Source organism: Amphiprion ocellaris, chromosome 4 (assembly GCF_022539595.1).
Source record: "Amphiprion ocellaris isolate individual 3 ecotype Okinawa chromosome 4, ASM2253959v1, whole genome shotgun sequence".
Lineage (NCBI taxonomy): Eukaryota > Metazoa > Chordata > Actinopteri > Pomacentridae > Amphiprion > Amphiprion ocellaris.
Window position 1 is genome coordinate 39,828,256 of NC_072769.1, and position 52,378 is coordinate 39,880,633.

At 39.0% G+C, this 52,378-nt stretch overlaps 1 long non-coding RNA gene across 4 annotated transcripts; it reads left to right on the plus strand.

Moving 5' to 3' along the window:
• The first annotated feature begins 337 nt into the window (after positions 1-337).
• Positions 338-45,223, plus strand: LOC118469470 (uncharacterized). Of its 4 annotated transcripts, XR_008601502.1 has the most exons (6): positions 338-393; positions 1,379-1,513; positions 8,688-12,472; positions 12,556-12,816; positions 24,273-24,336; positions 44,409-45,223. It is a non-coding gene; the product is annotated as an uncharacterized LOC118469470 (long non-coding RNA). The 4 variants fall into 4 exon arrangements; XR_008601501.1 differs by having other exon boundaries at positions 1,379-12,472; XR_008601503.1 differs by lacking the exon at positions 44,409-45,223 and adding an exon at positions 25,735-32,385 and having other exon boundaries at positions 1,379-12,472.
• The last annotated feature ends 7,155 nt before the right edge of the window (positions 45,224-52,378 follow it).

Sequence of the window (52,378 nt, forward strand, 5' to 3'; positions counted from 1 at the left end):
GAAATCAGGTATGGTTTTTGCTTTTTATAGCATAGTATGTTAAGTTCAAAGCCCTGTTGTGTCAATATGCTTACATTACCATGTAATTTGTCTGATTTGCAACAGCAAATGCTTTCTAAAAGAAATTACTCTTGAAGGAAACAGGTAATTATGGTGTAACCAGCCTAAAGAAGGGTTAAATAACCATTTTTATTTATTTATGATCATTAATTATTTCCACCTTGCATTTATAAGTACTGTGGGTTTTATTTTGAAAACCAGAACTTTATTTTGGATGAGACAGGAAGTAGTGCGCTAAAATATTCGACGTAGCTTAACAGTGTAAGGATTACTAATTCACGGTCTGAGCACTGCTACTGTTTCTGCTGTGAGAGTTGAAAACGAGAGAAAAAGGTATGAAAACCTGCTCGTCTTGCACGAAAACCAAGACATGACTTAGTGGATGATTTAAACTGATTGAAATTCCATTTTAGAGGTTGGAGAGCAGTTGAAGAAACACTTTTAATCGTCCTGTTTTCTGCAAATTAAATCGCCTTCTTGGTCAGCTAGCTCCTGCTGGGTTCCTAATGAATATAAACTGATTGAAATCCATTTTAGAGGCTGGAGAACTGTTGAAGAAACACTTTTAATCGTCCTGTTTTCTGCTAATGAAACCGTCTTCTAGGTCAGCTAGCTCCTGCTGGTTTAATGAATGGTATGGGGAAATAGACCATGCTAGCTACATGCTACCGTGTGTTGCACATTTTATGTTGTTTTTGAAGATTGCAACACTGAAAAGCATTTATTTGATAGTTTGACTTGATAATTCATATTAATCCCCCCTGTATTGCTAAAATAAGCACATTGTGAGACTTTTACTGTGAAGTGTTGAGTCAGCTTCCTTGTATGTGACTGAAGGTTAAAACCAGACTCAGCTGAAAGGGAAAATGTCATTTAAGTCAATTAGGATGGATAAAAGCAGCAAAGCTGTAATTTATGTCAAATTTGTTAATTAAAACAATGTAATTCATTTATCTCATTAAAAAATCTCGAATCCTATGCTCCAAAGGGTTAAATAGAGAGACAATACACCTGGAAGAATACGTTACTCACTTTACCTTAAAGGGTGATGTGTCCTTTATAAATAAGTGAATTCATTGGTAAAATGTGATCATACAGTTGCACTTTATTGGAATTACAGTTGGTTAAAATGGTATATTCTGATACTATGAAACATTTATTATGAAAATAACTGGTTATCGACTTGTAAACTATAGTAGTATATAGTATAGATTATAGTATTTTGTTTCCTAACAGAAAAGATCAATTTTAATGTTGTACAACACATTGGATGATATTGCATTAGAACCTGGACTATAGAGCTGTTTTGTAAATACAGGTCAGGTCTTATTTGATGCCTGGAAAATGTGAAGCTCCAGTCCTGGTGTCCAACGGGGTTGACCAGTGATCCAGTTGATGGTGAACCTCCCAGTGGAACTTTGAGCCTCCACCACACCATTCAGTGGATTCTGTGGTAGGATTGTGTCAGTCCTACTGACCGACACCAACGAGTACTTAGATACGCTTCCTTGACTTTGACTACTCCTTTGACTTATTGACCTGAACTTTGATTGGATCCACAATGAACCAGTTCCACAGGAATACTTCTAATAGACATTTTATGTTTTTTTTCTCACTTTATTGGGCCCATGGGTATGGTCTTGTAATTATGTTGTGCACTGTTCAAATAGTTGTCTAAAACTAAAAGTCCACAATAACAACATATACCTGTGTCCAGTCGGTATTGCTATCACTCCTAGCTCTTACCAACCTAGGTAGCGATGTGTACATACTCAGAAGTGGGTTACAATGGCACTACAATGGTTTCTATTAATACCACGTGGAAACGTTAGGTTATACATTTAGCAAGTCATAAGTATGTGAACAACGGACATACCAGTACCACAAAAAAGTTAGATTTTGCCAAATAGTTACTTGTAAGGACAAAAACATGATTAAACATGCTTTTTGTTCATGTTCAGGAACTGGCACCACTTACTAAATAATGTTGAAAGGTCATGGCGTGGGAAAAAATGCAAACAAAGTTTACAGTGACTTCAACCACAGTGTGCTTATTAACCTTCAAAACCATGATCTTTCCCTAGCCTTATGCGAAGTGCTTGAGGTTCCTAAACCTAACAACAGACTCCCATCAGGTCATGGTATTAGGGTTGTTCGCTCTGTGCGCCTTCCAACCCCCCCAACCACCTTCTAATGAGTCTGTTGCAGTTCAGATGTTTAACACTTATTTCAGTAAAAAAAAAAAAAAAAAAACATTGCTTATGAAGATAATCCAGCTGCAATTATATTGTCACCATAATGTAATTTCAAATCAGTTAAGTAATACAAGAATGTAATTTTGTGGAACTGGATTTCTGCGGGGCTGCTGGCACTGTTGTAGACTCTCAGTCCTGCTAATATGCAATGGGAGTCGTTTTCTTCTCATTGGTAGAGTTAGATTCACTTCTCTGTACCTACCTGTCCAGGTGTTGACACATGGCAAATTCCTGTAAAAGTAAATCTGCATCATGAACAACTGTGACCATTCCCTGGACAGAAATTTGTGATTTGTGAGACTAAATGTAAAAGGATGACTATTTTGTGCTTAAAATGGGATCTGTTGATGTTTGCTTTGTAGAGTAGCAGTTGGAATTAGTAAAATCCTCTGGCTCCAGCCACTAATTACAGAGTACAACCTTTTGACTTTGAGATTTTCTTGGAACTCAATCTGCTTTTATGCCCAAAAGACAAATCAGAACAAATAGCTTGGCTCCTTCCTAACAGATGCCCTTGAGCAAGATATGCTTTCAACAAATCTACAGACAGAAACTACTTAAAAGACTAACTCTGCTCAGTATATACTGTACATAATAAATGGAAAAAAGTGATTATCCAGACTGCATAACCTAGAGTTGCCCTCCTGTAGCCTTTTGTGCTTATTGATTTTGTTCTACAAAACACAACTTCCTGTGTCACTGCTTTTTCAAGCATAAGCTGGCAGTTGTTTTCAGTAAAGAAACCTGCCAGGCGCAAATACACTGGCCATTGGAGAATTAACCTATTTCTGGGAATTTTTTGTGAAAATGGTATCCCTAAAAACATTATAAAGCTAAATATATTAGAATGTGTTGTTCAGGATGTTGACTCGATTTTAATGCTCCCAAATAGTCAAACATATCAGAAATACAAACCTGATAATCAGACCAAATTGGCATTTCATTACATCCCATTAATTTGGCTTGACATTATGTTCATGAAATTTTCTTTCAACACAGAAGCTGCCAAGAGAAGTTAATGTTTTTCAGGACAGTCAATGAAATATGCAAATTTAAGAGCTGACACACATAACCAATAAAACTGAGTCAATTTTAGTCGTACTTATTGTTTTTGCAGCTGTCTTTGTGTTGTCATTTGTCATGTAGCTTGGTCACTAGATACGTTAGCTCTGTACACAAAATGACAAGCCCAGAAAGATGTGACTAAACCAACTGGAAACAGACCCATTTTAAATGCTAAATAACCTGGAGATGTTGAAAGATAGATCATACTGTTTGAAATAAATGAATGTGCAATTTGTTTACCTTGGCAAAACAAATGGGCGCACAGTGGCCCACACAATAATTCCATGAGGGACAAGTAGTTATTTTTTATTTTCAACCAACAAAATAATCATTGTGTTTTGACCCTGTGCTCCTATTCCGATATACTCATTCAGTAGATAAATTGGTATGTGAAATCTCCTGTCCTCAGTTAGCGCCTGCACTTGGATCCCTTCCTCCCCCTGTCCTGGCTGATTGGACCAGTGCCCCAACCCTGCACTCTAACCAAGCTGTTCCTATGATAAGGCACCTGCTTTAAAGCGCAAACTGTTCTAAGGTGGTAGATTTACAGTGAGGAGTTCATCTTTGTGTCTTTTGTGTGTGATTCTGATCTACAGGTTGATTGTGGCTGCACCAGTAAACTTTGCAGCTTTGTAAACTATTCAGTTACGCATTTGAAGCTCATTGAGGCTTTCAGTTTGGGTTTAATTTCAAGCCATTTTTGTTAGTATAGATGCTTAACCATCTGATCAGCTTCATTCGTATGCCATCAGCCTAAAGGTCTTTTTCAATTTTTTTTGTCTTTTCGAAATTTCTGTCTTTCTCCATCCTTACATTTTTCTGTATTTTTTGTTCACACACTCGAATCTGTAAGCGAAAAACCATATAAGATTTCTCAAACTTCTGTAATTTAAATGGACAGATTTTCTCACACTGGCCTTTTCATTTCACAGTTCTGTTTCATTCAGTTGTTCCACAGAGATAGTGCACAATCGCCTGCATCACTGAAAATACAAATTAGCTAATGCAGCTATTTTAAAGTAACCGTGGCACAGTCAATAGCTGCTTTCTCTTAGATGAAAATGTGGGTGGATAATCAGCAGGTTGCCATGCGGAGCGCCTGCTGTGTGTCCCCAGCACAGTGAATTCTTACTAAGGCTGTGTTCACAATGCTGCTGGGAGTGTCTTACTCTGATCTTGCTTTTTCTTTGCCACAATGTAGACCTGATGTTTGTAATCAGGAGGAACAGCAAAAATATGCACAAAGTATAAATTAGTTCACTTTTGATTTAAACTATGTCAGTATGTACACTACCGGTCAAAAGTTTTAGAACACCCCAATTTTTCCAGTTTTTTATTGGAAATGATGCATGTTAATGTCTCATTGTCCTCTGAAATTATAGCATAGAACAAATGAATTAAAAAAAATCTATTTAGAAACCAAAATGTATTCTAAACATTTGATCATCAAAGTACCACCTTTGGCAGATATAACAGCTGAACACATTCATGGCATTCTTTCCACAATGGAAATCAAATATTCTTCAGAAAGTTCTTCCAACTCTGTAGCAGAACTTCCCATAAATGTGTGGTTCTTGTGGGTTCTTCGCTTTCACTCTTCTGTCCAGTTCATCCCAAACCAGCTCCATGGGGTTGAAGTATGGAGACTGTGCTGCCACACCATGTTCTCAAGCTTTCCATCTGGTTCCTTGTTCCTAAGGTAGTTCTGGCAGGGCTTGGACTGATGTTTTGGGTCATTATCTGCTGTAGGATGAATCCCTGACCAACTAGAACATACCAGAGGGTTCTGCATGGAGCTGCAGAATGCTGTGGTAGCCGTTTAGGTTCAGGGTTCCTCTCACTCTGTACAAGAACCGACCCTGGATCCAGCAGAGCAGCCCCAGACCATCATACTACCTCCTCCATGTTTGACAGTTGATGTCACACACTGAGGAAGAATCCTTTCTCCTACTGGACGGCTACAAAAATCCTGCTGCTATAATTTTGATCCATCTGTCCATAATACCTTCTTCCAGTCTTCAGTAGTCCATTGGCGGTGTTTCATGGACCTTCCAGACCTCTTCCTGTCAGAGTTTCCTCCAATTTCTGAACCTTTTGATGGTGAAGAAAACTGGACTCTCTGACGCCTTGACTTTGCGATTTCTGTGTAGGAAAGACCTCCATTTTTAAGTGTTCTGATGGTCTGTCTCTCTTCTATTGTTAATTATCTTTTCCTCTCCATTTGTGTAGCAACACACTACTTTCTGCAGTACAATACTGTTCTAATAATGCTCTGGAGGGTTTGGTGCCACGGTGTGTTCCAGCACTACTTTATGCAGACAGAGGGGCTTGGAAGGAATCTAGAAAAGCTGGGACACCTTTAGGATTTGGTGGCACCAACTTTCAAGACTTGATCAACCTCCGTTGGTGCAGAACAGCTTTAAGTTGTTAACCCATTTCTTGTTCTCTGAAAAAGGCCTTTTTGTATATTTCTGAAATGTACATTATTCTTAAGTTTTGGGTAACTTTACTTTTTCTTTTTAACCTCTGACAGTTCTCCACTTACCTTTGTACCATTTCAAGCTATTCATTGGACTTGAACTACTTGAATTTCAATAAAATATTGGAAAAATTGGGGCATTCTAAAACTTTTGACCGGTAGTGTGTATATGTACAGGCTACTATTAGATCTAATTTTGTCTGCATTAAATGACAGTAGGTAAATCATGATTTAATGATGTAAAAGGCAGACTGGTGGTTGAAATATTGAAATATGTTGGACTTTAGTCAAGTAGAGATGGCTCATACTGTCGCCAAAAATGTGCTCTTTTATATATTTATTCCTTACTAGTTCTGTTAGAATGTTTTCAACATTTTTGGAAAGTGAAAATTATTAGACTCCCTGTATTTTCTTCCTCAGTCATATTTTCCCTTAAGAAATACTTTAGCCACCCGCTTGGTGGTGCATCTCTAAATGAGGAGAGGGAGAATGTGGTTGGTTGGAAGGAATTTCTAGGTAACACAATACTATAAAAGCAGGACTTTGCTGAGAACATTTCACACTGCTCTCAAATTCCTGATTTAGTTTAATTAAGTAGATACAAAAAGGTCACAACTATTTCCTGCTTTGATCCCTGCCTTAAACTAAATGTCATACCATTCCAGTGCCGGACAGCAGGCCAGACCTCTGCACTGCCAGAAGAGGCCTCATTACAGATGTGTATTCTGTGTTTGCGTAGGTTGACGGCTTAGAGATATGTTTAGTGTCATCCAAAGGTGTTGTTTTGAACCATTGGACTGCAGTTCTCTGCAGGTTTGCTGAGACATACAGTTCATACCACTTCCTGCAATTATATAAGTAGTAAAATCCCTGAAAGTCATCACCACGGATCATTGACACTTGTTGCTTTTAAGGTTGAATGCCGTGAAAGAGAATGTCTTCCATAATATGTAGATGGACTGTACCTCAGATGCAGATGATCAGAACTGTCAGTGAGAGGTGAATCATTTAGTAGTTGATAATTTAAAAATATATTAGGTGGATTTACAGCAATTTTATGTTTAATTGATGAACTGACCAACCCCTTAATCAGTCACTGTAACTGATTAAATGGTTATGTATCACAGCAAAAGTTATTATAATGCTATTGTAATAGTATGAATATGAATGAGTGGTTAAAAGCTCTGAGTAAATTGCACAGACAGTCTTTTCTGTGATGTGTTCAAACTGCTGACTGGGACAAGCTCTTCAGGAGTCATTAATAATCTCACTAATCTGTACGGTCAGCTCTGCTGACAGTCGTAAATGCCTGCCGCAGTTTGTCTCTGGTTAATTGTACATTAATGAATAAACTAATTTTGAAGGCAAGATCTTGTTCCTCTGCGAGATTAATAAGGCATGAAGTGTTTGTAACCCAGAGTGCTGTGTCACTGCCTGTTAGACAGAGGCTTCATGCCTTCAGAACCAAGAACATGACAGCGTGGTTTTGTTTATGTAGTGATCTAGAGGTTATAGAAACTAATGTGTGAAAGGCACTAGTTCAATCTCTGATCAAATGGATGGACCTTGAGAGACTGTGTCCCTCCTACTACATGATGTCAGGAAGAAACACTGAGCTTAAGTGTTCTGTATAAGAGAAGGGACTTCATAGTAGCATCTTATTTATACATGCAACTGGCACAGCTATGCAGAACTGCGATCCAAAGTGTTTTCCACACCTAAAGTCTACATTTTTCCATTGTGCATGTGACTGCATTGATTGTGTCTTGGGCTGTAAGTGCTGCTGTAACACTTCTCATGCACAGCAGTAGGAAAACTACAGCAGCTTCTGCCTCTGTGCTGCTTTCACTAACGAGGCCCTGGAGCCCTTGAGCCCCTCAGCCTCTGCCTGGCAGGCCCATTTGGTTATCCATTAATGCCTGACTGCACTGAGAAATGCCCTCCATTCTGTCAGTTAACAAAAAATCTTAACTTTTCAGCTGATACCAAGCTCAGAAAATGTGAAAATATACTGGACATATCCATCTGCTGAGGGAGATTGCATGATACTATTGAAAACTACTCAGTCTCAAATTAACTTCCAGTCTCAATTGTTATTAAGCTTCCATTGAGGACGGCAGAGAGCTGTTGAATAATCTAACTGATCATAATCTCAGTTGTAAAACCTGTCGGAAAGTGTGATAGATGGTAGAAAAGTTCATAAAAACACGAGTCAAGTCAGGTCACTGTGATTTATAAAGCACGTCTGTAATGACACCCGTCGAGCCAAAGTGCTTTCCGGCAGAAAGATAAGATTATGGTAAATTAACTTCACCAGATTAAATATTGAAGTAAAGACCCTAAACTGTTATTTATATGAATGTGAATATACCTGAGTCATTTAAATATGGTTAATACCCTAGAAAAGTATATAAAATATAAATTTACCAGACTAAATCAAATATTAAGGCTAAGACCCTACTGTAATGTTAATTATCAAGCTTAACCTGACAAATTTAAAACTGCAAAAATATGCATGGAAAACTACATGTGAAGATAGAAGCTGAGCTCTGGCACTAAATCAAAATCTGATAAAATAGCACACAATACATGATGTGCATTTGAAAGAAGAAAAAAGCTTTCAACACATTGAAACGATGCAGAAGTGAAAGGTGAAAATACAGAGTTTGACACCTTGGATTCATGAGGTTGTTAGAACCCTGTCCTTAAAGTTCCTTGCAGAAACATACAGAACCCCCAAAAACTCCACCATCAGTGTACATTTCTGTCCATTTATTTGTTTTGGATCTTTTTCCCATCAGGCTTTTATGTGATTCTGTGTTTACAAGCCTGGAAGACGTGTCTGAGGATGAAGAGGAAGCCTCAGGATACCGCCTCCTGTCTGGGATACCAGTGCTGCCGGGGGCTGGAGAATCTCTCCTGCCCTGTGGGCATTAAAGAGATATGAGAGATGAGTGGTAGCCGGCCAGCGATCCAAGACCTTTCTTGGCAAAGCAGTTTGCCAGGTGCGCTTCAAAAATGCCCCCGGGGGCCCTGGTGGCACAATGCAGTGGAAGCATCATCTCCAGTCCATAAAATATTTCTCATCTTGTTTGATTTCTTCCTTTCCTTTTTTTTTTATCCCATTCAAATGCTGAAAAAACTTGTCCAAGGCTGCCTCTGCAGCACCAGACACATTTTTGACCCTTTGGCGCTGATGTAACTTTATTTTAGAAACATGTCAAAGTGTCCTAATTATCTACTGGAACTAAAATTTCTATACAGCTGTTTGGAGACATGCCGAGTCAGAATTAAGTTCCTTTTGCTTTACATAAGTCACTTTGTAAATTATACTTAGCTGTGCTAACTCATAAAATGTTCAAAAATAAACAAAGTGAATAATAGGAGGTGTTAATTTAGCACAGCTACAACCAAACTGATCATTTTAGTGGTAAATTCGCATGCATGAAAGTGGAAACAAAGTATTTGAAATTCGCTCTTTTCTAGCGACATTGATCCAGGTGTAATTTCTGTGATCGGTTGCTGTGAATTTAAACTTCAGATCTGAATAATTCAGTATTTGTGCTTATGTCAAATTAAAAACCAGCTGTTTAGATTTACTATAATATAAATACAATCCCCTCAGTAGGAAGTCAATGCAACAAAAGTCCACCTGTACACCTACAGGCATTCACGGTGACGTCTATAAATGTCACCTGCGCCACAGCTGTTCTCCTCATACAGCCCCATGTTATCAAACTCAGTGCTTCCCTGCCAGGACTATGCATTCACTGCGGTGGTTTTGGTGGACTTGATCAGGTTAACAACAAACATGTCGAGCCATACGAGGTGAACAAATCTGTCTTGGTCTCATCTGATGGAGAAATGTCCTACCAACATTCATCAGGCTTCTTTTCATGCTCTTTAGGAATGTTTAATTTTGTAGTTTTGTATTGGGGACCAAATAAGGCTTTTTTTTTTTTTTTTTAACTTGTGTTTTGAACACTGCCTATAGAGATACAGCATAGAGGAGGTGCACTGCCCCAGATGTTATAGAGACTAAATCAAAAACCTCGGTACAAAGCTTGAAATGTGTTTCTATGGTTTATAAGGAGAAATACTCAACAGTTTTGAAATATTGAGAGATGGTGCAATTTTTGAATAATTCACATTTAAGTGAAGTTGCACAGGGGCATCCTCACTTCTGCTGTATCTTTAATGATCTCCTGACATTTCCGATAGTGACTTTGAGTGATGTAGCTCATGAAACATCAAATTTGGTACATGTCATTGGGAATACTTCTTTTACAAATTGACTGATTTTTCAAGGTTTCACCTAGCACCATCATAACATCAACATTTTCTCAATACTTGGTGTCTAAGTACAGTTCCACAGAGCTGAAACACTACACCTGTAGTTGTGCACCTCCAAGCTGTGGGTGCTTCCCACACTGTGATAATATTATAAAATTGCTATCAATTTGCATTACAGGAAGTGAAATGTTTCTGGACCTTGGCCAAAGCAACGATATCAAAATCTCTGCTGCATGAATTTTGACCATTCTTTTCAAAATCTACCAACTTTATGGAAGTTCAAACTTTCACAAGACAGATTATCTAAAATCTTGGAGGACAGCTCAAAAGGATATAAACGGCGATGCTCTGTAAAGTCAGGGCTCAGATCAGAAGAGGGCTAGAATCACATCTCACTGCCTCACAGTGAAGCTTCGTGTGTGTTTTTTTTTCCAGCCACATCCAAAAGTCATTTCTCTAATTTGGAGGTCTTATCCAGTGAGTGGGCATTGTCGAGGTTCAGTGTTTTCTCCTCAAGGATGCTGTAACGAGATGCTGTAGCTGTTTTCGTGCTCATTAGTTGCTTTACAGGATCAAAGCTGTGACCTAACCGTTACGCACTATCTCTGTGTACTCATCTGCCTTTTCCTCAGTTTAATCTTTTCGTGCATGTGTTTATGTTGTGACGGCAGTTGCAATGTCTGCAAGAAAAAGAGGCCTCAAGATTGTTTACTATAATGCAATTAAAATGTAAATTATACCTTCTCCGTGTTTAGAGGACATCATTCCACTTTGATATTGATGGAATGCATCAAAAACTGCACACAAAGGAGCACAGTTGGATTAACATTTTAATCTCCAGCTTTCTAACAGTTGTCATACATTTATTCGGTCTGCATAATTAAAACAATAAACGGCCATAAATTAAACTTTTCTAGAAATTTTATTTATTTATTTATTTTTTGAGTTGTGCAGGTTGCTTGATTGACAAAATAAAGGAGTGGTGCATTGGTTTACAAACTCGTTTGAATAATGTAAATATGTTTCTGTGAGTGAGTTCACAGCATCTGAGTGGAACGCAGTATTGAGATACTCATGAAGGCAATGCCAGTGCATTCTGGTGTAATTTGAGTGATAATGGCAGCATATCTCAACAACAGGATCGACTCCCATTGCATGTTGTACAGACATTTATGGCTGCCAGAGGATGAACGCTGCAAATAAGCCTAGTCAAATTTAACTTTTTTTTTAGATATAAGCATGCTTGCGCTTCAAAGAAATTTTACTGCCAGTGTAATGAGTGAATTTTACTGCATAATGTCTCAGTCCTTCACCAGTCGTGTGTTTATCAAAGTTACATATTTAGATGTTTTTTTCTTAATGAAAACAATCCCTGTCTACCTTAAACGGGCTGAGATGTAGCTCTTCACCACTACTTCCTTTAGAATGTGCAGATCTATGTCTACATCTACAACATATTTTGCCACTCTGCAGCTTGAGCACACCAGTGACTTTGCTCAAACACTGTCAAACTACTCTAGATTTACCCTCAAGCTGTAAAACTGGAGTAATTCATCCATTTGTGTTCTAACCGATTCTGAAGGATAATATTGCTTTAAAAAGTTTTTGGTTTTGTTACGTATGAAACTCCAAAAGTCTGCATCAATGTTTTTGAGAGCGTCAAACATACAACACAGTTTTAGGGTGAAGATGATCTGCCAAGATGGTGACTGCTTTTATTTGCACATGAAAGCCAGTGTCTTCTAACATATTAACAATCACCACATGAACAAGTAACCAAGGTGAAAAATGTAGTAATCATCGAAAGGGCTTTTAATAAAGTCAAGAAGTCTGACTGTCATCATGACTCATAAAATCTTAAAATAAAATCAATTTAAAAAATAATAAATTCAAGCACTTCAGTTAAGCCTGGGTTATGCAACAAGAGGCCATTGAGTAACTGGAACTATAGAGAATAAAGTTGAATTTGCTTGTCAAGATAAGGTGAGTGAAGACTGATTAATTGAGTCTGAGAATATACCATAGAACGCTCTAGATAATCAATTTATGCTGAAAACCAGAAATACTGGAGTTTGAATGTATGTGAGACTATTACACTGTCAGGCCAGCTCCTGCAGGCTTCAGATAGGGCTCTTCCTTTCACCCGCCCTTTCTGTTCTTTCAGGTGTGCTCAGCACAGAGGCTGCAGCAGCAGGTTTCTTTCCACAATCAGCATCGGCAGAAGCGGGAGCAGGTGGAGCCAGGCCAATCAGGATTCACCTCCTGTACAATAACACCTGACTCTTCTCATCATTTTGTGCTGGACCGTGAAGAATCCATAGTCAGTCTCTGCACTGTTCACGCCAGCCTCCATGTCCTGAAACTCCTAAACTCCTGGTAACTTGTTTTTGTGTTTCCTCCTAGTCTGGATTCTGCCTGTCCGTGCCCACCTGTTCCCGTCTTACCTGGCTCACCGAACCCCTGGCTGCTACGTTTCCCTCCGTCTTCAATCCCTGGAACTCACCTGGTCTGTCTCCTCCATCTTCTGGACGCCATCCACCCCCAAAGCCTGCCACTGCAGCCTCCGGAGCAACAGCCCCCTACTCTGAGCTTCTTCAGCTTCCTCCCCACTCGACTGGACAATCAGCTGGTTTCCTATTCACTCCCAACCATTGACTGTTCAAGGTAAGTCGCGGCACGAGCATTCCAGCCTAGCAAATTGTTTTCTAATTCTCGGTAGATTAGTATTCTTTGAGTTCGTTTTGGAGTGTAGTCACTCTTTTGTATATTCCTGGTTCGCCAGCATTGAATTAGTTTTTCATGCTCTCGTATTACTTGTAATGTTACGCTGAGTATAGTCATTCAGAGTGTACTTTGTTCTCCAGTGTAGTCTGGTCATTTGGTTCACTAAACCTGTCTAGTATTTGATTATCTGTTCTTGGATTTAATTTTTGCATTCTCGTTATTTAGACTTTGTGCTGTCCTACCTAGGTGTTACCTGAAGTGGGTTAGTTTAATTACTTTGCTTCTGTGTACTCCGCCAGCCCTCTAGGGGATCTCTTGAGTTAGTTTTCTGAGTCGCAAGTATTTAGCATCACTTCCGGTAGTAGTCTTCCGGCCTTGTTTTGTAGTTTCTGTTATTTGAAAATTTGTGTAAATCTTTTTTTGGAACTCATGCATTCTCCTTCTCATTCCTGCATCTGAGGCTCACTGAAACTGTAACATACACTTCTTATGGAGGCAGCTGTTGCAGTGGATCCTTGAGTCATGATGAAATGTATTGATTTTTGCCAGAAATCTTAGCAGCTCTAACTGACTGACTTGAAATTCATACCAAAAAACAATGGCTCCCCAAAGAGGTATCATTAGTTCTTGTGACTGTTCAACCAGCAGCACCAAATGTAATAGCCTTATATATGGATTTAAGATCTAGTCGCTCTTGGTATGGTTTGACAGGCAGCTTCATCTTTATTGAAGTTCTTTTTAACCAGATGTAAGGGACTATGTCTATCTAATGTCTATCTATAGGCTTCTATTGCATTAACTCGGCTTAACTAGATTGCTTGAAATCCGTCTTTTGGATCCTATTTCAGGACAATGAGTGTTATCATGACAGTTTGACAGCTGGGTTTATTCAAAGACTTACCAAGTTAAATTTGCATTCTGCACTCGTAGGCAAATTTACTTGTTTTAAGTGCAAGCATGCTTATCTCAGGCGTTTATGGATAAGCTGATGACACTCCCAGCTACACTCTCTGCTTAGTGCTAATCAGCAAATATTAGCTTTATATTAAATTAGTGAACATGGTCGGTAGGTATTTTACCAGGTTGGCATATAATAATAATAAATTTTATTTATAAAGCGCTTTTCCAATAACTCAAAGACGCTGAAATAACTCAAAGACGCATATGGATGTTAGCATGTCGAGCTCTCTGAATGAAGCTTTTGAATGTGTGACAGAAGATCTTTTTAGCTCTACCCGAGAGAAAAGCACATTTCACGGATGCTTTTGTCTGCTTTTCCAAGGACCAGGAGTGTGCTGGAATCACGCATGATCAGTTTGGATTGTCCACAAGGTGATTTTATCTTTGCTCATCAAAATCAAGGATGAGTCAGTTCAGCTCATTTGATAAAATCTGTGCTAATTTAAGACTTCAAATAGAAAAAGTCTGAGGGAATCACGTTAAACCCTCTCTCTGTTTGCTGCAGCACAGTAGATAATACCAAAAGTGAGTGTTAACATTTTAGTAAGTGTAGTTTATACTGGATTTTTTGAAATATTTCCATTTCTGTTAGAAATTCTCCATTTAGTGTGGATAACCCACTGCTGTCACCTCAGTTAATGCATTTGCCCATATTATTTGCAAAGTTGTGGAAATCAAAATTTGCCACCACCAATATCAAAACATTGTTAATTCATATAATAGATTTTCTTAAATTACAAATGATTTTTACATTTTTATGTAGAAATGTTTCTGTCTTGTCATTGCAGCATAGACGATGAAGAGGGAACTTTTTCATCAGACGCTATTCTCAGTTTATGTAGGCCTACATTATTCAGGCATTCAGATCTTAGATATAAATGGATTTTCTACACTTGAAAATAACCCTGTGGTGTAGAAATGGATTCTTTGATGAAACTGCAAGACAGCTTGAGGAAACAATGCGCTGGCAAGCACATTTTGTTATAGTCTGGCTGAATTAAACTCTTTGCCTACAGGGATTTTTCAGCTAGAAGGTCAAAATCTATATAACTTCAACTGTGGCAATGTTCAGGTTTTTACAAGTGGCAAAGCAGGACTCTGTGGATTGAGGAGCCCCTGTCACACTTGTGAAACTTTTTAAACGTCAGATTTTAAAAATATATGACCAGTTTGGCAGACAGTAGCAATGAGCAGTCACTTTCTGTCTTCTGAAAAAGATCGGATTTTAAAATCAAGACCGGTCTCATTTAGTCGTCTTTGGCTCACTACATTTCTCTTGGAGAAGAACAGGAATGTTCTGCGCTGGTGCTACAATATCCAGACTGAAAATAAAACTGATAATGAGGGGAACATCCATGGAGCTCAGGGAGGTAAGGGCTTATCTGTCCTCCTCTTACAGCCTCAGCAGTCAACCTGGAGTGCTGCAAATGGAAAACGGCAAAGAGAAGCTTTCATCATCTAACACTGAGCGAAAGGACTCACACTTTAGACCCATTAAAACCAAAGAGAAACAAACTGTAATGAGTTTGCATTCAACATTTTAGTTTTAATCGATTGTCTGTGTGCAGAAAAATTCTGCTGATGATGAACATGTCCAATATCACAAATATATCTCAGTAGAAAAGATGGGAGTTTAGCAATTGATTGCAATATGAAGAACAGACTGATCAAAGTAGTCTGTTTTGATTCGCTCAATGACCAATAATGAAAAGCTTGTGTTAGGAGCTAAGGGCCAGTATACAGATTTAATATAAATTGAAAGAAGACATTGCAGTATATGCTCAGTCATGTTCCCAGGATAACAGCAGATTACTTGGACTGGAAGATTTTTGGTAACAGAGAAAAATATATATTTAGGAAAGAACGATCTGCAGCCTAGCTTTAGTGTATGATGTCTACATTAAGACCCCATCCTTCCTGACATGCGCTTCCTCAGCCAGTGTCATATATTCCACGTCCGCGAGGGTCTGATTGAGTCCACGTGATGTCAATTTTTCAATGTTTGCAAGTCTGCAAGATCACAAATGCATGTCTGTGTGCATCCCTAATTCTGCGTCCATGTGGCAGCTACACTAAAAGAGTCCTCTAGGCACAGTAGGAAATAGTATACCAGCAGCAGCTTTATGTCAGTGGTGTCTACAGCTGTCTGTGTGCACATTATCAAAGCAGAAAATCAAGGCTGTATTCCTTCTGTTACTAGGTTCAACCTGGTAGCTTTTACGTTATCACTTTTTACACCACACAAGTCTGAACTGCATTAACAGATAGGTACACACATCCCTGGTTTCAGAAGTTACATTGGCCTGTTATGATGAGCGACGTTATGTGTAGCACTTTATGTAGCTATGGGACACAATAAATAGGCTGCTACCAATGCAAATGTCCTGTAAAAGTGAGCAAGCTCTTATTTAAAATAACTAAAAAACCTGACAGTAATTATTTTGACTTTAGTGAACAGATCAGACTTTAATAGGAAAATAATATCCTGACACCTCTGATGGAGCTCAGGACTCAACCTGAGGACGGCTGCTATGTAATAAATAATTTAACTGCAGCTTATAAACTGTGACAGCTCACCTGTCTGATGTGAGGAAAAGTACACTGGGTGACGAGCCGTTAGATCCTGACTGATCCCATCTCCATTTTAATAAATTTGCTATTAGTTTAGCTTTAGTCTTTTGTTTATTCGTGCATTACACATCACTTCATGCACTGCCCAATATGGCAAATACCGTGGCTCTGTACATCACTGTAGTGGGGATTTCTGAATGAAGCTGGGAGGAACCTTAATGTAAACGTCTGAAGTCAGAATGACAGAATTAACCGACTGATGGAGCAGCAATGTGCCATGTCTGAAAAGAGCACAACAGTACTCCAGCACAGTACTCCCATTTTTCCACCCAGTCAGAAACAAATCGCCACTCATAATTTTCAAGGTTTCATTTGAAAGAAAAAGACTTAAAATTTTTAAATTCTGCTGCAAACAGCCCACTGCCCAGCTTCCCAAGCATGCAAAGTTTATGACTAAATGACCTGAGCTGAGCAGAAGTTCAAACCCTCCAGCTTCCGTCTCTGTTTGGCTGATAGTTTTGTGTTTACATCCAATAGTGCAGAAATGCAACTCCTGCATGGTGTAGCAATAGCTGGAAAATAAAGCTTTGGGACCTTGTTGACACAGTGTCCCCTTCAGCAAAGCACAGATGTTGTCAAACTCAATATGATTAGTTGTACTTTTGAGCATTTTAGATTGGCTTTGAAAGAGAATGGATTCTTCAACTTGAGGCATAAAAGTGCTGCAGATTGTGTTATTCTGAGCCAGGGTTCTGTCATACCGGTCAGCATCCAGCATTACACTGCATGGCTCTGCTTCGCAATTAATTCTGCGCTTTTTTTCCCTTTTTTTTGAGGCATGTGAACATCCTGTGAAGAAAAGCTCATCACTGTGTTCGTGTTTGTTCCTCAAAACCTGTAATTACACTCAGTTGAGACAACATTCGCAGAGATTTAAAAAAAAAATGTCTGATTTTGCTGACAGCTTCTTGTAGCAGGGAATCAGGATGAACTGATGTCTTTTGCTCATAATGTAACTCATGCAAATTGAAGATGAACAATGACAAGTGAACACTGTGTCTATCTATATCTGAAGAAAGTGGTAATGAGAGGCGTTATTAACCTGAAGCTTTGTCCCATTTGCTGAATGAAACGTATGTAAGGGCAAACAGTGAATCTTTGAACGCTTATTTGATTTGTAGGCTCATATTTGATATGGACTGAACACGACTGTCTAATGTCCTTTCTGTGGAACCTCAGCAGACTATATTCATACTTGATCAAACAAACATTCTGTCTGAATTATGCTGGTGATGAACGGTGAAGAGCTCAGAGCCACGGCTGCTGATTAGTGTGTCTCAGTATAATGGCAGTGTCATGACTCTGCCATGAGTCCAGTGTTTTCTCCCTGTATTTCTGGGTTTCTCTTCTTCCCTCCTGTCTCCTTTGGTTTCCTGTCTGACTCGCTCCCCTCTGCTCATTTCTTAGTTTGTACATCGTTGACTCATCCCCTCGTGTCTGAGTCCCTCCCACCTGATTCGTGAGTGCAGAGTGCAAGAAAGATACACGAGGAGAGAGGAGTCGAGGCAACAGGCGTTTGACAAAATGAGACATTGATGCTTTAAAACCGTTGTTTTAAAGCAGTGACAGGTTTGTTACAGCAAAGGTGTGTTTTATGATGTCTGTCAGATAAGCAGAACAGTGTTCATGTGTACATACACTGATCAGGCATAACATTATGACCACCTGCCTAATATTGTGTTGGTTCCCTTTATGCTGCTGAAACTCCTCTGACCCGGTGGTGATGGACACAGGACCTCTGGGGATGTTCTGGGACACCGGGATGCTGGCAGTGAATTCTGTGGATCCTGTGGATTGCAGGGTGGGACCTAATGAGATCAGGCTTATACTGGAACATGCCATAGATGCTCAGTAAGATTTGGATCCGACATGAACACCTTAGCTCTGTCGTGTTCTGAATACAACCCCACCTTTGCCAGATTGTTCCCACCACCCAGTGTGGTAGACAACACTCTCAGGCCTTTAACACTTGCTTTGTGCTTACTTTCCTGTTTTTGCTTTTGCTGTCAAAATTTCTCCTTGTGCCTCAGACTCAACCTCGCCTGCCAGCTTGCACACTGAGCTCAACCCAGCCAGCTGCCCGTCTGTCCATTCTTATCTTGAGCCACGTTCGCCTGCTCACCCTCTCCACCCACCACACTCACCTCCAAACTCCAGCTTGCTGCTCACTCTCTGCCGCCGCTCCAAGCTTCATTCCTCTGCCAGCTCAGACACTGGATCACCCTCTTCCTTCTCCCCAAAGGCTGCTCACTCCGCTCTACCTGCCCCTTGCCTTCCGCTCTCTCCAGCTCCCTGACCTCCATCAGCCATTCTTCACCCGCTGAAACTTAAGTTTTGCAGTAAACCTTTCAAACCTCACTCTGAATCTGTGTGTTGCGTTTGCGTCTGCTCGTTCACCCGCCCACAGCTAGAAGTTAGGCAGCATGTCAAACCACCAATAATAACTTTTTTAAAGATGATGACCATGGTCTTGTGCAAACTGAAAAACTCTCCCGTACATATCTGTCATTCTTTTATGAAGGTTAAAAATGTGCTTGTTGAGACTTTGACCCACAGTTTTGAATCTTCTTTTTTTCTAACTGCCGTAAAATTTATCCTCTATTTTTTTAATCCAGCTTCCCAAAGACTCTGTGATGCTTTATAGATGTTTCTTGTTTTCCTTTTTTAACTACCATAAAGAAAAATATTTTATGCTCCCTATTCTTCCATCTCGTAGCTGTCAATACTGCCTGCAGTCCTGCATAAAGTGATGACCTCACAAACTCATATTGATGAGGGAATGAATTGCCCCAATATTCTGTAGCTGTCTACAAAAGAAATTCAATAATGAATCAGAGCAAAATGCAAACACACAAACACCCATGCAAGTACACACACAGCTACAGTACAGGAGCAAATAAAAGCATGGATACACATTAACACATGCAAATACATGTAAAGAAATGCTGCTTCAAGCCTTACTTATCACAGCATCATTTGCAGATGAATTATGAATAGAAGATACCAATATTTCCTCTTGGTTCACTCTAGAAACTGTATTTAATCACATAAATCAATGGTCTCCAGCCCAACTCACAAGCTGACGCTGGGCGGTTGGGAGCAGCCCTTCATGAATGTAGGTGGTCCAAGAAGGTTCTCGTGGCAGTTTTCTTTTTATAATGACTGTCTTTTCTACTACAAAATAGCTTAACTAATAACTAACACCAGAGGGGTTATGTGCTTAGTAGGTGTAGGCCTACTTCCTGTGTCATGGTTAAATATCCTGTGGTGTTATGTTTGTTAAGTCAGTCAGGTGTAAATCTATCACGAAACTGATTCGATCCCATGTCTGACAGAGACGGATGCAAAGACTCATTTTAATCCAACTAAGAGCAAAAACATTTATTCACAGGGCAGCAAAACACTGCCAAACAGGCTAAGGAGTAAGGGATTATTTCCATGGACAAAGAGTTATTAGTGTTGATAATTCAATTTGAATACAAATTGAATTATCATATATATATATATATATATATATATATATATATATATATATATATATATATATATATATATATATATGTATATGTATATATATATATGTATATATATATATATATATGTGTGTGTGTGTGTGTATGTGTATATATATATGTGTGTGTGTGTGTGTGTATATATATATATATATATATATATATAATGAGTATGTTCATATCTCAGTTTGCAGTCCTCTGACAAATATCTGTCAGATGGTATAAATGTCAAGCGTACAATATAAACACATTTATTAATCCTACTAGGGGCAATTTGTTTGTGACCGCTTGCTTAAAGTACAACACAGTAACATACACACAACCAGAGACTTTATACGATATACAGCGACATAAACAATCACAAACACCAGGGTGCTGTAGGTGGAATGCAGATCCATAAATGAGATCGATAAATCTGCTGGGTAAAAACACAATAAAATGTCAGACAAATCTAAGTGCCCATACAATTACCACAAGGTCTACAAAACAAAGGCAGGGCACTACATATGAATAGCATAGCATAATAACTCATCAAAAAAAGCATGTGCAATAATCTGCGCTCCTGTAAGGAGCAATATTCAGAGAGTTGTCCAACCAGCCACTGGACATGGGAAAGGCACTGAGGGGAGTCAGTGTCTTGCACTGGTCCAAGGATGTCCCCTGTTCTCAGGAAAATGTTGTGTAGGACAAGACAAGTGGTGGTGACCATGGGTACAAAGTTGTGGTTCACCTCCAGGGCCCTGAAGAGCAGGGACCTCCAATGGGTCTTCAACATGGCAAAAACGTGTTTAGTTATTGCGTGGGAAATAGTGCTGGATAAACTAATGCACAAGTCAGTAACAACATTAATACCACTTAAACCACAGACAAATGGTGCAGTCTTCTGTCTCATTACAGTGGACCTTGTGAAGTGGTGGGACAAATTGGAGAGCAAGTGAACAGTCATTTCTTGAAGTTGATGTCTGTTCTACTTAGGAACTCTGGGTCCTGGTATTTGCATGGATGTGATTTTGATACATTACATCCTCCACTAATCATCCCTCCATATAGCAATGATGCTCTCCAATGACAGTGACCTTCCCCAGAGGGACAATGTGCCGAGCCACACAGCTAAAACTGCTCAGGAGCAGCTTGAGAAGCACAGCAAAGAGGTGTACACCCTGCTCCAAACTCCTCAGATCTCAGTCTCATCGAGTATTTATGGGATGTGGTGTAAGAAGCTCAATCCACAAAGGGCCCACATGACTAGTGGACCCAGAGCTGGTTTGCCAGCATGAGAGGGAACTACACGATATTAGGCAGTTGTTTTTAATAATATGACTGATTGGAAAATGTTTAAGCACTTCACATCAAAACGTGTCAGAATTTACCTCTGAACAGCAGACAACCATCTGCCTCCAAACACAACACAGAATGGCAACTCATGGGCAGCCAGTAAAGAGATATCAGTGCTACGATGTGGTGGCAGAAATCTCCTCACAGCTTCAGGGAAGGCATGGCTCAGATAGTAGTCCTTTATGATGTCCCTTTTCCCATCTGATGATCTTTAGGATAGGTCCCTTGAGTTTTCTCTGCACTTACTGGCACCGTGTTACATTAATGGCCTGCAAAGCAAAGCACAGTAAGATTGTCTGTAATGACATACAACGCTGAATATAATGACTAGTCCCTGAGATCAACACATGCAGCTACTACCATCACTATCATGTCTACACGTCTTCTCATAGCCATAGGACTTATCGATTTATTGAGGTAAATTGTGTGCATGCTCTTCATAGTCCAGTGTTTAATTTAAAGTAGTTCACATAATTTTCTGACATCATGTAAGCAGGGTAGTTATTGCCTGCTGCAGGAGAAGAATGCTGAAACACAGTTGTGCTCTCCTGAGCTCCGGACAGGATTCTTGTTCCAACTGATCAGTCACAGTACTGTTTAAAATTCTTTGAATGGATCATCAGAATGTGAGGATATTTCCCCTTTATAGCCTTCAGGCTACACGACGCATTATTTGAACTGAATCCGCTGTTCCATGGGCTGGACGTCTGGTTAATGATCCGCTACAGCAGGTAATTGATCCATGAGCTGAGTCCAATTATTCTTTATTCACGCAGTTTATCCTCACAGCTATTATTTTACATAGTCATGCATAGATAATATAACAGAACACAGTTACATAAAGAAGTACAATATAATGTTCTGTCTCCTTGTGTGCACACTTGGACTATATAGGATAAATGAATTTCTATGTGCTGTGGCATCACATGAAGTAGCATTTTTTAAAAAAATTTATTTCACAGTACAATCAAGATACACAGTCTTTTACAGCTACAGTATGTGGTGTATTATTATACAGATAACAGTAATTCAGTAATGATAACAGTCAGCCAACAAGTTATCTGAACAGTAAGAACCTCTTTTATATGTAAGACTTTTATGGGCCTGGAAGAGATTTTCACATCCGTCTTTCTATAAATATGCTGTTGAAGTTGTTCTCTTATCAGGGCTTCTGTGGACATTTGTAGCATTCAGCTTGACAGGTGATACAGCTGTGCAGCACATCATGAGTAACTCCCCACACTTACGACTGACACAATGGCACCCCAGTGGCAGCTCTGGCTCATTCGTCTTCATGTTACATCCTCACATCTCTCTCTGTCTCTCACATCCTCGCTGGGAGGAGCTAAGAAATGAAGAAGAGACGTGAGAGATGCAAAATAACAGCCACTGTCTGATTATGAGGAGTCAGAGAAGTTTGGAAACTTCACATGAAAAGGACTGTGCAAACTTTTTCTTTGTGACTATCCATCAAATCCAGTGACTGTTTCTATTCCAAATACAGTCACAGTGTTTTTGACAGCTTTTCATCAAAACATATATCGGCAAAGTCTTACTGACTTAAGCACAGGTAGAGAAAAACACATTACACCTGTCTCCAGCATCTGCTCAATGTCACTATGTTCCCAGTTTCCATGTCAGATACAGTATATTACCTTTTTCACAGGCCCATAAATAAATGGAAATAGTCAACCCCCTCAGGTAACTTCTTTCCATTTCCTCCTAATATGACACTAATATATCAGCAGCCTCAGGCATCGGCAGGAATCATTAAGGGGCAATGACATCTCCGTCATGTAGAAGTGCACTGAGCAATGTACGCTTGTGTGTGTTTAACAACAGATTTGTATAAACTGTTTCACTAGCCAGTCATTTAAAATAAGTACCTCAGTGTGTGTGGGCGTGTGGTCATGTGCATTACTGAATTATTAACAGTCACTGTGACAAATTTGAGAAGCAGAGGGGAAGACTTCATGAAAACATAACTTTCTATCATTTGCCACAGCTTTCAAGGCACCACAGATAAATATTAATCCCCCTGTCTCGCCTCCGTGCCTCCCAAGCAGGTGGTGTGTTTTAAAGCTCTCATTAAATGGTGCCATCTTCTATCATTTCAAATCAGAACTACATTAAATGCCTGCTCCCAGGCTTCTGGTTCCTCTTCCATTAAAAGCAACATGGCACTTCTCCATGTGCATCCATCAGGCAAGCCATGTGTTTTCTTGGCACTCTAATGGTGTAGGTAAAGTGTCAGTCTAACAGCATGGTTGCAACACTGCAGCAGTTTTTGGGGCGTTTAACAGATGTCTCTAAGGGAATAAAGGAATCAGTGACACATTTTCTCAAAAAGCTTTCACATTCTTCTTCTTTTGAAATGTCCATTTGACATTTTTTGCGTGGTGTTTTTTCATTTCCACCTTGAAACTGCAACATACCAATGACAAGTCTCAAACGTAACCAACGCATTCTGTCAACTTGCATGGTAGAGTTTTCAGTGTCGTTATTCTTCTCCAGAATCGGTTTGAACACTTATAGCTGAATTATGCCAATAATACAGCTTGCCATTGTAGTTTTAGAGTATTTGAGCAGAGTTGTGGGTGAGCTGGTGTGCTCTAGCTTCAGTGATATGGGATGGCTGAAGAAAGAGAGGTGAGAACTAAATAGATCCACATATTCTACAAGAAGCAACAGGTTACATCTAAACCAAAGACAGAAAGAAAGGAAGCCTCTAACTATATAACTTTGACACACAAAGATGGGTTTTAAGGTATTTAATCATCAATGAGAAGACAAATACTTTAAATACAATAGTTGGAGATCTACTGCGTGTCCATAAAGTCTCTTTACAATTTTAAGAATTTATTACAAAGGTAGTTGATAAGATATCTTAACCAGATTTGTTTTATTGCAATCAGTGCTTATTCAAGTTTGTAATCATATTGACATCGTGTGTTTCAGGTATCCTGTTGGTGAAAGGGGTGCTGTTACATCAACCAACTTGTGCCTGCTAACTTTTATTCAGGTGAGTCACTGAAGCAGAGAAGAAAAAAATAAACAAAACAATGTCGACGGTGCATTTGGCAACTGGCTGATTCCCTGCCTACATCTTTATGTAGAATTTATTAGTCAACAAATGTTCCCTAAGGCCAGCCAATCCCATTTCCTTAATGCACAAGCTAACTTTTTTGTGACTGCAGGAACTTAATTGGAGTTCAGTTAAGGATGATTGCTATTATAACACCATGGAGATCTGGTGAGCATGCAGAGTAGCAGCTTATATGATGCCCAGCATTAACCACAAAGATAAATCTATCTACAACTGCATATTTGTAGCAAAAGCACATTAACAAGTCCTGACCTTAGAAGACGGTGACTACTTACCCACTTTTTACTAACATGACTAAAAGCTTGGCAGTTTTTATTTGATCAGACTCTAATATAATGTGCAACACAGCAATTCAACTAGTATGCTCCCTGTAGACAACACTAAAGGTAGAAACAGCTCCAGCTACAAAGTAAGGGACAGTTTCCAGTGCTGCTATTATTGCTGTGGCATTGGTATTTTAAAATGGTTTATCTCATTTCTCTTTTAAACTATGTATAATGTGATCCAGAAAAATACAGATGCCAATGAATACAGCAGCAGAATTTTCACTCTGCCCTGTAAAACTAATCGGATTTCCATCGATATTAAAAAAAAATATATGAAAAGGAACGCTTTAAAACGATATAAAATATTTTTTATACCACACCACTGGTTCGTCCCACATGCATTGTTAAAGTCTTTTCCAACAAAAAGTAGTCATGTGGTAAAGTAGAGACAGAACTACTGCAAAGGAACAAGACCAAAAGATTCAAGCTACAAACTCCTTCATGGGTGACTGCTTGGTGAGTGGAAAGGAGAGGATGTGGCAGATTTAAAGAGAGGAGACAATATTAATGTGATGCTTCCTTCACATGAGGACAGTACATTAGTGAGGTTGTGTAAATCTGAGATGGCTGAGCTATGCTGCCCACACCCACTTGGTGATAGGGATAATATTGGGCTTTCAGCACTGCTGGGTTAAGCACATATTAGAGCACACAAACGCACACCTCAGACTGGCCTTCAAGTGATGCCTAAAACCAAGCCCTCACCGTCTGCCTGTCCACTAAAAAAGTAAGGACTGGCCGTAATGTTAAACCTTCCATAATTAGAAGGTTTAAAACAGTACAGAAGGTCACACATCCACGCACAAATGGAAGTCTCAAATTAAACATGAACTAATTTCTACTCAGTTGCATATCTTCAGTCTGTGTTTAGTGCATTTCAAAGTTTTGAACATTGATTCATCTGCATTATCATTATTTCGCTCCCCTGCATCTCCCTCACACCTCTGCAATCTCTCTCAGTCTTTCTCTCTCTCTCATGTTTAATCAGTCCACCAGGCGGTTGCCTCTGCAGGGGACTGTGAATTATTGATGCCGGGGCCACGAGGAAAGGCAGGAGAAACAGCAGGAAGAAGGATAGAGGGAGAAATGAGTGAAAGGAGAGACAGAAGAGTTCCGAGAGTTGGTCGATGCTGATGTGGATGAACAGATTATGAGATGGGAGGAGAGAAAGACAAGAGAATATCTAGAGAGACAGAGAAGGAGGTGGAAACAGTGGGAAGGAAGCGGACTGGAGATTTCAGGTACAATAAGCCTGACGGGATCTCAGCTTTTTTAAAAACCAACACAGACATGAGGAGTCATACTGGGAGGCCTGAAGTAGTGATGGAACTTCAGCAATGAAGCCTGAACTTCCAATATCACAAAACTCTGGAGAAAAGAGTCAGTCTGAGCAGCTGCTTTATTCATCTCTTATGTCTGAATATTAAGCCATCAAAACACATCATAGCTAATGAAAACAGATACAAAGTAGTCTACCACAAACCAAGAGGAATTATGATTACATTAGATGCTTCCACTCCTCATGATTTACATCCAGTGTTCAGTGCCAAGAAGCTAATGAGCCATCTACTGTATGTATATAGCATGTGGAGGTGAATGAGCATGTTGAGAGATAAACTTTCATGGGAATACCAGAATTTATACATTTAATATAGAAGAAACAAAGCTAGACTACCTGATATCCTCCAGCAAGTACTTCTAGAGTCAAAAGGATTTGACTCCAAAGGCTTCACCTCCTCTGGATTTTAGTCTTGATGCATAAATCAACATAGGACGTCTACCAGAGGATTTCAGGCTTCATTCTGCTTCAAAAGAGGACAGCATGTTGGTAATATGGACTCACAACACAACAGATCATCAAGAAGGCTCAATAGAGATTCTTCTTCCTAAGGAAGCTGAGGAACTTTGCATTATTCTCCAAACTCCTCAGCAACTGTTACAGATGTACAGTGAAGAGTATCCTGACCACTTCCATCACCGTATGGTATGGGAACTGCAGCACTAAGGACAGGAAGGCTCTCCAGCATGTCATTAAGACAGTACAGTTCATCTCACAAAATGAGAATTTCATCACTCAGGGTAACCACTGTGTTTCTGCTGTGTATATGACAAGAAAGTTCTTGAATCTTGAATCCTGAATATAATCGCGTTCTAACCCCATATGTGCTTTAAATGTAGCAATGATTTCAGTTTATTCTAAATGTACGGGTCATCGGGGTGTTATGTAGATGCTTTCATTGGATTTTGTATGTAGTTTTGCATGCAGCAACCCGGACCTGTTGAAGTTCAGAATGTTTTGTTGACATGGAATTCAGAAAATGGACTTATACAGTGAATTATAATACTCTGTCTGGGGTGTAACAACTGAATGGATGAAAGGCTCTTTGCAGACAAACAGTCTGAAGTTAAGTTAGTGATTGGAGATAATGCTGAGATTTCTACACTGTGTTTTAATGTAGAGCAACAGAGAACCCAAGGGTGTGGAGATGTGATCAGTGGAGCAAAAGGCTCTGATTTGTCTCAGTTTTATAGAAGGAAGTACCGAATAAGCCAGTTTGTATTTTCTGTAAGATGATTGCATGGCATAATTATATTGTGTTGTTGGAGTCTGAAGACAACTAGATGTGGGAATAATTTGCATAGAAATGGACATTAGTGGGAGGCTTTGGATAGATTAGTCTTGGAGACAGAATATAAATGGAGGATAATAGTGGGTTAAGGACAAAGCCTTGAGGTGCTCCATTAGTGTACTGGGTCGTGGAGAATCTACATTCACTAGTGGATGCACAGACATCTGTAAAAGAAAGATATGGACACTGTGCTCAGTATCTTTAATGCTGAAGATGTTTCATTGAAATCAAGTCATCAACGGTATCACAAACTGCAGGAAGATCTAACAAGCAATAAAACAGGTGTTACCTTGGTTTATATACCCTTGTGTTTCTCCCCCTGAAGGTGTCAGTGCAACAGTTTGCCTGCCTTCCTGTTAACCTTCCTGCTTACCTGTTTAAGTTCCAACCTGTGTTCCTCATGTGACTACCAGTTGTGTTTGGTTCCTTGTTCCCCTCCTGTGTTTGATCATCCTCCAGCAGTATGAAATCATGGACCCAGCAGACCTGAACTTGACCCTCTTGACAGTGTCTTGACAGACACTGTGCTGAGACTGAACTCAGCTGCTGGAAGATCCACAGACATAGAGGCTTGTAGCCTATACTTTAATTGAGAGGGCATTTACTGCCAAGCCCCAGGTTTCTGTGGTTCCGGTCAAGACTGGACTTTTTTCTACCACTTCTAGTGTCAAGAGGAACTTGCAGGCTCTCCTCCACTCCTGCAGTGGCTCTCAAGCTAAGTTGAGCTCACAGTCTGCTTACCTCCTGTTTCCTGCCTGACTGCCTCCTGTGCTTCCTGCATCCATTCTGCTCCCCTTGTCTTTGTGTTTTTTGGGATTTTTGTTTCTGTGGATTTGTTTTTTTGGTCACAGATTTTGCCTCAGTCTCTCCCTGGAGCTTGAGCTGCCTTTAATCTGTTCCCCTGCCTACCTTTGATAACCTGTCAGAAAGATTTCGATCAAAGCTGGGTTTTTTTGTTGGTTGTTTATTGTAAAATATCTAAGCAATATTGCATTGCACTGATATTAAGATATCTAGATTTTAATGCATCTATGCAATAAGGAGTTCAAAGCACAGGTAATGGGTGTGGAAATAGGTGCAGAGCTCTATGCAGGTTGTAACTCGGACTAAATGCGATATATAGTTTTTACAGACAAGCCAGTAGAATTGTAGGAAGGGTGAAATTTCATATTGGCTGCTCCTCACTGCAATAAATGTTGAGTGTAATTTGAGTGTAATTCAACCGGGAATAAAGGGATGTGAATTTCGAGGCAAAGTACATCCATTAACTGTTAAGATCAGGAAATACAAATATATGTGAAGATTGCCACAAAATAGACTGTGGTTCTGTTAAGAGCAGCAAATGATTTACTATCCAGCATTGGACTGTTGATCTGTCACAGTCATGCTCCCTTAGGTTTTATGGCTTTAACAAGTCTGTGAAAATTACTTTCTTTCTTTCTTTACTTTCACCACCAGGTTAGCCTATAGGTTTCCAAACGCTTACCTCCATTTGGACTAATTTTCAGTCCAGTATTATGCATTATTATAGTAAACTCAAGCACACACAATGTCTGTATATCTAAAGGGGAAAATAGATAAATCTTCAATGGGTAAATAGTGCCTTGGTTTTTACATCAGTTCCCATACACACTAAGATTGCGTGGATAAAAGCATCCATTAAATGGTTTTCTTCATATAATAGCAATTTCCCCTCAAAGCTGGAAGCCAGTGACTCTCCATGTGACTCTCCATAATTGAAGAAATCTAACCTGGGGCTCCTCTACTAGGAATAAATGTAGATTTTTAAGGACACATAATGAGACCTTGGGTGATTTTTATGCGGAAATGACCACATTATCTAACTCTTACTATGAGAATCACACCATTAAATAGTTCATTTAAAAGAACAGAAAGCAAGGAAAGACATCACCATGGGAAGATGGAATTACAGGGCATAAAATTAGCAGTAAATACAAAAATCCACGATAATAAACTCCAATCAAAATAGACTTAATTGAGAGTAACAGTAGATTGCCCTTAATTTAGTTTTTGTATTGTCTTTTTTTAAATTGAAGAAAACCACAACTAATTAAAATCAAAACAATGTGAGTAGTAGATAACAGCCTTAGACAAACAGACATATCTGTCAGACAGCAGCAGGAGCAAACACAATCAATAGCAAAAGACAAATAAAAACAAACCAAGGCACCGTGCAGGGACAGAGAGAGCTGTTAGTGAAGTTATTGAGCTGGAAACTAACCCTGTGTGTTGGAAGGAATGTCTGACATCAAGCCCTCAAGGGCAGACAAAACAGATAAAAGTCGGACAATAGCAGCGAGGGATGCCACGCCACCTAATCTGGTGACTCATGCAATATGGGGCCATCAACAATGACTGTCATGTGTGGGAGAGTAATGGAGGTAATTACTTTAATTTTTGAGGTTGTTTTTGTCCTGGATGGAGCAATCGATCACTATCTAAGAACATTTTATATTAACAAAAAGATTTACCCTGAACTTCTGTTCGAGCGTTGGTGATATTCGTAAAAAGGGAGTACAACAGATCTCATGCACAACACAGACTGAAGAATGGAGGGTATGAAGATGTGCTTTTATACAGAAAGAGAAAAAATGTTATTTTCTGTAACAGTCGCTGTGAGGAGACACAGAGTGGACAGTTTGTTAACATTGCAATCAACTTTCAGAATTGCTTGGGCAGTTTATTTGGGACAGTTCAGAGAAGTTAGGAATTAAGTTCGATATTTTTAATCTCTCAAAACTCTTACCTGTTTATGTTATACAAGGACTTGTGATTGTGTGGCCATGACACTGGAGTGATCATACATGTTCAAGCCAGAAAGTGATTTTGAAGAATAATTACACCCATCCTACAAGTGGACAGAACGACATCAAAACACTGCTGTTTTAAAGTGTACATGCACAGCCATGGCACTGATTGCTGATTTAGCTGATGATGTGGCTTCCATCTTGTTAAAAAACACCATCTGGACAAGTTAAAAATCTTGATTTTCAGGTTTGTAACTCAGATATTATACTTGTGTAAAAATTGGCAGTGCCACAGTGTAAAAATACATGCATTCATATTTTATTCAAGTTAACTATTTTCCCCAAAATACGCTGATCGAGTGGAGTGGATGGATTGGGCTTGTTCTGGCACATCCCACTGACACCCAATTAAACTGGGATCTGGGGATTTTGCAGGCTGAGTCAACATGTTGACTTCTTTAGCAAGTCTTTGAGCCATTCTTGAGGAGTTTTTGTGGTGCATTGTCCAAGATTTCCCCAACAGAACATTACTTTGTAAGAAGATGATCACTGTTATTCACACAATGGATTTAATGTTGTAGCTCACTGATATATTCTTCTCAGGAAAAAGTACATACTATAACATTATATTTTTCTCATATATTATACATTAATGTTTTACTTTTTGTTTGGAGTGATAAAGGCCAAATAGGACTGGTTAAAGGAAACGATAAACTATAAACAGCAAAATATCCTTTAAATCCTTGTGTATCTGATTCTCTTTGGTACACTTCAGAAAGCTTCCTGACATGTTATTAATTGTATGTATCTTTTTTTTTTTTTAAATCTGGAGTTTTTAATTAATACAGTTGCTTAGTTGTATTTATTTTTGTCTTTTTGGAAATGGTATTTGCATTGAAGGTGTTATGCAAATACCCTTTCGGATTTATTGATTTGTCGACTGCTGTTGTGCTGTGTTTCCATTTAAGTTTCCATTTATAACCTGCACATCCAGCATGTACACACGGAGAATCAAACATGAGGCTGGGTTTTGCATGTATTTCAACTGTGTGTTGTGGCCCCTTCTCTCCTGAAATGTATCTGCTACATGTAGTTCAGAAATCTCCTAAATGCAGAACACATACAGGTATGCTAATCCAATTTACTTTTGGAATGGAAGTAGACATGAAGGTGAACAGAAAATCTGGCAAATAAAGTGAAAAACACGACAATATATACCACCATTCAAAAGTTTGTGATCACTTAGAAATCTCCTTATTTTGCCTTATTTATAAGTATGAAAATACTTTGACTTTATCAATCAGTGGATGTTCTTACAATTACTCGTTCAAAGCAACGTTAGGACTGTTCAGTCCGAGGATCCACGAGGTCCTGGCTTCTGCTGACGTCTGACGTTACGGTGAGCGTATTGCGTCACTTCCTGTTGTAGCGCTGTGTTGTGTTCTGTGACTGTTGTAGCTTATCCACTCCATCTAATTTGATATTCATTAAATCTGCGTGTAGCGGTAATATTTGAATCGTAACATACACTCGTTTTCTTCAAGCACTTTCTCAGTACTTAATTCTAAGTTAATCTGTTATCTCTGGTCAGCTAGCTTAGCACTTAGCCGTTAGCATGGCTTCTCCCTCTTCCTCTCCTTCTCTTTCCTGCTCAGTGTGTCACATGTTTAGTTACTCCTCTGCCCCCTTTAGTGATAACGATGCCTGTAATAAATGCAGTCTCTTTGTAGCTTTGGAGGCGAGGCTCTCTGAATTGGAAGCGCGGCTCCGCACCATGGAAAACACCCCGCTAGCTGTTAGCCAGGCCACCTTAGCCGCTGCGGACCGCAATAGCATAGCTTCTAGTGTAGCTTCTGCTAGCCGTCCCCTAGCAGCTCCCGAGCAGCCGGGAAGTCGGGGTAGCTGGGTGACAGTTCGTAGGAAACGTAGTCCTAAGCTCAAGCCCGCTGTCCCGGCACACCACAAACCGCTTCACGTTTCTAATCGTTTTTCCCCACTCAACCACACAGCATTGATCTGCTCGTTAGCTTCCTCTCAGGCGAATCACATGCTGAGCACAATGTTTCAAACTGCACATTTATCAGCGTTTGCTACATGCATTGTGCAGATTTGTCAGCTACTTAACACATGCTCATGGAAAAAAAGCACATAAATACTGTGAAGTATCTGTTCTGTGGCACTTTTAGCGCTCAAATTACCATTCAGTTAGGTGAGAATTGAAACTGCCAAGTTGAGTTCCAGACTGCCAGGAAGTGACTAGATTGTGTTTGAATGGTTTATTTTTAAATTTATTTCTGTATCAAAAAATGTTATTTTTATATATGCTTTTAAAGCTTATATAAAAGGCATTTAATAATAAATGAGGAAAGAGTGAGGCTACTGAATGCAAGGCGTGATCCATGCACCATGATTATGCATGTACGCACAGAACAACACAAGAAAGCAACCCATGAGATATAATTAATTTAAAAAATGCTTTGCACATGTCTTGATCACTCATGTGATTTTGAAATGTTTTTCTCACAGATTTCAACTATTATTACACAGCAGGTAATTTTACACTATCCATAGAAATACATGTTAATATTTCAGTGTCCTGCCACCACTTTTTAAACAGCAAATTCTACAATGGAACAGTTTTGCACGAGTGTTGCACATTGTTATTTTCACTACTGTTTTTCATATTAATTAGGTTGACTTGCTCATTAATGCTGAGGATTCCAACTTTAAACAGCTAAAATATACATCCACACATGCTGTATGTTAAACTGCTGCTGATCTTCCTGGGACTCTGGCAGCTCCATGTCTCCACGGGCCTCATTGAAATGAGTCCTCCAGATGAAGGATGTGTCTGGCTGCTCCCCAGGGTTTCCAGCAGCTTGTTACTTTGATTAATTCTCTATAGCTAATCAGTCAAGTTCATTCCCATGGGTGTGAAATGAAACCAGTCACCTGAAGAAGAATAGGCCCAAACTGTACTAAGCGTGTGCTTGGCTCCATGTGTGCACTTGCATTTATTTACGTTTATTTACGTGTGAACACTAATTAACCTAGTGGTTCAGTAACTTTCTAATTTACATGTTTATGGTTTATTTTTGTGTGTGTGTGTCTTTGCTTTAGCAGATTCAAGTCTTCTGAAACTATACACAGTAGCATAAAAAAAGCATCCAATATTTTATATTTTATATGATATAAATGATACTAATTCTGTGCATGAAACATTGAACACTCATACATCTCATTACTGTCATAACAGTAAGAAAAGGTCAAAGAATAGATATAATGTCTTAATATTTAGCTGTCATTTACGGACAATTTTATACACTATAATAAGTGTTATGTTTGTAATAATACTGACAAACCAATTTATCATATACATCATCACAGTCTTTACAAGTTTTTAACGAGATAGATGTGAAGTTTGATGACATTGTCACTTCCTCATCTCACACTCGTGAAAGGATGTGAATTCATATTAGAGTGGAATATGGGGTAGGGCTGTGTGGGGTGGGATATATAAGGCAACCACTGAACTAACTGTTCTTGAAGTTGATGCGCAGGAAAAATGTGCAGCGTAAGAATCTGAGAGACTTTGACAAGGACCAAACTGTGAATGCTGGATGAGTGGGTCAGAGCATCTGCTAAAAGCCAGGTGTTGTAGGGTGGTCCTGGTTAATACGTATCAAAAGAGGTCAGAGGAAGGACAAAAGATGAACCAGCAATATGGTTATAGGCGCTCAAGACTCATGAATGCATGTGCAGAGTGGAGGCTGGCCTAGAGGTCCGATCCCATAAAAGAGCCACTGTAGCACAAATTGCTGAGAAACTTAATGCTGACTGTGATAGAAAGGTGTCAGAACACACAGTTCATCACAGCCTGCTGCGTAGCTGCAAACTAGAGTGCCCCGCTGACTCCGGTTCACTGCTGACAACGCCTACAATCGGCACTTCAGTATATGAAGTGGAGCATGGAACAATGGAAGAAGGTGGCCTGGATTGATGAATCCCTTTTTCTTTTACATCATGTGGATGGTGGTTGTTCGTCATTCACCTGGAGGGAACAGATGGCAGCAGGGTGCATTATGGCAAGAAATGAAGAGTCAGTGTGATGCCCCTTCTTGGCAACGGTGCTCCCTGATGGCAGCGACCTCTTATAACAGGATAATGCTTCCTGTCACGCTGCAGAAATTGTTCAGGAATGGTTTGGGGAACATGACAAAGAGTTCAAGGTGTTGACTTGATATCCGAATTTCCCAGATCTCAATCCAATCAAGCAACTGTAGGTTATGATGGAAATACAATTTCGATCCACAGTGGCTCTGCCTCGACAGGTCACTGCTGTTTACAGTAGCAGGGAGAGGTTTGAAAATGTTCACACTCACACACACTGAACATGCAGCACAGGTCCTTTCCTGGAACTGAACCAGTGACTTTGCAGTTTTGGAGCATAAGATTTACCTATTCAGCTACCAGGGCACTCCTGTATACTCCCTACTCTGTGCTCCTGCATATTTCATATTCTACACATCTAGCCCCCAGGTCTTGGATGAAACCTTTGATTCTCATGTTAATGAGAAACCTCCACAGTCCTAATTAAACAGACTCATGATGTGGAGGAAAGTAGCCCCTTTGAGGGAACTCACATGTGAAGTTTGAGTGTGGCAGCTATGATCATAGTGAATATTCTCTTCCCTTTTTAAATAAAGTACATTTTTAATCCAATGAGTTTTATTTTTTTTCTGCTCATAATGTATTCAATGACATGAGGAGAAGTAGGTAGGTTTAACCACTTTTTATGAGTTAACTTTATCCAAAGAAACTGTGAGGGAAGTTCTTGTTCTGTATTTTAACCTATGCTTTCATAGAAACTTCTCTAACATGAAAACTGGGCTGCAATAATCCTTTATTAGCCACAGTGCTTTTGCTCTAATCACCCAGATTTATAAACAGTGAGACTAAGCAGTGTTTTGTTTATGTTTTAATAAGTGTGCCATTTAATTAAAGCTACGGATGGGTGTCCAGAATTAACAAGCCATATGTGAATTAGTACCCACCTTAGAGGGCACATTTACAGTTGGGAAAATCCATTAAAATGTACACTACAGCTCATTATATAGCCTTATAGATTTATCCTTTGACTGAGTGCCATAGGGGTATTTTTCAATGCAATTCTGTGTATGTATTTAAATTTAATATCCTCACTCCATTACTTTATCTGAGCTGTAATTTGATATGTCTCCTGGATTTAAGCTCACCTTAAGAAATTTCCTTTCTCGTGATCTGGACTGTAATTACTTTGAATCCTTTCCACCTCGTGTGAAAAAGATTAGAGAGATTTGTGCAATTTTGTGTGTCTCCTTTTCTTCCTTATCCGCTTAAAATGTAATTATAGTCACATTTTCCTAATTGTGTTGTGTATATTACCTCCTGCATGGAGATGTTCTAGTTCCTGAGCAGAATTAACCTTCTGATGATGCTAATGTCTGTATAGATGAAACCATTTGCATAGGAGCCTTTTAAACTCTAAGTGTCTGACTCTATCTGGGCTCATTTTGTATACTAAGCAAAATAGCATCTTATTACATCAACCATGCAAGTCTCATCCCTCTCATCCTCCCAGCTCTGGGTTTTATCTCCAAAAATTAGCGGGGGCGTCACACTCGTTCTGAGGTTGAGAAGTTTTCAGAGATTACTTCATCGCAGATTGAACTGTTCCTGGTTTTTAAAATTTTTAATCAAACAACTCACATTTGAGGGTGATAGAACGAGAAGAAAGCGAATGACTGGATGTCAGATGTAACCTTCCAACATCACAGGCATACAGTACAGAAGGCATCTCGGTCCGTTGATCTGCCACGGCGCTCCAGTGAGCCAGAGAATTACATATTCCTCCGCTCATCGCCAAGCACAACAAACGTAAAGGAATTTGTCATCAGTGTCATGTGAAAGAGACGTCGTCGTCAGCTCAGATAGGAACACACTGACACACATGGTAGAGGGAGCATATAATGAAGTCTCTATTACACATGATGCACATATTACACCCAGCTCTATAATAAGATTCGGTCCCCTGAGAAAAGCACAGCAGGAATGATGGATGGCTTGCTGCTGGTAACTGAAACTCTCTCGCTTACATACTTTGCCTTCCTCTTTCTTCATCTCACTTACCTTTACTTTCCGCCTTTTTCTTTACATTACCACGCAGTTTTTTTTCCTCTTCTCCTTCTACCTGTCATTTCCACTTTTTCTGTAATTGATCTCTACATAAAGCTCTTCAACTCTATGTATTGTCTTTTTATCTCTAAAACTTTCCTTTCTTGTTTTCTTTCCACTGGCCTCTTGGTTTTCTCCCACTCTCACCTTCCTCCAAGAAGTGCTACATACAGTACCAAGCTTCTACACACTTTACTATCCTTTCTATGTCAATATCTGTCCCACATTACTCTGTTTTAGTAATTAAAAGCACAGATTAGGCTTGGATTACTGTATAGTGCAAACTAATCAGATGGCATTTAGGTTTTTGAAATGGCCTGGCTGCTGCCCTCTTCTATTGTTATTCTGGGTTTTCTGCTCACATGTTGTAGATTAAAGCTCGTAAATGAACATAAAGCGGACCTTAGTGTCGGTATAGTTACAGAAAAAGCCAGTGTTCTGATTGAAGTGGACACAAACAAATGTGATTTGCTGTAGGTGGCACAAAATAAGGTGAACATGCAATCTGCAAATGTTGGGTCTTAATTGGAAATTTCCTGCTTATTCAGATGCTGCATGGCTACTTAATGAAACACAAAGAAAAATGAGAAATTACTGAAAGTACTGAGTTTTTAAGTTCCTGTACCCTGCAAATACACACTTTGTGCACACAGAAAGTCAGTGTCTATGGTGCCACCGCTAAAATCTCTACAGTCTGTTGTTTGTGTGGTATAAACACAGACTGCAGAGATGACTCAGTCGTCCAATTTACCCAATATTCACTCAAATAAAGCAAGCTGAAGCTCACACTAAGTGGGACAGTCAATCAGAGTGTGGATGACTCCACATGTCTAATACATCATAAAGTTGCAGTTGGCAAAAATCTGGAAAATATCAGAATCCTCCTGCAGCTCCACCATTTCCTCTCCTCGCTTTAAGTGCTTCCCACCAGAAAATCACATGCTTCCAACGTGTAGTTAGTAGAGCTGAAAGTCAGCATAAATCTGTGACTCTATCCAGGATTAAAGCCCTAACAATGAGTAAAGGTCCTCCATCTAATGCAGTACATGTGCTATGACATGCAGCTTTCTCTCTGGACATTGTTGCTTTTTATACTGTCTCACCTGATCTGGGTACAGCCCTGCGATTAGCTGGAATTGGAGCCAAAAGGAGGTGCTGTTTCCTCTCAGGACACTTAAATTACAATAAAGTGAACGGTTAGAAAGACATTTTTGCAGTGTTATGCCAAAAACAAACCCAGCTTTGAAGGTGTAATATGAAAGATTTTGCCCCTAACTATAGCACTAATATATATACAAACGTGTAAATACATTGTGGATTAATGGCAGGGAATGGAGTCGCTCTCCTCCTGTCTGAGTTGTCATCTGAGCTTCTCTGCTTTAAGTTTTGGTTTCTGATCTAACTGGGTGTGCATGTTAGTGCGTGTGAATTCCTCCCTTTGAAACTCTTGGTCCTCCTCTTAATAGCAATGTGCTGTAAAAGCAAAAAGTGCAGAGTGTTCACTTGGTTTAATTTCTTTTCTGCTCTGTGTGACAGTCTGGCCAGTCTGTACAACATTTAATGAGTTGACAACAACCTGTTGCAACCATTCAGTGGATTTTGCAGTGTTGCAATGGACCAAAGATTGTAGCTGGCCCATTTTCTTTATTGCTCCGCCAAGGAACAGTGGACTTATGTGGCGATTGGTGTACATTTGTCTGTAAATCTGTCTGTCTGTCTGTCAGCGTGAAACATTAGGCAAATTTGGATGAAATTTTCAGAGGACGTCAGAAATTGACACAAGGACCACCTCATTAAATTTTCACAGTGATGCGGCTTATAGTCTGGATCCACGGCTTTGTTAAGGATTTCCCATTGCCAGATATAGCTGCCGGCACGGCGTCACTGTAACCATGACAACAAGTGAACACTGTGTCAGTTAAGTCATTTACATGCAATTCGTTATCCATACATAACATGCACATGCATAACATGTCTGTGCTCAGCACAAGGTCATTTTTTATTAAAGATTTATTTTAGTATGTCGTCCAAAATGGATAAAAACAGTCATAGTCTAGTATGTCGTCCAAAATGTCACTAAAACGTCATATTTTAGGATGTCTAAACTATGACGTTTTAGTGAGCTGAGCAGCCTTGGTGGACTACTGCACTCTCTGATTGCTTTTGTAGTTTAGTATATTGTCCAAAATATGACAAAAAGCATTCCTGTCTTCCTCTCTACTTACCTATTGAATAAAACCAACGAAAGGACCCAATAAACAACTTAGAAAAACATGTCAAAGGATGTCGTCCAAAATGTGGCAAACATGTCATAGTTTAGTATGTCGTCCAACAAGCGGAAAAAAGGTGCCCAGGTAGATGAACTGGTTGACAGGGTGACTCATAAACAGGACTGTGTCAGAGATGCAGATTCAATTCCAGCTCACTGCCCGTTACTGCAAGACTTCCCTGTCTTCCTCTCTACTCCACTATTTAAAAAAATCAATAAAAGGGCCCAAAAAAGAACTTAGAAAAAGATGTCATAGGATGTCGTCCGAAATGTCATTAAAACGTCATAGTTTAGTATGTCGTCCAAAATGTCCCTAAAACGTCATTGTTTAGTATGTCATCCAAAATGTGAAAAAAAAGTCATAGGTTAGTATGTCATACAAAATGTCACAAAAACGTCATAGTTTAGTATGTCATCCAAAATGTGGAAAAAAGTCATAGTTTAGTATGTCGTCCAATGTGTATTAAAAACATCATAGTTTAGTATGTCGTCCAAATGCCACTAAAATGTCATAGTTAGTAAGTCGTCCAACAGGATGAAAACAGGTGCCCAGGTAGCTCAACAGGTTGAGAGGGTGACTCATAAACAGGAATGTGTCAGAGACACAGGCTTGATTCCAGCTGGTGGCTTTTTCTGCAGGTCTTCCCTGCTTCCCTGTCTTCCTCTTGACTCACGCGTTGAATAAAACCAACAAAAGGGCCCAAAAAATAAGAAAAAGATGTCATCCAAATTGTGATCATCATGAATTTTGGCGCAAAAAAACACCATAGTATACTATTTCGAAGAAAAATGTTCAAAATGTGGAAAAAACGTCATAGTTTATTATGTCGTCCAAAATGTCACTAAAAAGTCATAGTTTAGTATGTCGTCCAAAATGTGACAAAAACGTCATAGTTTAGTATGTGGTCCAAAATGTGACAAAAACGTCATAGTTTAGTATGTCGTCCAAAATGTGACAAAAACGTCATAGTTTAGTATGTCGTCCAAAATGTCACTAAAACGTCATAGTTTAGTATGTCGTCCAAAATGTCACTAAAACGTCATAGTTTAGTATGTCGTCCAACAAGACAAAAACAGGTGCCCAGGTAGCTCAACAGGTTGAGAGGGTGACTCATAAACAGGAATGTGTCAGAGACACAGGTTTGATTCCAGCTTGTGGCTGTTTTCTACAGGTCTTCCCTGCTTTCCTGTCTTCCTCTTGACTCACCCATTGAATAAAACCAACAAAAGGGCCCAAAAAATAAGAAAAAGATGTCATCCAAATTGTGATCATCATGAATTTTGGCGCAAAAAAACACCATAGTATACTATTTCGAAGAAAAATTAGATTTTTCAACATGTTGTAAAAACGTACCATATGATGAAATAATGTAAAGGAGGCCGTGTAGAACACTCCAGAAAGGTTTTCTTTGAAAAAAAAAATCATCATGAAGTTTGGCGCAAAAAAAAAAACGCCATAGTATACTATGTCGAAAAAAAATGCGATTTTTCAACATGTAGTAAAAACATGCCATATGATGAAATAATGTAAAGGAGACCATGAAAAACACTATGGTAAGGTTTTCTTTAACATCTGTAAACAAAACAAAAATGTATCAACAAAGTTTTCTGTTACAGTTTGTGTTCTTGTAAGTTTAACTCCAAGATTTTAAATACTTTCATTTACTGCAAATGAATATCTACTCCAAATCTCTCACAAATAATCATTATCAACCTTAAAAACACACAGAACACCCCTCTATACTCGACCACACTAAGTACAGTCCGGTTCCCCCTTCTATAAATCTGCTTGGAATCTTCCACTTCCTGTTTGTCAAAGTGGCCTTCTACCTGGACAGGTTTTGTTGGAGCTCATGCAACAAACATTTTGGGTAACTGCACTTTAATATGGATGGATGACACTGAATTAGAGTCTGTTTTAATGAGACTGAGTTAAGATGTGTAGCTCTGTCATTAAATAGTAAATTATTTCTCAGAATTCACAGAGAAAAGTCTGAAATGTTTGCTAGGTTAGCATCCCACATGTTCTTTGGCTCAGCTAAAGCTAACTCTCTCCAACTTCTGGATCTCTTGAGTTGCTTGTTGTTAAAATATCTTGCTAGAGGTGCTGAAGCTCAGAAAGTCTGAGATGTTTGTTCAGAATAAGCTCATTCTCAAGTCTTATCTGAACTGTCCTCTTTTGTTTGAACTTTCCCTAAACTTAGGAGTTAATGACAGAGCAGCACATCCAGACTCAGTCTCATTTATGTAGAGATTAAACTTCAGTGTCATTCATTGATGTTAAAGTGCAGTTTTTCAAATGTTTGTTGCACATGCTCCCGACCAAACCAGTCCAGGTGGAAGACGATGTGAAGAGAAAGCTCCAGAGGATGAATATCACACATTTACATTGTTAATAAATGTCCTTTAATTAGACACTGTCATGCAAAAGTTGGATTTCCCTTTAATGATGTTCAAATCTTTGTTGAGTGTTTTGTTGATGTTGGTTTCTAAATGTTTTCTGACACTCGGCCCCAAAGATTAAAACCTTCTACGGCTCACAAGCTGCAACAATTCACACATTATCAACTATATTTCTGACTAAACTAAGATAAAAAGTGAAAAACTGCCTGATTCCTGCATCATGAATGTAAATCTTTTTGGTTGGTTTTTATGACAGTAAATTGAATGTATTTGGGTTTGACATTTTAGAAACCAAAAGAGGAAATGAATTACTGGAGAAAACAATCAACAGATTAATGCACAAAGAAAATGTGTTTTCCAACATATATGGCTGAATTACTCCAACGTTACAAGATACATACAATTTTAATTCAATTTTATTTATATAACGTTAATTACGGGTCAAATTGTCTCAAGATGCTTTATTTTTACATATTTATATATTTTTTTGTCATATTTAAAATATGACAAAGTAAGAAATTTAAACCTCTTGAGTAATCCAATTTATTATTTGTTTTTTAAGAGACTAATGGATAACTAAAATAACTTTCTCCACTAAAACTAATAAACATGAGGTCAAATAGAAGGAAGAGTTTTAAATACTGCAGTCCCACGACGACAAGAATAAAGTTTCTCTACAAAAACTAAATCTGCTGCTGGATTCCATTAAAGTCCTAATAAATGATAATAAAGTGTGATTCTAAAGGTTTATGGTGCTAAAAATCTCCAAGTAAAGATATGAAGTTGAACATCTGGATGGAGGTTGATAAAAGTTGACCTCCCTTGATTTCTCTGGAGCGACTCCATGGATTTTATGGATGGTGGTTAAAGACCTGCTCTTCTAGTGGTCTTCCTTCTAGTCGCTGTAAAAAGTCAGTCCATCTGGCCGACTTCAACACCTCTTCATGACAACTTGTTCTGCCTCGAACCTGGTGGAAACTCAAGAAACTCAGGAAAACCTCTCGAGACTCGAAGAACTCGTGGAGACTCGAAGAACTCGTCGGGCGGGGGAAGGTGTGGTGGGTGGTGGGGGGAGGCGGGGGAGTAGAGGGGGGAGGCCGCCACCCACCTCCCCACCTACTCTCCGCCCTGACTCCACCCAGACTCCGCCTTGGCTCCACCCATGTGGTCACCTCAGAAACCACGATGCCAAAGGGACGACGAATTTATTTCTTTTTATCTGATCTGTAGCTCAGTGAGTTAAGGATTTGCCTGTGGAGCTGCAGGTCGCTGGTTCAAGACCAGCCCCTTCTTAAGATTTTCTCAAAATCCTGACAAAGACAAACAAAGAAAAGAGCCAGTGGCGGGTCTTGAACCTGTGACCTTCCAGTCTGTAGTCACTCTTCTTATCCCCTGAGCTACTCGCTCAGATACTAATTCTTCTTTTTTTTGCGCATTTATCATCTATTTTTTGCCATTTTCAAGTTTTTTTTTTAACTCGAGTCTCGACTTGACCGTTTTGCTCAGGAGGCTGGACTTCAGCCTTTGTGCTGGAGGGTGGAACCCTCAGTTCCAAGACTTTCCAAGCCTCCAGACCTCCTGAGTCCTCAGGACCTGAGCTTTCACACAGTCTGAGGGCTGAAATTTTCTAAGTCCCACAGTAGATCTCTGTTAGATTGAACTTTCACACAGTCCAAGGACTGATATCTTCTAAGTTCCTGAGTACTTTTCTGTTAGTTTGAACCTTCAGACAGTCTGAGGGCTGAAGTTTTCTAAGTCTCACAGTAGTTCTCTGTTAGATTTAACTTTCACACAGTCCAAGGACTGATATTTAAGTTCCTGAGTAGTTCTCTGTTAGTTTGAACCTTTCGACAGTCTGAGGACTGAAAACCTAAAAGTTCTTGAGCGTTTCTCTTTTAGTTTGAACCTTCAGACAGTCTCAGGACTGAAATTTTAAAAGTTTCTCAGTACTTCTCTGTTAGTTTGAACTTTCTGGTCAACAGAAGCCTTAAAACTTGTGACCATGAGTCTTGATTTCACATTTAGATCATCCATCTGAGTTCTTCTCAGACCTTCACCTGTGGGTTCTTTAAAAATCCTGAACAAACTTTGATTCTCTTCACTAAACAGTAAAGTTTGTGGAGATCAGAAGGTAACATTAGTTTGATCGATGCCTTCAACTACTAGTAGACTTTATCCGGAAAGCAGTTTTATGAAATGAGTTCTTAGTAAATCTGTCCACAATCAAACCAAGAACATAGAAAGAGGAAATGTTTGAAGAAACAACTTGATGTTTTCATTTCAGACTAGAAAACGCTGTAAGACCTTTATCTGCTTTTGCTCTTTTTGATCGTTTTATTGTCTCTTCTGTTTAATTTGATCTTCTGAAGTTTAACTGGTGTCTTTTCAAATGTTTAGTCTTTAGTTTGATTCTTCTTAAATGTTTAGTTTTGCTCTTTCCTCACCTTTTATTCTTTTCTAATGTCTGATTTGATTTTGAAATGTTTTGTCTTTTTAATGTTTAATTGTTTTTTCAAATGTTTTATCGGCTTGTTTGGATTTTTTTTTCTTTCCCAATATTTAATTTTTTGATTAAATCTTTGTTTTTCTTTTTAAATGTTTTACCACTTTTTAATGTTTAATTTTCTTTTTAAATAAAATAATAATCTTTTTCAAATAAATTCAATATTTTGTGGGTTTAATGTCATTTAATTGTATGCTAAACATTAAATACAATTAAATGACATTAAACCCACAAAATATTGAATGAGATAATTAAACACGATACGAAACATGCAAGTATGAAATTAAACAAAATTTTTTAAATTATTAAAAATTACAGAGAAAATATTTTACATAATTAAACATTTAAAACTTTTAAAACAAAAACATTTCTTTTAATGATTTATTGTATTAAATTTTTTTCCCTTTGATTTAATTGCTTTTTGTTATGTAGTTTATTTCTTTAATCTTCTTTTTCTGTCAAGATTTTAACCCCAACATTAAAAATGAAATAAACCCTTAAATCACAATTAAAATACTTCTGTTGTCACAATCATGAGTTAGTCAATTATTCAGTTTATCAATTCAACTTTATTTGTTTAGCACCTTTCACACAGATGACAAAACTAAACAAGCAAAGAGAAAAAACTATGCTAAAACTAGGATTCAAACTCAAAAACATTTAAAAAAAAATAAAAAGATTTAACATGGTAATAAGATATGTTGTGTCCAGGGGATGGAGGGAGTTTATTGAAGTCTTCTTGGGCTCACATGGGAAATCATTTGAAATATAAACTTGATATTCAGTCTAAGGAAACTGGAAACTGCAGAGCGACAAAAGAACCAACAATATCTCCCGTTTTCTCCTTTAATGAGTCGATTCTTCTTGTGCTTTCAGACCAAAGAACTACAGACTCTTCACAACCTGCTCAAACTCTTGGTACAGGACCTCACCACACGGGTCAAGAAGGTTTCTGTCTCATTTCTACTCTGAAGCTCACCTTCTCCTGCTCAAACTGCTGACAAATGTTTCTGCTGCTCTAAAGTCTGGTCTCCAGAACTTCCTAAAAACTCTCAAAGTCTCTTCTGCTGCAGGTTGCTTTGTAGAACTGTTCCAGAAAACCTCACTAAACCACATGGAGGGGCCTCAAGATAGTCATCCAAATGAAACCGTACAAAAACCAAACTAGCACAACCCAAACACTAAAGTCTCCTGCAGCCTACCAGAGAACCTCTGAGAACAGAGAATCAGGACAGGAACTCTTACCTTCTGGACAACCAAAGCTGCTTCTCAAACAAGAATACAGAATGTGTCTGACCAAAAACCTCTGAAGCCTCACTACAGCCAAGATAAAGACACAACTCAGCTGCACCAAATCCACTAATCACTGCACACATTCGCACCATGTGCTAACTGTGGCTAAAGAACCACCTTTACCAAGACAACTATCCAGTACAAAGCCCTAAAACACACCAAGAAACACATTAAAGACGATTGTACTGCTGGAAGCTGCAAGCCAACGCCTAAAGAACAAACTAAAGCAATGGAGCCAAACCCGGTTCACTGGTGAACAGAAGCAGAGGACCTCCTGATCAGCAGTCCAGAGACTTAACCATTACACCACTGTTTCCATGTTACATTCTCAATGAATATGGGTTACACCAAAATACATGATGATTTTTTTTTTTGAAAGTAAACCTTTCTGGAGTGTTTTTCATGGCCTCCTTTACATTATTTCATCATATGGCACGTTTTTACAACATGTTGAAAAATCGCATTTTTTTTCGACATAGTATACTATGGCGTTTTTTTTGCGCAAAAATTCATGATGATTTTTTTTTTTAAAGTAAACCTTTCTGGAGTGTTTTTCACGGCCTCCTTTACATTATTTCATCATATGGCACGTTTTTACATGCTGAAATATCGTGTTTTTTTTTCAACATAGTATATGTTGGCGCAGCCATGCCTTCTGTAAGAGCTGGAGTAGCCGGTAAAACGGAGGAAAAACATCACACTAAGCCGACATTACTTTCGGCCTGCATGCTACAATTTTGTGAATGAGCTGCAGCCATTTATTGAAAATTGCGCACTGGTGTGCAGCCCCGCCCACACCGAAAAGTAGGTCAATTGAGGACAAACAGATCAACATCACAACACCCCCACTTGTTCCTTAATTGACTCGGGTACATCACAGTGCATCAAATCCATATACAATACAGATTCCGTTTATAATACCACATCTTCATACACCAAATAGAAAAGGTACAAATTTATCCATTCTTATTTTAGTTACAGGTTTTGTAAAAATGTCTGCCACCATTCTATCTGTAGGACAGTACTGAAGAGTAATTTTGCCATCACCAACAACAGATCTGACAAAATGATATCGAATATCAACGTGCTTGCAACGTTGGCGACATACCGGGTTCTTTGAAAGGGCAATAGCACCTTGATTGTCAAAAACAGTAACAGGAGTATAGTCAGTCTCATTGTCCATTCCTGCCAACAAACGTACAAGGTATAGACTCTCCTGTGCTGTAGCTGACAAAGCCATGTATTCAGCTTCACATGTGGATAAAGCTACTGTGGGCTGCTTCTTTGACTTCCAGGAAATAACAGGCCCACTCTCAGACAAAGTAAAGCAGTAACCAGTCACACTGCGCCGGTCATTCTGGTCAGCTGTCCAGTCTGCATCGGAATAAGCCAAAAGTGCAAGATTTTCTTGTTTCCTGTAGCACAATTCCTGGTCCACAGTGCCTTTTAAGTATCTTAACACATGCTTAGCTGCAACCCAATGTTGTTGTTTCGGTTCAGAAAGGTACTGTTACAATTTACTAACAACAAAACTCAAATCTGGTTGAGTTGATGTCATTAGATAGATTAAACTGCCAACCACTTCACGATACTTCTTCGGATCAGTAGATTCACCCTCGCTGTCAAATTTCATTTTCATTTCACATGGTGTCACTCTTGGTTTGCAATGAGTCATTTCAAATCTTTCCAAAATTTTGGTTATGTATCTCTTTTGATTCATTTTAATTCCCCTTTTGTCTGGGCAAAATCAATGCCAAGGAAATGCCTTAGTTTCCCAAGATCTTTAATTTTGAATTTTGCACCCAACATTTCCTTCACACTTTTGAGTATTTGACCATGACTCGCTGCAAGAATGAGGTCATCAACCCAAATGATCAATATGATGCTTTCAATTTCTGAATGCTTACTGTAAACACAATAGTCTGCTGTATTCTGGACAAAACCATTTTCAATTAGGAAATCATGGAGCATCTTATTCCAATTTCGTCCTGACTGCTTCAGACCATATAGTGACTTGTTGAGCCTACACACCAATTTCTCTCCTGTTTTCGACTTCATCTCAAACCCTTCAGGCTACTCCATATAAATTTCACAATCTATAGGAGCATGTAAATATGCAGTTTTAACATCCATCTGATGTAGCTCTAAATCGTACTGAGCTGCAAGCTGCATTAGTATACGTACAGAAGTCATATCAGCCGTAGGTGAGAAAGTTTCATTATAATCAATACCAGCCACTTGACTATAACCATTTGCCACATATCTTGCTTTGTAAATTGTCTCAACTGGATTTTCTTTGACTGCGTAGACCCATCTGCCCCCCACTGCATGCTTGCCTTCAGGTAAGTGTGTTAATATGAAGGTATCATTCTCTATCAGAGAGTCAATCTCGTCCTTCATAGCTTTAGCCCACTGCTCTGATTTTGAAGAGCTCAAAGCTTCCTGCAGTGTCAGGGAAACATCACAAGTCAAACGATAGCAATAGTCAATATTAGTCAATGATTGGTCTTCCTCAAATTTCACTTCATAATCACAATCAGTATAATACTGTGGGGGTTTCCTCTCTCTTTTTGGGTAACAAGCACTACGGCTACTCTCATCTTTACTTTGTAAGTTGGTATTAGATTGACACACCTCTAGTTTAACTTCTTGAGGGATCACATTAGTCACATCCGGTTTAGATGGCTGAATCTCAGCTCTTTTCCTATGTTCAAAAATATCGTACATGTCTTCATCTGTCTGTCACATTCATTTGTTCTCTTTGTCACGAACTTTACAAGCCTGTTTTTCATTACTTTACCAGTGTTTGGATAAAACACTAAAAATGCAGGACAGTTTTTGTCGTAACCAACAAAGATTCCTTTTTCACAACGTGTGTCCAACTTTTTCTTGTCATAATTGTATGCAAAACATTCTGAGCCAAATGCTCTCATTTTGGACATGTCAGGTTTCTTCCCAGTTAACAAGTAATAGGGGGTTTGTTCAAGCCTTCTGTTGTAACACCTATTTTTGACTATAGCAGCAGTCTGTAATGCATATGGCCACAACTGTTTTGGTAATTTGCTCTCTATCAACATACATCTTGCCATTTCAAACGAGGTCCTCCATGCTCTTTCAGCTGTCCCATTTTGATGGGGCGACCAAGGAGCTGAGGTTTCATGTCTGATGGCATTTTGACAGAGTAGTGACTGAAACGCTGATGATGTGAACTCTGTTCCATTATCCGACCTTATGCATTTGATTTTTCCATAAGGTGCAACATCAGCAATGAATCTCTCTGTGGCTTTAACAGTATCACTCTTAGCTTTTAGGAAATATGTGAAAATAGCTCCAGAATAATCATCTGTAAATGCAAGAGCAAATCTGAAACCATCTTTACCAGCTGGCTCTATCGGCCCAGCCAGGTCCGTATGAACAAGCTCGAGAACCTCTTTAGCTTTTTCATCTGGTTCTGTATTTCTGCTCTGTACAAATTTACCTTTGATACACACTTCATATTTCAGATTGGACTTCTCATCTTTCCCTTTGATTTTCATACCGTCTGTGACACTTTCCAGCTTTAACACGTCATCATAATTACAGTGACCCAATATTTCATGCCACGTCTGAACATCATAACACACACTACATTGATCAGTGTCACTTTCCAGAGTACTTAAGTAAAACAGTCTGTCTTGTGTGTTAATATCAAAAGTTGTACCGTTTTTAACGATGAGTCGGTTCTGTCCCTCTTTGAAGAAGACAGTCGCTCCTTGCGCTGTTGCCGCTTTGACGGAAAAGATGTCCTGATGAAATGATGGGACGTAGAGCGCCCCCTTCAGCATCAGAACTACGTCGCGGCCTTTACTGTCTCTCATGCGCACTTTGGCGGTGCCCTTCTTCAGCGCAGTCCCGCTCGCCCGATCTCCGTCAGCCAACTCCAGAATATGGCTTTGCGGCTGGAAGCTTGGGTCAAACTCCTCGAACCTCTCCATGTCCGTGATAATGTGCTTCGTCGCTCCAGAGTCGACCATGAGGCCCTTCATCCTCACTGCGCTAACCGGGGCGGCGGCATCCAACTGCACCTTGAATGCGAACGTGTGGTCCTCCTCGTCCACCGCTTGCGTCACCTTGTCCCGTTTTCTCCGCCGACAGTTTGCATCCTTGTGCGTGGCGCTTTTACAGAGGCTACACCACTGTCTGCTCCCTGCGCTCTCCAGCTGACGCGCACTCAGCGGCTTTGTGCCCCTTCAGCCCGCAGGTGAAACAGGTGAGTTTCGCGCTCCAATTGTCTCTTCCTTTCACCTTCATCACGCTGTCTTCTCCTGAGCTAGAAGCACCAAACTTGTCTGTACTTTCATAGCTCCTGAGTTTGGTTTTAAACTCGGCAAATGTCAGTGTTTCATCACTCTGCGTAACGTGAACAGAGAATGGTTTGAATACATCAGGCAGGCCTTTTAAAATCATTGCGGTCAACAAACCGTCACTCAGTGTCTCTCCTGCATTACGCAGCGCTGTGATGGCAGTCTCTGCACGGATTATATAGTCTGTGACGCTCTCATTCACACCTTTTTGGAGAGAAGTCAGCTCCGTGTACAAACTGATTACGCGCGGCTTCCCCTTCCCTGCGTAATGGTCGCGCAGGATCTGCAGCGATTTCCTGCCATCATCGGCGGCGTCTCTCATTACAAGAGATAAACTTTTGTCATCCAACAGCTGAATTAGAACTGCGTACGCCTCTTCATTTTTCCTGGCGTCTTCTTCAGCACCGTCTGCATCTGCAACGGGGGCTGCACCCAGGATGGTGGCTTTCAGGTCCAGCAGACGCAAATGTGCCAGGAACTTTGTTTCCCACAGTTCATAATTCTTTTCATCTCCGTCAAAACATAAACGATTCCATCGGCTCCCAAACTCTTTACTGGGCCCATAACCTGTTGGCGCAGCCATGCCTTCTGTAAGAGCTGGAGTCGCCGGTAAAACGGAGGAAAAACATCACACAAAGCCGACATTACTTTCGGTCTGCATGCTACAATTTTGTGAATGAGCTGCAGCCATTTATTGAAAATTGCGCACCGGAGTGTAGCCCCGCCCACACCCAATCGAAGGTCAATTGAGGACAAACAGATCAACATCACAACAGTATAGTAAGGCGTTTTTTTGCGCCAAAATTCATGATGTGTGTTTTTTTCAATGAAAACCATTCTGGAGTGTTTTTCATGGCCTCCTTTACGTTATTTCATCATATGGCACATTTTTACAACATGCTGAAAAATCGCATTTTTTTTCGACATAGTATAGTAAGGCTTCTTTTTTCGCCAAAATTCATGATGATTTTTTTTTCAAAGGAAACCTTTCTGGAGTGTTTGTCACGGCCTCCTTTACATTATTTCATCATATGGCACGTTTTTACAACATGTTTGAAAAATCGTATTTTTTTTCGACATAGTATACTATTGCGTTTTTTTTGCGCCAAAATTCATGATGATTTTTTTTTTCAAAGAAAACCTTTCTGGAGTGTTTTTCACAGCCTCCTTTACATTATTTCATCATATGGCACGTTTTTACAACATGTTTGAAAAATTGCATTTTTTTTCGACATAGTATAGTAAGGCGTTTTTTTTGCGCCAAAATTCATGATGAGTTTTTTTTTCAAAGAAAACCTTTCTGGAGTGTTTTTCACGGCCTGCTTTACATTATTTCATCATATGGCACGTTTTTACAACATGCTTGAAAAATCGCTTTTTTTTTTCGACATAGTATAGTATGGCGTTTTTTTGCGCCAAAATTCATGATGATTTTTTTTTCAAAGAAAACCTTTCTGGAGTGTTTTTCACAGGCCTCCTTTACATTATTTCATCATATGGCACGTTTTTACAACATGTTTGAAAAATCGCATTTTTTTTTCGACATAGTATAGTAAGGCGTTTTTTTTGCGCCAAAATTCATGATGATTTTTTTTTCAAAGGAAAACCTTTCTGGAGTGTTTTTCACGGCCTCCTTTACATTATTTCATCATATGGCACGTTTTTACAACATGTTGAAAAATCGCATTTTTTTTCGACATAGTATAGTAAGGCGTTTTTTTTGCGCCAAAATTCATGATGATTTTTTTTTCAAAGAAAACCTTTCTGGAGTGTTTTTCACGGCCTCCTTTACATTATTTCATCATATGGCACGTTTTTACAACATGTTGAAAAATCGCATTTTTTTTCGACATAGTATACTATGGCGTTTTTTTTGCGCCAAAATTCATGATGATTTTTTTTTCAAAGAAAACCTTTCTGGAGTGTTTTTCACGGCCTCCTTTACATTATTTCATCATATGGCACGTTTTTACAACATGTTGAAAAATCGCATTTTTTTTCGACATAGTATACTATGGCGTTTTTTTTGTGCCAAAATTCATGATGATTTTTTTTTCAAAGAAAACCTTTCTGGAGTGTTTTTCACGGCCTCCTTTACATTATTTCATCATATGGCACGTTTTTACAACATGTTGAAAAATCGCATTTTTTTTTCGACATAGTATACTATGGCGTTTTTTTGCGCCAAAATTCATGATGATTTTTTTTTTCAAAGAAAACCTTTCTGGAGTGTTTTTCACGGCCTCCTTTACATTATTTCATCATATGGCACGTTTTTACAACATGTTGAAAAAGTCACATTTTTTTTTCGACATAGTATAGTATGGCGTTTTTTTTGCGCCAAAATTCATGATGATTTTTTTTTCAAAGAAAACCTTTCTGGAGTGTTTTTCACGGCCTCCTTTACATTATTTCATCATATGGCACGTTTTTACAACATGCTTGAAAAATCGCATTTTTTTTTCGACATAGTATAGTAAGGCGTTTTTTTTGCGCCAAAATTCATGATGATTTTTTTTTCAAAGAAAACCTTTCTGGAGTGTTTTTCACGGCCTCCTTTACATTATTTCATCATATGGCACGTTTTTACAACATGCTTGAAAAATCGCATTTTTTTTCGACATAGTATATACTATGGCGTTTTTTTTGCGCCAAAATTCATGATGATTTTTTTTTCAAAGAAAACCTTTCTGGAGTGTTTTTCACGGCCTCCTTTACATTATTTCATCATATGGCACGTTTTTACAACATGTTGAAAAATCGCATTTTTTTTTCGACATAGTATAGTAAGGCGTTTTTTTTGCGCCAAAATTCATGATGATTTTTTTTCAAAGAAAACCTTTCTGGAGTGTTTTTCACGGCCTCCTTTACATTATTTCATCATATGGCACAGTTTTTACAACATGTTGAAAAATCGCATTTTTTTTTCGACATAGTATAGTAAGGCGTTTTTTTTGCGCCAAAATTCATGATGATTTTTTTTTCAAAGAAAACCTTTCTGGAGTGTTTTTCACGGCCTCCTTTACATTATTTCATCATATGGCACGTTTTTACAACATGTTGAAAAATCGCATTTTTTTTTCGACATAGTATAGTAAGGCGTTTTTTTTTGCGCCAAAATTCATGATGATTTTTTTTTCAAAGAAAACCTTTCTGGAGTGTTTTTCACGGCCTCCTTTACATTATTTCATCATATGGCACGTTTTTACA